A 65,818-nucleotide genomic window follows, 5' to 3' on the forward strand; every position below is an offset into this window, starting at 1 on the left:
TAAATAATGATTTATTACCTCAAAAGCCTATGATTGTACTCTCATGGAAGCAAAATCCGCTTCCTCCCTGGAACAGCCTCTGTTCGTCAACAGTGACCAAAAACGTCCAGAACCCCTTGTCGAATCCTTATGCGAAAGCCATCGCCGACGAAGGAAAGTTGACGACTTGTCCTCAGCAAAATACGTGGCAGAGAAAAGGAATAACTTGTGGAAGTTCCCCTAGAGTGCCGAATATAATACTCGGTGAAAAACCATCATACTCTAGAAACTGTGTATTAGATCCTTCCCCTTCTGCCGCTGGGTGTCAAGTGCGCCGTCCTTGTGCCTCTCTCAGACAACCTAGCCAATAACACGTGACTGACCTTGTCACAAAACCAGTCCAGCTATACACAATTCTGCCTCCCCAAGCAGAAAAAAGACACGAGAAACTCAATCCCTGAAAATCCCGTGCGCGCTGTCAGCGTAAAACCGTCAGCCCTATGACAGCAGAAACCTCCACTGTAAAACTCGTGCGCAGCAAACCCTCCGTGTTCATTGAGCACTGTCAGCAACCTCTGCTGTAGCCCAATATCACGTACAGGCGCTTTCTATCATACTCGACCAAGAACAGGCACTCCACTGAGTGACACTTTCTTGGTCTCTGTCACCCGATCGTGACACACCTCCCCTCTTCAAGACGAAACCTCGGTTTCGCTCACAGTCATGTTCTCCTCTACAGCCCGAGAGAGAAAGTCAGCTCCAACATTGTTGGCGCCCGGAATGACGCGTACCGTGAATTGGTACGGTTGGAGAATCAACGCCCAGCGCATAAGTCTGGCGTTTGCCAACCTTGCAACCTGAAGATATTGCAGAGGTTGATGGTCCGTCTCCAGACAGAAAGGTCGTCCTCAAGAACGAGCAACCCCTCGTTTCACCCCTGATGACTGCAACCTTCTCTGTCTTCTTGTCTTTGTTCTTCTGGTCTTTGTTCTTCTCCCCGTAGGCTGTCCTCTCTATGTAGGCGCGCAGCAGGTTGGCGTGGTACAGGCGTGCTTTCCCGTGCATCATGATCCTGTAGTCGTTCTGGCCCACCCTCGCTGTCACCTCAAAAGGTCCTTGCCACTGCAGTTGTAGCTTGTTGTGTTTGACAGGTAGAAGTAGCAACACCCGTTCTCCAATCTTGAAGCTGCGCGGCCGTGCCTTGCGGTCGAATCCTCGCGCATAACGCTGTGCTGCTCTTCCCAGGTTCTCTTGAGCCAGTTTGCAGGTCTCTTCAATCCTGTTCCTGAGTTCTACGATGTAGGTCGCTGTCGTCTGCACCTCCTCGTCAGCTTCTTCGTCTGTCCAAGCCTGACGCAGGATAGCCATGGGACCGCGTACCTGTCTGCCGTACAACAACTCAAATGGGGAAAAGCCCAAGCTCTCCTGAGGAACCTCGCGGTATGCAAAAAGCAATGCTGGGATGTACCTGTCCCACGTGCGTGGTTTCTCCTGAGCTAGTTTCCTCAGCATGGTCTTCAAGGTGCCATTGAACCTTTCCACCAGTCCGTTGCACTGAGCATGGTAAGGAGTGGTGAAGTGCTGCTCCAGTGATAGCAGTCGTGCTGCCTCCGCCATCACTCCTCCCGTGAACTGCGTGCCTCTGTCGGTGAGTACCTCTGATGGAATTCCCAGCCGGGACCACATAGTAACCAGAGCCTCAGCTACTCGCGTGGCTTCAATCGATTTGAGAGGGATCGCCTCTGGGTATCGAGTAGCGTAGTCCACCATGGTCAAAATGTATCTGTTTCCGTCCTCAGACGCAGGCAAGATGGGCCCGATGATGTCCACTGCCACCCGACGAAAGGGTTCGTCGATGAGCGGCATCTTCTCTAAGGGGACCTTCCTCACCCTTCCTTTGGCAACCACCTTCTGGCACTTATCGCAGGACGCACAGAAACGTCGGACATCCGTGCAGATGCCTGGCCAGTAAAAGTGGCGCCAGACACGATCCGTGGTCTTCTTGGTGCCAAGATGACCTCCCAGAATCGAGTCGTGTGCCGTTGCCATGACACCCTCGCGAAACTCGCGAGGCACGACAACCTGTTTGAATGTACCTTCTTGGTTGCTGAACTCCCGGTAGAGCAACTTCTTGTCCCTGAGGAACCTTGACCTCCCATGCTTCCCGCTCAGCTTCACCTTCCCCGACTTCGCGTGCTCCCGAGGAGTTGCTAATGTCGGATCAGATGCCTGAGCCTTCGCGAGAAGCGCGGGGGTCACGTTCCCCAGGGCAGCTCGTGCAGCAGGTAGGGGTTTGAGAGGTTTGTCCTCTCGCTCCGCCTGTGCCCGCGTGAGCACTGAAATGACGTCGGGAGACCGATAAACGGGAACCTCCCTGGTGACGCCGTCCACAAACTGAACCCGGTTTCCAATGAGCAGGTCGCATGGAGGATCGTCCATGACGACGGCCACAATGGTCCCCGTGAACAACGGTGTTACGACCTTGATCACTGCCGTGTTCAAGTCGTAAGCGTGAGATGCCTCGGCCATTCTCACTCTGATGCTGTCTCCTGTGTAGGCCATAGCTGGAACTAGACTCGCCCGAACCACTATCATGTCTGCCCCTGTGTCCCGCAGACCTTCGCCCTTCACTCCGTTAACGTAGACGTTGCAGTGGGGCTGGAAATGTTTCCTGGAGCACGGAACGCAGAGTTGTGGAATGGTGCATGAGCTCGTGACGTCCCTTAACTCCTCGCTGCCAACAAAGTGTACGCCCTTCTGGTCAGCCTGTCTCTTGTGGCAGTCCTTCTTCACGTGGCCCCGCTTGTTGCAGTAGTAACACTGGATGTCAGTTCTGGAACCTGATCCTTTGTGTCCCTGATCGTCCTTCCCGTCCTTGGGTCCTGAAGAACCCGAATTTCCCGATTTTCCCGGCCGTGAGCCTGAAGATTTGCCGGAGATCGCCTGGGCGTCCTCGTGTACTCTGATCCAGTCGGCTGCCTCCTGAGTAGTCTTTGGCTGGTGTTCCTGCACAAAGGTCACCACCTCAGGTCGCAGGCTGGACATCAGTTGCTCCATGACAATGAGGTCGGCAAGGTCGTTGACGGTCCAGTCCTTTTCGGCCATCTCCACCCAGCGCCGCAGGTAGAGATTAAGGCGTGCCACAAACTGATGACTCAGCTCGCCGCTCAGTCTCTTGCTGTTGCGCAGACGTCGTCGGTAGGCTTCAGCAGTCAGGTTGAAGCGCTGGAGTAACGCCTTCTTAAGTGCCTGATAGTCTCTCGCCTCGTCGTCATCCAAAGCGTTGTAGAGCTGCAATGCGCGTCCTTTCAAGCAGGTGCTAAGGCGGCTAGCCCACGTGGCCTCTTCCCACTTCTGGTCAGATGCAATGCGCTCAAACCGGCGTAAAAAGTCGTCGAGCTCGTCCTTGTCATCGTCGAACGTCGGCAGTCTCGTACGGTCGGCAACAAACGTCGGCGCGCTAGCCTGAGTAAGCGTACCCTTCTCGGCCTGTAGCCTAGCTAGCTCTAGCTGGTGATCGCGATCCGCCTGTTCCTTCCGGTCTAGTCTGTCACGTTCGTCTTTCTTTTCCTGTCTGTCTCGCTCTCTTTCTTGTCTGTCAAGTTCGGCCTGTCGTTCGGCCTGTCGTTCCCTTTCTTGTCTGTCTCGTTCATCTTTCTCTTTCCGTTCTTGTCTGTCACGTTCGTCTTTCTTTTCCTGTCTGTCTCGTTCGTCTTTCTCTTTCTTGTCCTGTCTGTCACGTTCGGCCTGTCGTTCTTGTCTGTCAAGCTCTTCTTTTCTCGTCTGTCGCTCTATGTCTTCCTTACGTTCTAACTCCTTGCGCTTAAGCAAACTACGCGCTCTAACGCGTGCGTCACGCTCTGTCTGTTCCTCGCTACCAGGAGTCTCAAAAGTTAATCTCTTCGTAGGAGATCCCCCTGTAGCCATGGTTAGTTTAGCAAAGCTTTATCACAAAAGTAAGTCTAACGCAGCTATAGCTAGAACACGCGGTGATGAAAGCGGTGGATACAAAAATCCAGCAACCGGAAAATGCAGAAGAAAAATCCAAACGGTGTAGAACAAATCGCGTAGCCTACTTTATGGCTGCTTTTTGCGGTGAAACAAAGTGTTTCCCACAGCCGTGGCCTACTTTATCGGCTGCTTTTTGCGGTGAAACAGAGTGTTTCCCACAGCCTAGGTTAGGACAGAAGTCCTCGGACCCTTCCCCCCCAAAATTCCAACAAAGTCAAAATATGGAGAAAAATCCAAGTAAAACAAGACGGTAGAAATGTAACCTGTTACAAAATGCGAAACAACAATGTAGAGAAAACTGAGTAAAACGAATAACAAATCCGCTAACCCCGCTCAGCTCTCTGCAACGGAAAACTCTGAACGTACAACAACAAAGATTCACAAACAAAGGAAAGGGAAGTAATCACAGTTAGCGCATACAATAACTCACAAATTACAATTTACATTTCCTGCAAGATGTGAATCGCTTAAGGTGTGGTATATGATCAAAACTATACAAAAAAGGGTAGCACCAAGCAGAAAAATAAGTCGAGCACTGACGAGATTATCTGCTCTTAGTTATCCTTAATTGGTGGGTCTTTATCAGTTGGAAATTAACTGAGTAAATCCCGGCTTGGCCCCCATGTGTCACGTTTCAATATATCACTTAAGGTGATTATGAACCGGTTAATTACTACTAATTAACTAACCACACCACGATCCACTCTCGCAGTCATACAATTAAATAGAGTCAACAAAAGTATAAGTTTCAGACGCCTGTTTATGTATAAACTCACCACCTCCCTCGAGCCTTCACTCAAAATATGTTCCTTTTACGTTCTCAACACGTAAAAAAACCAGTGTTCACTGACAAAATGCCAGTAGTATATAGAAAATTATAGTAACACGCTGAACCCGTGTAAATATAGTTAAATGCGAATGTTCTGTTCGAAAAGCTCTAGTTCGTGCAGGTGTCACACACCCCACGTTGTCACTACTCCAATGAAATCACAGATACGAAAAAGACAACGGTGGTCAACGGGGTGCGTAAGACATGGTGCACTTAGCTTTCTTTCTGTATGCTGGTTAGCCGGTATGCTGGTTAGCCGGGTTGCTGGTTAGCCGGTTTGCTGGTTAGCCGGTTCGCTGGTTAGCCGGTCCGCTGGTTAGCCGGTTCGCTGGTTAGCCGGTCTGCTGGTTAGCCGGTTAGCGTAGCTTCCTCAGGTCCCAGCTCCAACGTCTGCAGCTAGCAAAGTCCCGCCAAAGGCAGCCGTGCAGCAGTTTCAGGAAAACGTAACGAACGAAGGCTGCAAACAGAAAGCATCGGTGCACTAAACATGTCAGCTACCCCTCACCCACCACCTTAAAACATGTCATCTTTAAATATCTCATCGAGCACGTGGGCCTGCACAAAACGGACTTTTTACAACAACAAAACAGTCATTTTCCGTCCTTCTCTCCCTATCTGCAAAAACCATATACAGATTAGTATTTTAGCGTCACAGAGAGTAAATTATGCGCTAACCTGGAAAGAACAACAGAGAGTATTTCATTCCACAACACAGACTCATCAACAGCGTTAAATAATGATTTATTACCTCAAAAGCCTATGATTGTACTCTCATGGAAGCAAAATCCGCTTCCTCCCTGGAACAGCCTCTGTTCGTCAACAGTGACCAAAAACGTCCAGAACCCCTTGTCGAATCCTTATGCGAAAGCCATCGCCGACGAAGGAAAGTTGACGACTTGTCCTCAGCAAAATACGTGGCAGAGAAAAGGAATAACTTGTGGAAGTTCCCCTAGAGTGCCGAATATAATACTCGGTGAAAAACCATCATACTCTAGAAACTGTGTATTAGATCCTTCCCCTTCTGCCGCTGGGTGTCAAGTGCGCCGTCCTTGTGCCTCTCTCAGACAACCTAGCCAATAACACGTGACTGACCTTGTCACAAAACCAGTCCAGCTATACACAATTCTGCCTCCCCAAGCAGAACAAAGACACGAGAAACTCAATCCCTGAAAATCCCGTGCGCGCTGTCAGCGAAAAACCGTCAGCCCTATGACAGCAGAAACCTCCACTGTAAAACTCGTGCGCAGCAAACCCTCCGTGTTCATTGAGCACTGTCAGCAACCTCTGCTGTAGCCCAATATCACGTACAGGCGCTTTCTATCATACTCGACCAAGAACAGGCACTCCACTGAGTGACACTTTCTTGGTCTATGTCACCCGATCGTGACACACCTCCCCTCTTCAAGACGAAACCTCGGTTTCGCTCACAGTCATGTTCTCCTCTACAGCCCGAGAGAGAAAGTCAGCTCCAACATTGTTGGCGCCCGGAATGACGCGTACCGTGAATTGGTACGGTTGGAGAATCAACGCCCAGCGCATAAGTCTGGCGTTTGCCAACCTTGCAACCTGAAGATATTGCAGAGGTTGATGGTCCGTCTCCAGACAGAAAGGTCGTCCTCAAGAACGAGCAACCCCTCGTTTCACCCCTGATGACTGCAACCTTCTCTGTCTTCTTGTCTTTGTTCTTCTGGTCTTTGTTCTTCTCCCCGTAGGCTGTCCTCTCTATGTAGGCGCGCAGCAGGTTGGCGTGGTACAGGCGTGCTTTCCCGTGCATCATGATCCTGTAGTCGTTCTGGCCCACCCTCGCTGTCACCTCAAAAGGTCCTTGCCACTGCAGTTGTAGCTTGTTGTGTTTGACAGGTAGAAGTAGCAACACCCGTTCTCCAATCTTGAAGCTGCGCGGCCGTGCCTTGCGGTCGAATCCTCGCGCATAACGCTGTGCTGCTCTTCCCAGGTTCTCTTGAGCCAGTTTGCAGGTCTCTTCAATCCTGTTCCTGAGTTCTACGATGTAGGTCGCTGTCGTCTGCACCTCCTCGTCAGCTTCTTCGTCTGTCCAAGCCTGACGCAGGATAGCCATGGGACCGCGTACCTGTCTGCCGTACAACAACTCAAATGGGGAAAAGCCCAAGCTCTCCTGAGGAACCTCGCGGTATGCAAAAAGCAATGCTGGGATGTACCTGTCCCACGTGCGTGGTTTCTCCTGAGCTAGTTTCCTCAGCATGGTCTTCAAGGTGCCATTGAACCTTTCCACCAGTCCGTTGCACTGAGCATGGTAAGGAGTGGTGAAGTGCTGCTCCAGTGATAGCAGTCGTGCTGCCTCCGCCATCACTCCTCCCGTGAACTGCGTGCCTCTGTCGGTGAGTACCTCTGATGGAATTCCCAGCCGGGACCACATAGTAACCAGAGCCTCAGCTACTCGCGTGGCTTCAATCGATTTCAGAGGGATCGCCTCTGGGTATCGAGTAGCGTAGTCCACCATGGTCAAAATGTATCTGTTTCCGTCCTCAGACGCAGGCAAGATGGGCCCGATGATGTCCACTGCCACCCGACGAAAGGGTTCGTCGATGAGCGGCATCTTCTCTAAGGGGACCTTCCTCACCCTTCCTTTGGCAACCACCTTCTGGCACTTATCGCAGGACGCACAGAAACGTCGGACATCCGTGCAGATGCCTGGCCAGTAAAAGTGGCGCCAGACACGATCCGTGGTCTTCTTGGTGCCAAGATGACCTCCCAGAATCGAGTCGTGTGCCGTTGCCATGACACCCTCGCGAAACTCGCGAGGCACGACAACCTGTTTGAATGTACCTTCTTGGTTGCTGAACTCCCGGTAGAGCAACTTCTTGTCCCTGAGGAACCTTGACCTCCCATGCTTCCCGCTCAGCTTCACCTTCCCCGACTTCGCGTGCTCCCGAGGAGTTGCTAATGTCGGATCAGATGCCTGAGCCTTCGCGAGAAGCGCGGGGGTCACGTTCCCCAGGGCAGCTCGTGCAGCAGGTAGGGGTTTGAGAGGTTTGTCCTCTCGCTCCGCCTGTGCCCGCGTGAGCACTGAAATGACGTCGGGAGACCGATAAACGGGAACCTCCCTGGTGACGCCGTCCACAAACTGAACCCGGTTTCCAATGAGCAGGTCGCATGGAGGATCGTCCATGACGACGGCCACAATGGTCCCCGTGAACAACGGTGTTACGACCTTGATCACTGCCGTGTTCAAGTCGTAAGCGTGAGATGCCTCGGCCATTCTCACTCTGATGCTGTCTCCTGTGTAGGCCATAGCTGGAACTAGACTCGCCCGAACCACTATCATGTCTGCCCCTGTGTCCCGCAGACCTTCGCCCTTCACTCCGTTAACGTAGACGTTGCAGTGGGGCTGGAAATGTTTCCTGGAGCACGGAACGCAGAGTTGTGGAATGGTGCATGAGCTCGTGACGTCCCTTAACTCCTCGCTGCCAACAAAGTGTACGCCCTTCTGGTCAGCCTGTCTCTTGTGGCAGTCCTTCTTCACGTGGCCCCGCTTGTTGCAGTAGTAACACTGGATGTCAGTTCTGGAACCTGATCCTTTGTGTCCCTGATCGTCCTTCCCGTCCTTGGGTCCTGAAGAACCCGAATTTCCCGATTTTCCCGGCCGTGAGCCTGAAGATTTGCCGGAGATCGCCTGGGCGTCCTCGTGTACTCTGATCCAGTCGGCTGCCTCCTGAGTAGTCTTTGGCTGGTGTTCCTGCACAAAGGTCACCACCTCAGGTCGCAGGCTGGACATCAGTTGCTCCATGACAATGAGGTCGGCAAGGTCGTTGACGGTCCAGTCCTTTTCGGCCATCTCCACCCAGCGCCGCAGGTAGAGATTAAGGCGTGCCACAAACTGATGACTCAGCTCGCCGCTCAGTCTCTTGCTGTTGCGCAGACGTCGTCGGTAGGCTTCAGCAGTCAGGTTGAAGCGCTGGAGTAACGCCTTCTTAAGTGCCTGATAGTCTCTCGCCTCGTCGTCATCCAAAGCGTTGTAGAGCTGCAATGCGCGTCCTTTCAAGCAGGTGCTAAGGCGGCTAGCCCACGTGGCCTCTTCCCACTTCTGGTCAGATGCAATGCGCTCAAACCGGCGTAAAAAGTCGTCGAGCTCGTCCTTGTCATCGTCGAACGTCGGCAGTCTCGTACGGTCGGCAACAAACGTCGGCGCGCTAGCCTGAGTAAGCGTACCCTTCTCGGCCTGTAGCCTAGCTAGCTCTAGCTGGTGATCGCGATCCGCCTGTTCCTTCCGGTCTAGTCTGTCACGTTCGTCTTTCTTTTCCTGTCTGTCTCGCTCTCTTTCTTGTCTGTCAAGTTCGGCCTGTCGTTCGGCCTGTCGTTCCCTTTCTTGTCTGTCTCGTTCATCTTTCTCTTTCCGTTCTTGTCTGTCACGTTCGTCTTTCTTTTCCTGTCTGTCTCGTTCGTCTTTCTCTTTCTTGTCCTGTCTGTCACGTTCGGCCTGTCGTTCTTGTCTGTCAAGCTCTTCTTTTCTCGTCTGTCGCTCTATGTCTTCCTTACGTTCTAACTCCTTGCGCTTAAGCAAACTACGCGCTCTAACGCGTGCGTCACGCTCTGTCTGTTCCTCGCTACCAGGAGTTTCGAAAGTTAATCTCTTCGTAGGAGATCCCCCCGTAGCCATGGTTAGTTTAGCAAAGCTTTATCACAAAAGTAAGTCTAACGCAGCTATAGCTAGAACACGCGGTGATGAAAGCGGTGGATACAAAAATCCAGCAACCGGAAAATGCAGAAGAAAAATCCAAACGGTGTAGAACAAATCGCGTAGCCTACTTTATGGCTGCTTTTTGCGGTGAAACAAAGTGTTTCCCACAGCCGTGGCCTACTTTATCGGCTGCTTTTTGCGGTGAAACAGAGTGTTTCCCACAGCCTAGGTTAGGACAGAAGTCCTCGGACCCTTCCCCCCCAAAATTCCAACAAAGTCAAAATATGGAGAAAAATCCAAGTAAAACAAGACGGTAGAAATGTAACCTGTTACAAAATGCGAAACAACAATGTAGAGAAAACTGAGTAAAACGAATAACAAATCCGCTAACCCCGCTCAGCTCTCTGCAACGGAAAACTCTGAACGTACAACAACAAAGATTCACAAACAAAGGAAAGGGAAGTAATCACAGTTAGCGCATACAATAACTCACAAATTACAATTTACATTTCCTGCAAGATGTGAATCGCTTAAGGTGTGGTATATGATCAAAACTATACAAAAAAGGGTAGCACCAAGCAGAAAAATAAGTCGAGCACTGACGAGATTATCTGCTCTTAGTTATCCTTAATTGGTGGGTCTTTATCAGTTGGAAATTAACTGAGTAAATCCCGGCTTGGCCCCCATGTGTCACGTTTCAATATATCACTTAAGGTGATTATGAACCGGTTAATTACTACTAATTAACTAACCACACCACGATCCACTCTCGCAGTCATACAATTAAATAGAGTCAACAAAAGTATAAGTTTCAGACGCCTGTTTATGTATAAACTCACCACCTCCCTCGAGCCTTCACTCAAAATATGTTCCTTTTACGTTCTCAACACGTAAAAAAACCAGTGTTCACTGACAAAATGCCAGTAGTATATAGAAAATTATAGTAACACGCTGAACCCGTGTAAATATAGTTAAATGCGAATGTTCTGTTCGAAAAGCTCTAGTTCGTGCAGGTGTCACACACCCCACGTTGTCACTACTCCAATGAAATCACAGATACGAAAAAGACAACGGTGGTCAACGGGGTGCGTAAGACATGGTGCACTTAGCTTTCTTTCTGTATGCTGGTTAGCCGGTATGCTGGTTAGCCGGGTTGCTGGTTAGCCGGTTTGCTGGTTAGCCGGTTCGCTGGTTAGCCGGTCCGCTGGTTAGCCGGTTCGCTGGTTAGCCGGTCTGCTGGTTAGCCGGTTAGCGTAGCTTCCTCAGGTCCCAGCTCCAACGTCTGCAGCTAGCAAAGTCCCGCCAAAGGCAGCCGTGCAGCAGTTTCAGGAAAACGTAACGAACGAAGGCTGCAAACAGAAAGCATCGGTGCACTAAACATGTCAGCTACCCCTCACCCACCACCTTAAAACATGTCATCTTTAAATATCTCATCGAGCACGTGGGCCTGCACAAAACGGACTTTTTACAACAACAAAACAGTCATTTTCCGTCCTTCTCTCCCTATCTGCAAAAACCATATACAGATTAGTATTTTAGCGTCACAGAGAGTAAATTATGCGCTAACCTGGAAAGAACAACAGAGAGTATTTCATTCCAGAACACAGACTCATCAACAGCGTTAAATAATGATTTATTACCTCAAAAGCCTATGATTGTACTCTCATGGAAGCAAAATCCGCTTCCTCCCTGGAACAGCCTCTGTTCGTCAACAGTGACCAAAAACGTCCAGAACCCCTTGTCGAATCCTTATGCGAAAGCCATCGCCGACGAAGGAAAGTTGACGACTTGTCCTCAGCAAAATACGTGGCAGAGAAAAGGAATAACTTGTGGAAGTTCCCCTAGAGTGCCGAATATAATACTCGGTGAAAAACCATCATACTCTAGAAACTGTGTATTAGATCCTTCCCCTTCTGCCGCTGGGTGTCAAGTGCGCCGTCCTTGTGCCTCTCTCAGACAACCTAGCCAATAACACGTGACTGACCTTGTCACAAAACCAGTCCAGCTATACACAATTCTGCCTCCCCAAGCAGAAAAAAGACACGAGAAACTCAATCCCTGAAAATCCCGTGCGCGCTGTCAGCGAAAAACCGTCAGCCCTATGACAGCAGAAACCTCCACTGTAAAACTCGTGCGCAGCAAACCCTCCGTGTTCATTGAGCACTGTCAGCAACCTCTGCTGTAGCCCAATATCACGTACAGGCGCTTTCTATCATACTCGACCAAGAACAGGCACTCCACTGAGTGACACTTTCTTGGTCTATGTCACCCGATCGTGACACCGGTCACAGAAGGGGGCAGCCAGAATCAGTATCTTACGCCGAAATTGCCAAGTCCGAAGCGCGTCGGTATGACAGACGAGCGACAAGAGTTCCGAAACTTTTCTTTTCATACAAGAAAATGGAGATGATTCGAATTGCGAGCTCCGTCCAAACGTGACTTAGGAAGAAAACTCAGGGCAGGTCATACACTGCTTGCGATATTCTCGAACACGGAGCCGTTGAGAATATGGTGAGCACTGACCAAGGCTTCCATGTTCTCCGACCGGTCAGAGGTTCTCCCCCGTTCTGGGAGGAAAAGAAGAAAGAACTCCTGGCCATGGTTCGGCAGCTTGGTTGCCCAACATTTTTCTTCACTGTGTCTGCTGCTGAGACTAAGTGGAAAGAATTGTTGGCCATCCTTTTCCGAATCATGATAAACGATGACCCTGAGCCAGAAGAAATCGAACAGTGGACTTTCCTAGAGAAAGCTGAACTCATTCGTGATGATCCTGTCACGTGCGCGCGATACTTTGACCACAGGTTCCGTGCTCTGTTCAACACTGTCATGAGATCAAGTGATGGACCTCTCGGGGAAATTACTGATTTCTTCTACCGTGTTGAGTTTCAGCACCGAGGCTCGCCGCATATCCAGGGTCTTCTCTGGATCAAAGATGCGCCTGTGTATGACCCAGAGAAGGAAGACGGTGAAAGTGATGTGACGAGTTTCATAGACCGACACATCACTTGTCACGTGCCTCAGGAAAACAAACCCTTGCATGAACAAGTCAAGCTTCAGCAGCACAAACACAGCCACACCTGCTTGAAGCAGTCTGGCAAAGAAAAAACATGCAGGTTCAAGATTCCGAAATTCCCCATGTCTGAAACTAGGATTCTAGCTCCTCTGTCACTAGATGAGGTTTCAGACAAGGAGAAAGAACGGTTGCGAAAACTTGCACAGTCAGTAAAAGATCGTTTGAAAGACCTACCAAAGCACACGACCATTTCTTTCTTTCTTTATTTGGTGTTTAACGTCGTTTTCAACCACGAAGGTTTATCGCGACGGGGAAAGGGGGGAGATGGGATAGAGCCACTTGTCAATTGTTTCTTGTTCACAAAAGCACTAATCAAAAATTTGCTCCAGGGGCTTGCAACGTAGTACAATGTATTACCTTACTGGGAGAATGCAAGTTTCCAGTACAAAGGACTTAACATTTTTTACATACTGCTTGACTAAAATCTTTACAAAAATTGACTATATTCTATACAAGAAACACTTAACAAGGGTAAAAAGAGAAACAGAATCCGTTAGTCGCCTCTTACGACATGCTGGGGAGCATCGGGTAAATTCTTCCCCCTAACCCGCGGGGGGTCACACGACCATTACCCATGCTCAGTTTCTGCAGGAGCTTGGGTGCACACAAGATGATTATCTCCTGTGTATCCAAACAACTCTGAAACGAGCAGAATTGTTCTTGAAAAGAGGGTTGGGAGAAACAAAGAGCAATGCTTACAACCCGGACATACTGGCCTTCTGGAGAGCTAACATGGACATCCAGTTTGTTCTTGACCCCTACGCATGTGTAATGTACATCATAAACTATGTTGGCAAATCACAGCGAGGTATGTCAGCTCTCCTGCGCAACGCAGTGGCTGACGTGAGAAAGGGAAACGGCAGTGTCCGGGAAAAGCTTCGTGCTGTCGCCAACTGTTTCCTAAACAGCAGTGAAATATCTGCTCAGGAAACATGTTATTATCTCCTACGTATGCCCGTCAGTCAGGCTAGCCGTGCGTGTGTCTTTATCAATACTGGCCGTCCGGAAAAGCGAGTTCGTATGTTGAAAGCCCAGCAGATTTGGAAAGAAATGAACCCTGAGAGCACTGACGTGATGTGTCCTCGACTCCTTGACAAGTACGTTTCTCGCCCTGAGAGTATGGAGGGCGTGTCGTTGGCGGAGTTTGTGGCTGATTACAACATCAACAGCAAAGACCCCGTTGATGATCAACCGCATGACGACGAAGAGCACAGAGCGGACCGTGATGAGAACACAGGCCAGCGCGTGAAGCTCAACAATAGACATGGATTTGTCACGAAGCGCCGGTGGTCAAAAGTCATCCGTTACTGCAACTTCAACACACTGAAGGATAAAGATGACTACTACAGAGAGCAACTGATGCTTTTCCATCCTTGGCGAAACGAAGAACAGGATCTGATCAGCATCAATCGTGAAACCAAGTTCAAAACCCACGAAGACTCCATCAGTCGAGTACGCTGCAAGTATGTATCCACCTGTGACACAGCTGTGCGTGAGGCGTTAGACCAACAGGACGCTGGAGGTGCAGATGATGAAGTCATTGAGGAGGTCGTTCCCACAGCAGATCTTGACGCAGAAGAGATGGGACCGGAAGATGAAGAGTTCCAGGCCCTTGAGGACGAACAGGGACGGCAGGTGGATGTCATGGAGCAAGTGGGGCAACCCGCTCGACGAGAAGATGCCGATCGTTTCCTTGCGCCAGGTCGTATCCCTGAAGACGAGTTTGAACAGCTGCTGTCGACCCTAAACAAAACTCAAAGTAAGTATGTAATGCACTGTGTCCATGCGTTCAAAACCGGTCAACTGCCTCTCTATGACTTTCTCAGTGGAGGTGCTGGTGTTGGGAAGAGCCGTTTAATTAAAGTTCTTCACCAAGCACTAATCCGTTACTTCGGTTCCATTCCGGGGGCTCAGCCCGATGATCTCGTAGTGTTGTTGTGTGCGCCCACCGGAAAGGCTGCCTTCAACATCGGCGGAATGACTCTTCACTCCGCATTGAGTCTTCCACTAAGTCAGTACAGCGGTACTCTGCCTGCACTTGGTTCTGATGTTTCAAACACACTAGCTACCAAGCTGCACAGTTTGAAACTCATCATCATCGACGAGATTTCTATGGTTGGTGCAAAGATGTTAAACACAATCAGCGCTAGACTGTGTCAAATTTTTCGCTCAAAAGATCCGTTTGGGGGGATTTCTGTGCTAGCCGTCGGGGACTTGAATCAGCTGCCGCCTGTGGGCGACAATTTTCCCTTTGCAAGTCCACGTGCGAGGGATGCGTACGCCGAGCTGGTTGGTCCAGTTTTGTGGGAAAAGTTTAGGCTGTTGGAGCTCACGGAAATCATGAGGCAGCGGAACGACCTTTTTTTGCAAGAGCACTTGGAAATCTCGTAAAGGGCAAACTGACAGAAGAGGAGAAGAATCAGTTGAAAAGCCGGCAGGTTCAGCCAGAGGACGTTCCAGAAGACGTGCTTCACTTGTTCCAGACCAATGAAGCAGTGGACAAGTTTAACGAAGACGCGCTCAGGAAGCTGGATACCCAGGGAGCAACATTCCACGCTCTTGACACGTGCCAAGGCGACGCATCGGATTCCATTAAAAAAAAGTTCAAGGAACACGTCAGCAGTCTACGAACCAATGAAATGTACGGTTTGCCCCATAAGCTAACACTGAAGGTGAGTGGCAGGTACATGATGATCAACAATGTCGATACTGCAGACGGTCTTGTCAATGGAGCCTATGGAAGACTTCGACTGATACAGTTGTCAAAGTCTGGTAGTGAACGGAAACCTGTCAGAGTGTGGATTGAATTTGACGATCATGATGTTGGGCGGACAATGCGAGGAAACAACAAACGGGCGGCAAAGAATCTGAATGTTCCGAACACGTGGACACCTGTAGACTATGTCTGTCGTGTGGCTGGGCCAGAAAAAAAAGGTGGAGGAAACCTGCAGATTCTGAGAAAACAGTTTCCTCTAGTACCAGCGATGGCCATCACGATTCACAAGAGCCAGGGTGACACGTACTCTCGTGTTGCCGTTCACCTCACTCGCAGCATGAAACGAGCATCGTTGTACGTGGCCTGTAGCAGGGCAAAGACTGCCGAAGGCCTGTACCTCGTTGGTGAACTCCACCCGCCCAGCGAGCCAAGTGCAACAGACAAGGTCGTGTTGGAAATGGCCAGACTACGCAAGCATCGTCCGATTATTCCATGCATACAGTTCCTTGACGAACACGATGGGCCGGAGCTGAAAATTGGTTTTCATAACATGCAGTCGTTGCCAAAACACCACATGACAACGTGCGGCGATGCAAGCCTCATGACAGCAGATATCCTTTGCTTTGTTGAGACACGGGTTTTGATCCCAGGCGGTGTTCAGTTTTCTGGATTTGATTGTGTCTTTCAACGCTCATGCTCTCCGTATGGCACTGCCGTGTATGTTAAATCTGGGATTCAGTGTTCAGTGGTGGTTGATACCCTAGTAAAGAACCAAGGTCATGTTGAAGTCACCACTGTCTCCGTTGAGAAGGAACATAAACAGACCCTCGTGACCGCGGTGTATAAATCACCGCGGACTCCAAGGGGAGTACTGCAACAGGTTCTGACTGAAACGCTCGACAGCCTGCCCTCCACTGTTCGCCATGTGTGCCTCGGAGACTTTAACGTTGACAGAAAGAAACCTGAAGGTGACTCACTGACAACGTTCATGCTTAGCAAGACGCTTCATCCCCTGCTGCCACCTGACTGTTCCACAACCAATCAGGTAACACAAATAGACCAGTGTTTCACGAACATACCAACAGCCAGTGCTGGTCCAGGTGAGAGCATGACGAGCTATCATAAACCGGTCTGGGTGGTTGCATGAATAGATGAGGAGGCAGGGCTTGCTAGCAACAGATGAGATACTCTGAGGACGGCTGTCCCAGATGATGCATCTCTAGATTGAGGACCTTAATTCAGGTGAAAATGTTTGGTTCCCATGCGCCAGAGGAGATTCTCTGAGGACGGCTGTCCAAGATGATAAATCTCTAGATTGAGAGCCTTGGTATCCTGTGCACCTATCGGGGTCCGAAGCGTCAGCAAAGAAGTTCTAATTATATTAAGGACTCGCTGTCTCATATCTTTGCTTATTAACATACGCGCATTGGTTCTATTTGTTTCTTTTCATGTACTTGCACGGAACCCGATAACTTAGCATTGATGCCATTCTTTTCCATTCTGCAATCCATAAACAAGATGATTATTTCAAGTGGAAAGAACAAATGCAAACTAAGCATTTAAACAAAAGACTAAGTGAGAATATGTATGTATGTGTGTGTGTGTGTGTGTGTATGTTTGTGTGTGTGTGTGTGTGTGTGTGTGTGTGTGTGAGTGTGTGTGTGTGTGTGCGTGTGTGTGTGTGTGTGAGTGTGTGTGTGTGTGTGTGTGAGTGTGTGTGTGTGTGTGTGTGTGTGTGTGTGTGTGTGTGTGTGTGTGTGTGTGTGTGTGCACGTTTTGGCTTAGTACAGTAGTCCCGTGAAAGATAAAGTAATGTTTTAGTTGTAATGTTGTTTTTGCTTTTTTGTCGACAGAAGCCAGAACGCGTTGTCTTCTACTCAAATGTATAGAGCATAGCATTTTGAGAAATGAATCGTCTACCTTGGTCGACTGTTTTAGGACAGACAAGATTTGACAGAAAACACCATAGTTCTTCGGAAGACTTGAATAGGGTCGTCAACAATGGAAACTATGTTTTAACAGGTTTTGCTTTGAATGCTCTGTGGAACATAAATCAAGATTTAAGAGTTTTGTTTAGATTGTTAGGTGAAGCGAGAACACCTGCTTTGGTTATCAAGTATTCAAACGCACAGCGCATGCTGATTTTAAAAATTGAATAATAATAATAATAATATAATAAATGTGCATTTATATAGCGCAACATCATAACTTTACAATTATGCTCTTTGCGCTTGACACATTTAAAATTAAAACACAGTTATACAAGCATTTACATCTACATACACCATCAAACATACATCACAAAAGATTCTTCCACTAACTAAGTAATAAAAACATGAATAAAATAGGTAGTGAATGGTTTGATTCAAAAAGTGTGTTGATCAAAATTGCTTTAAGCTATCTTGATTACCTTTAAGACAGGGTTTGGTATCGCTGTGCGTTGGATTTGAAATAGGAAAGTCAGTGTGCTATAAAACGTACAACGCAAAATGATGCAAGTGTCCATGTAAGTGCGTTTACGTCTGTCTGTTTATTCTGTGTGTGTATTTTCTTTATATGTCCGTCAGTATTTGTCACCAAATGCGAAAAAATACAATTATGATTTTTTGAAACTGTTTGTAAATAGCTGTCAGAGTAGTTTTCAAGATTTTATTGATATGTATAGGTTACAACACGAGTTGTTTTTTATATGGCTTGTATTTCAGTCAAGACCCAGCGGATGAATATCATCGGGAGACACGAGCCTCTGGCGAGTGGCTCTCGATTGATATTCCCGCTGGGTCTTGACTGAAATACAAGCCATATAAAAAACCACGAGTGTTGTAATCTGTATATCCCATTCTACCATCAAACACAAAGTGTAGACTACTAGCGGCACTGTTCCGATCTGTGCAGGGTAAAACTGTTGCCAGCGAGACTTAGCCCTTTTGCAACCTTAAACTAAGTGACCGTCGCTGAAAAAATAAAACGAATGAGTGCATCGATAAGTACGCGGTAACACTACTTTCAGACCATTTAAAAGCTTTAAGTAAAGGTTCATAAGTTGCAAGAAAGTAATGAAGTCGAATAGAAATTAATTTAGTTGAAGCGCACAATTCTTTTGTTTTGCGTTTCAGGTCGGCAGAACGGGCGAAACGGGTTTGGGACCCATTTGGCTTACTCGATTCAGAATTGATTCCACGTTGTTTTTCTCGAACGTGTGTAATTAGGCTTATTGACAGAGAAGCAAATCTTAGGGAACAAATATGTAGGTTTAGATTTAACCATTTGCTCCCTATTTGAAATGTATCTACGTGATAAACTGTTTTGCGAGTGTGTTTGCATGGATGAACTTAAACTGGTATGGTTGAGAGGAAAACGCGACCGACACGTCTGTCACCGCCGATTGATTGCATTTTGAAGGAATATGACTGGATTACGGAAAAATATGTGGACTTACTGCAGAGCCAGGCAAAAGAGTAGACTTGCTCGCAAAACACGTGAAACAGCCGATGTTTGATAGCTGAAGGCGCACACCAAAACACACTACCGACAGATTCTCAAAAGTCGTCTGCTAACGATGCAAGGGGAGGGTACTCGTGTTTTTGTTTTGGTTCGCTAGCATCTGGTTATCTTGTAAGTTGAATGTTCGTTTTTTTCGACCTGCATTGCTTTCATAATGAAAGAAACTTTTGCTTATTGCATCTCATACATCAGATCAGTTCTGAGATTCATTTTTGCGTGCAACTGATATGGTTTTCTGAGCCGTGCAATACGATTTTAGAACTTCATACAAATGTGTCACATTGTTCGGCGCGAGGTCAAAGGTCGGGAGGAAAGTAGTCCTTTGCCCAAATCGGAATCTGCACTATCATATATTTTTTGGAGTCCATGATGTATTTATTGAGCTATAAAAATACAACATATATACCCATACTGAAGTAACAGAGACAAAGAAGGGAGGTCATGGGATATAAATATATATATTATGCAATGATACAATGATATAGTACGTGTACAAGTAAAGCGAAGCCTGGATCATAAAAATGCTTTCGACTTTCGATTTCAATACCCGATAAAACGTGTGTGCAACGTCCTGGGTTGGGGGAGGTGAAACATACTTATATATGCGCACAATAAAGAACCCTTGGCTTTATCGTCAACGCAAAAATCTTACATTCGAGAAATACAGGTTTTAATTTTTTTACAATTTTGCAAAAAGCTCTCTCTCTCTTTCTCTTTCTCTCTCTCTCTCTCTCTCTCTCTCTCTCTCTCTCTCTCTCTCTCTCTCTCCGTCATATTATTCAAACACTCGAAATAACCTTGCCTTGTCAAGGCCCCGCATCGATTTGTTTAAAACTGGTTTTTGGCTCACGAAGTGTAGCCTATGCGATCGTAACTTTGTCTGTCTGTGCGTGCGTGCGTATGTGCGTATGTGCGTGCGTGCGTGTGTATGTCTGTGGTAGAAACTTTAACATTTCCGAGTCTATGGATTACGTCAGTCTCGGTCAAAAGTGTTCGACGTGTGTGATAGAAACTATTTGAAGACGTCACATTATGACGTAAGAGGGTTAGACGTCACGCAAAGGAATTACTGAAAGTCTCGGTCATTGTTATTGTGAGCGGGCCGAGACTTCTTGGCAGATCCAGGGTCTCGCTTTCTTGCATAGTTTCACCTATGCTTACTGTGTGTGTGTGTGTGTGTGTGTGTGTGTGTGTGTGTGTGTGTGTGTGTGTGTGTGTGTGTGTGTGTGTGTGTGTGTATGTGTGACGGAGTGATTGAGTTTGTGTTACTGTTTGTCGATTTCTTACGTGAGCCTTGAAGGCTTCGCCTCTTGTTCTTATTCTGGTGCGTTCCTTTGGAATTCACTACCTGTAAATATCAAGTCATGTCTGTCATTATCTTCTTTTAAAAGACAGCTCCGAAAGCACCTCTCTAACGACTAAGTCGGTGTACACTTTGTGCGAGTGTGTGTGAGGATGTGTAAAAGAGAAAGTGTATAGTATGCTTCCATTAACAAGCACACTTTTGAATTTTTAATTTTTATTTTGTTATACCTTTCCCCATTTTTTTTATTTTTTTTATTTTATAAATTCTTCATATTTGTTCTTTGTTTCATGTGTGTATTATAGTAGGGACTAGCTGTAAGAAAGGACCATATGGACCTAATGCTATCATCCCTCGGTAATAAAGTTTTCGAGTTCGAGTTCGAGTTCGAGTTCTCTCTCTCACACACACACACACACACACACACACACACACACACACACACACACACACACACACACACACACACACACACACACACACACACACACACACACACACACTCACACACACACACACTCACACACACACACACACACACACACACACACACACACACGCACACACACACACACTCACACACAATCTTTTCCTCTAGATATTCCTCTCTTCCTTCCCCTTTCTCTCTCTATTTATCTATAACTATGTCTGATTTACCTGTTTTGAATAAAACTGGATTGACTTCCCCATTCGATCTCATTTTAAGCTTTCGTTCTAGACAATGGGTATGAAGATCTTCTCCTTCTGTCACAGTTCAAGTTCTTCCTGAACCCCCTATAAAGTTTACGTTTCATTTCTTCGAGTTTGTGCTTCTCCACCTTTAAAGGCACAGTAAGCCTCCCGTAAACCATCACAGATACTGTCAGGCTTTTACACACAGTACAAACACCCTTCCATTTGAACACTCACCGAATGGGAACATCGTAGGTGCCCTACGTAAAGAGCGAGACATTTTCAAAGAATTATTTTTTCGGATTGAGACCATCTCAATCGGACCCATCCTGAACTCAGGTCAAAAATGAGTTACTTCCCTTCAACTGGCGATAGCCGTGGAGCGATGATTGTGCGTTTTGGCGCTAGACCTAACTTTTAAAACATTCTTAAATCATAAAAGAATTCTTTTTCATCAAGACAAGATCAGTTTTGAAAGTTTGAAAAAAGAAAAACCCGGAAGCAATGTCACGCAAAGTCGTGGTTTTCGTAGCAGACGACGGTTTATAGGCAGTCAAAAGCCATCGCTCGAGTTCTTATGAACCACATTCGTTTGTTTCCTGAAAAGTCAGAGGTACATAATAACGTGCTATTGCAGAATAGCTCACAGCGAACCGCATTCAAATTACAAACTGACGACTGCATTGTGAACAAGTCGCGTAAGGCGAAAATACAACATTTAGTCAAGCTGTCGAACTCACAGAATGAAACTGAACGCAATGCAATTTTTCAGCAAGACCGTATACTCGTCGCATCGTCAGTCCACCGCTCGTGGCAAAGGCAGTGAAATTGACAAGAAGAGCGGGGTAGTAGTTGCGCTGAGAAGGATAGCACGCTTTTCTGTACATCTCTTCGTTTTAACTTTCTGAGCGTGTTTTTAATCCAAACATATCCCATGACCTGCCTCTTTGTCTCTGTTAGCTGAGGATGTGATTATTCTGAATTATCCATCGCAACCATATGAATTATCCATCACAACCGAGTTTCGATCTCAACTGTCATTGGTCATTGTCTTTGATTTCAGAGTACAATTGAATAGAGGTCATCTGCATACTTCAGAGTTTACAGATGGACTACTTTTTTCAACATACGACTGAAATATTTTATGGTGTCAAAGTCAATATCACGTATAGGTACAGGCCTACATGTGTCAATATTGAGAAAATAAAGAATACTTCATACGATACGCACATTCTGCATGGATTTGAAGAGCGGAGTCGAGATATTTCGCTGGCTGAAGGCATGGTCAAAGGCATGTTCAACGAGTATCGCGAGTGGGATCAAGGGACGATACTCCCTAATTTTTACACAGACAGCTAGCCATCTACACAGAACCGCGAGAGAGAGAGAGAGAGAGAGAGAGAGAGAGAGAGAGAGAGAGAGAGAGAGAGAGAGAGAGAGAGAGAGAGAGCAATCAAAACACAACCCAGTCACCTGGTAGTTTGAAAACTCAATCTGAAACTGACATCGATTGTCGAAGGCATGCCTGCGGTGCATAACTCTCGAAAAGTTGTCGTAGCTGGGAACCCGTTGAGATCCATTCCAACGCCCAAAAAATTATCAGAAGAGTCACCATGAAGTCAAATCAAACGTTAGGTTTTCTCATTTGGTTATTTGCTTTGGCTTTAAGTGTATTGCTTCGATTGATAGCTGAATCTGCTTGCAACCGTGCTGTTCAAGACTGTTCGAACTGTCGTCTGCTAGACGGGCTTGTGTGAATCCCGAGTCGAGTAAACTGCGGGATTCAGCGACAAATGAGGGAGTGGCATCAAAATGAAAAGAAGAAGACGAAAAGAAGTTGGAGATACAGTTAAGATATATGGGGAAGAGAAGAGGATGTGAGGTGTTAGATGTAGCCAACCTTAGGTGTTCAAACTCAAGACCGGGACAAAGTAGAAAGCGATGTACCGCGACCGACTCTCAGTGCCGACATACAACTTCCAAGCTTTATTGCTTTAACGTCTACAACAGGCGAAGTATTGAAGCTTTGGCTCACCTAAACCCGACGACTGAATATGTAAGTGATCCACGTGTGAAAACCGAAACAGAACAGCGCGATGACAGCCAACATTTCTATCCCCGACTGACAAACAGTAACACTGCATGCGAACTGACTTGGGTCAACGATCAAACCAGCACGGCCCGAACTGAATTTGTTGCGCTGCCATTATCGTGCGCAATTCTGGTAAAAATATAAACCCGGTATGCCGAATTGAATATAACGAAAGCCGATGTCAAATATACACAGGGATATTTTAAAATGACTTTCAAAATGTAAAAGCAGACAGCAGACCTTTTTATAAGCAATATGAATGACTGAATGTCCACATACAAGTCGAATGACGCCGTCCATTATGCTGACAAATGGGAACTAGCTTTGCGCATGAATTCATTGACATGAATTTCGACTGCGGAGGCTTTTGGCAAGCTGAAAACAGGCACGGGCAGGTTTTAGTGGAAAAAGTAAGTGTTTTTAATGAAAACGTCGGAGTAATGGGATAAATAGCTTACACACCTCGTCCTGAATATCTTGCATATTTTCCCTCGGGTCGATTTTCATGTATTACCTCGCCAAAGGCTCGGTAATACCTGAAAATCGACCCTCGGGAAAATATGCAAGATAATCAGAACTCGGAGTGTGTAACCTATATATATCATATCTATATGTTTTTGGAATCAGGAACCGACAAGGAATAAGCTGAAAGTGTTTTTAAACTGATTTCGAAAATGTAAATTTGATAATAATTTGTATATTTTTTATTTTCAGAGCTTGTTTTTAATCCAAATATAACATAATTATATGTTTTTGGAATCAGAAAATGATGGAGAATAAGATGAACGTAAATTTGGATTGTTTTATAAAATAAAATGTTTTTTTTTACATTTTTAAGATTTTTAATGACCAAAGTCATTAATTATTTTTAAGCCACCAAGCTGAAATGCAATACCGAAGTCCGGCCTTCGTCGAAGATTGCTTGGCCAAAATTTCAATCAATTTAATTGAAAAATGAGGGTGTGTCAGTGCCGCCCCAACTTTTACAAAAAGCCGGATATGACGTACAACATTTAGTCAAGCTCAGTCGAACTCACAGAATGAAACTGAACGCACTGCATTTTTTCACAATGACCGTACTCCGCCGCTTGTGCAAAACGGAGTGAAACTGACGAGCCTGTTCAGCGCTGTGGTGGTTTCGCTGTGCTGCATAGCATGCTTTTCTGTACCTCTCTTCGTTTAAACTTTCTGAGCGTGTTTTTAATCCAAACATATCATATCTATATGTTTTTGGAATCAGGAACCGACAAGGAATAAGATGAAAGTGTTTTTAACTCGATTTCGGAAATGTAATTTTGATCATAATTTTTATATTTTTAATTTTCAGAGCTTGTTTTTAATCCAAATATAACATATTTATATGGTTTTGGAATAACAAAATGATGAAGAATAAGATGAACGTAAATTTGGATCGTTTTATAAAAAAAATTTTTTTTTTACAATTTTCAGATTTTTAATGACCAAAGTCATTAATTAATTTTTAAGCCACCAAGCTGAAATGCAATACCGAAGTCCGGCCTTCGTCGAAGATTGCTTGGCCAAAATTGCAATCCATTTGATTAAAAAATGAGGGTGTGACAGTGCTGCCTCAACTTTTACAAAAAGCCGGATATGACGTCATCAAAGGTATTTATCGAAAAAAAGAAAACAATGTCCTGGGATATCATTTCCAGGAACACTCATGTAAAATTTCATAAAGATCGGTCCAGTAGTAGTTTGGTCTGAATCGCTCTACACACACACACGCACAGACAGACACAGACACACAAACACACACACAGACACACACACACATACACCACGACCCTCGTCTCGATTCCCCCTCTGTGTTAAAACATTTAGTCAAAACTTGACTAAATGTAACAAGTCGCGTAAGGCGAAAATACAACATTTAGTCAAGCTCAGTCGAACTCACAGAATGAAACTGAACGCACTGCATTTTTTCACAATGACCGTAGTCCGCCGCTTGTGCAAAACGGAGTGAAACTGAGGAGCCTGTTCAGCGCTGTAGTGGTTTCGCTGTGCTGCATAGCACGCTTTTCTGTACCTCTTCGTTTTAACTTTCTGAGCGTGTTTTTAATCCAAACATATCATATCTATATGTTTTTGGAATCAGGAACCGACAAGGAATAAGACGAAATTGTTTTTAAATCGATTTCGGAAATTTAATTTTGATCATAATTTTTATATTTTTAATTTTCAGAGCTTGTTTTTAATCCAAATATAACATATTTATATGTTTTTGGAATCAGAAAATGACGAAAAATATGATGAAATTGTTTTTGGATCGTTTAATAAAAAAATAATTTTAATTACAAGTTTCCGATTTTTAATGACCAAACTCACTTATTAGTTTTTAAGCCAGAAAACTGAAATGCAATACCAAACCCTGGCCTTTGTCGAAGATTGCTTTGCCAAAATTTCAATCAATTTGATTGAAAAATGAGGGTGTGACAGTGCCGCCTCAACTTTTACAAAAAGCCGGATATGACGTCATCAAAGGTATTATCGAAAAAAGGAAAAAAAACTTCCGGGGATATCATTCCCAGGAACTCTCATGTCAAATTTCATAAAGATCGGTCCAGTAGTTTAGTCTGAATCGCTCTACACAGACAGACAGACAGACAGACAGACAGACAGACAGACAGACAGACAGACAGACAGACACACACACACACACACACACACACACACACACACACACACCACGACCCTCGTCTCAATTCCCCCTCTACATGTTAAAACATTTAGTCAAAACTTGACTAAATGTAAAAAGGGAAACTGGATCACACTGGTTCACGATGGCTCAGGGGTAAGATATACCACGCAAAAATAAATTCTTTGAAAATTGCTCGCTCTTTACGTAGGGCACCTAGGATGTTCCCGTTTGGTGAGGGTTCAAATGGAAGGGTGTTTGTACTGTGTGTAAAAGCCTGACAGTATCTATATATTAATAAGACTTGTGTCTGTGTGTCTGTGTGTCTGTTCACGATGCGCGGCCAAGGTTCTCGATGGATCTGTTTCAAATTTGGTGGGCATATTCAGGTACACCCGGGACATGACACAACATGGTCGATATTTCAACACGTGCTCTCAGCGCGCAGCGCTGAACCGATTTTTTTTTTTCTGGATACACTACCAGTAACTCTTCCTTATCTTCTCCAGTGTTTGCAGCGTTTATCTCCCTTCCTTCGTGTGGCTTAAATCCATATTCCCGTTTCTATTTTTAGAAGGTCACTGTCGACAACGCTCAATCCATATTCCCGTTATACTATTTTTAGACTCTTCTCCTGTGTTTTGCGCGTTTATCTCACTTCCTTCGTGCGGTGCGCCGGCAAAGCCGGCATACACCCGGCAAAGCCGGGTCCCCGGCGCAGCCGGGTATTCGGCTCGACTTCTTCCCGGCGAAGCCGTACCCGGCGAAGCGGGTATTCATCTAGTCTGTGATGGTTTACGGGAGGCTTACTGTGCCTTTAAGAATGTGCACCCCATAGCAAGTCAACGCAGTGTTTGTTAAGGTTTCTCGTGATACACACGTAAACGTAAGCACATTTACTTACACACGTGCGCATTATGTTCGTTTTTGCACACACACACACACACACACACACACACACACACACACACACACACACACACACACACACACACACACACACACACACACACACACACACACACACACACACACACACACACACACACACACACACACACACACACACACTGTTTCACTCTCAAGATCTCTCTGTCCTCTCTCTCTCTCTCTCTCTCTCTCTTTCTTTCTTTCTTTCTTTCAAAGCTACTTCCTTTATCCTATACGTAAATCTGCTGCTTGTAAATAAAGTCGTGGAGGGTCTTGAGCTTGTTGCACAGTTGAATACATTGATTTTGGGAAGGGTAACTGTTAGTGATTGTTGGCCCCTCTGAAGACCTATGCCAGGCCTCATCGTGGCCAGAGGGTGACACCAGATTAGACTGAAGACCTATGCCAGGCCTCATCGTGGCCAGAGGGTGATACCAGAGTAGACTGGTGGCTGACTGGCACGGCACCGTTGCTTCTTCCCATTGCTGCTTTTCTTTTTGCTGTCCGTTTGTTGCTGTTACGGAATTCGTATGGCTTGCAAAACCCCCTTTGATGCAAAGCGAATTTAAATTACAGACAAATGAATGCGTGCATGCCAGAGCATTTTTATTGCATGTTGTTTTTACTAACATCAAGATTTATATAACGTTATGTTTTTGCTTGGTTGATGGTATCGAATTTACGCTGTTTAATGTTGCTTAATTTGTATTTACTTTGTCGAATGTTTTATGTTAAATTAAGTTGGCCGGTCGACACTGTCTAAACGTTCGACAAAGAACAAAAAAAAACACCACCACCCGATAATCTTTTCATAAAAAATCAAAAAACAAAACAAAGACAATGGATATATAGGCGTGTATGAAACGAAACTCATTTCGATGACGACATTTCTATTTACGTTTTTGTATCAAGTCGACACTTGACTAAATGTTTTGATATCGCTTCACGCGACTTGTTGTTTTATGCTGATAACTAGCTTGTTTTCTTGCGAAGAAGTTTCATTTCGTGTTTGGTAGTCCTTCTCTCTCAGGTTAACCGTTAGGCCTAATTAGAGTGAAATAGCTTTGACAGACATTCAGCAAAAATTAAATACAGAAAAAATCACAAAGGGTCCATATTAGGAGCCTGGGCGCCTAATATGGACCAGTGAAGCGGCCTTCACGTATCACTGTAAAAAGCCCCCTATACTTCAAAATAACATGATACAACTTATGCTTAGTGTACAAGTCAGACTAATTCAAATATGCTTTAGATTTATCCGTTTCGGGTTGATGAGAGCAATATTTGAAGCACACCAGGGAACTAAAAAAAGTTTATGAATAACAGAGTGAAAATAAGTGAAATTATCAACTTCCACGAAAAGAAGACTTTTTGTTATATTTGTTTAAAATCTCGAGGGCTAATAATAGGTTATTTCCAGCAAGTTTCTTAATGAATTAATAAAACCAGCCTTTAGCTTTTATTTTCTTCGATTTGTTGAAGGTGGTCCATATTAGGGGACTCGCACATACTTTGAAATTTTGCTATTATTTTTTGTTTGCAGCAGAAACTCGGGGTCAACACTGCTAAAATGTAACCAATGCGGCCTTAGCTGTCATAAATAGCAATTTTTGTGTGATAAAAACCTTGGCTGTGGACAGAAACGAGTCCGTTTTAGGCGGCAAATTTAGATAGAACGCTGCCAAAAGTGAAAAAAAGAGAAAAAGCCTAACGGTTTTGAGATTTGTGTTTCTGCAACTGTTTTGACATGTGCAAGTTATCCAGAGAGGGTGAATACAGCGAATAAGTAGAGGTTACATGCCGAGTCTCAGTGATTATTAAAAATAATGGTCGAAGTTAGCGGATCATGAAAAATGCGAGCTTTAGCGAGCTTTTTCATGACCGCGAACTGAGACCATTATTTTTTATAATCACTGAGACGAGGTGTGTAACCTCTTTATTCCTCCTTTCTTCAGTTATTCAAAGAAAAGAGGAGTTTTTTTGCGAAAGTTTGATCGAATCCTATTCACTCAACCAGTCAACCTGCGCAGGCGATCGATTAATGCGCGGTTGTATAGTTCCGTGCAAATCATTCCATTCTGTTAACACTTCTTGTCAGTTTTCCTATTTTGGACTAAAAATCAAGTATGCTGTTATTCTGCTGTGGCAGCAAAGGCAGATATTGTGTGTTCTGTATATGTTTTGGTATCGCTTAGGATAATGTTCTTTCGTCAAATGGGACTAGCAGACGAACTTTTGCACCCGTGTTCCAACGTTAAAAACTGTATGAAGTTCAGTTTTCTGGGGAAAATAGTGTATGAAACCGCTTTATGTTGTTTAAATTGATGAGATGTGTGCATTTGGTTGCGTGTGATCTGTTTATTAAATGAAATATTGTTGAAAACTGACCGTCGGATTGCAGTCTGTTGTCGAAGAAACTGAGTGAAAAGAAATTTGAAAGGGGAACTACTCTTGTCGCTAGACAAAGTATGAGAGTTACTTGCCTTGGGAATTTGCTTGTGATGAACGGTTTGTGCACAGCAGATCTAGATTCATAAAACAACCAAACTCATGGATTTTATATGGAGATTCATGTGTTCAAGCCTGTAGTTGTTAATTTAAATGCGGTATGTTTGTATTGTTTGCTCCAGAGATGTATACTTCGTACATTAGAGCGTTCGGAACTTTTCAGTCGCAAAAGTAGTACCGACGCAGAACAGCTTCTCAACCCATTGCGCTATCGAGGATTCAGGCTGTTGCTGGGTCGTTATTTGTTTGGTTGCTGGGTGTTTATCGAAAAATAACTAGCTCTACAAGTTTACAGAGGTAAAGAAGCAGAGGGGGGAATAAAACTTTTTTGAGCGCTCTAGCGCCGTTAGTTTGTCAGAACAGGAGGTAGTCCATATTAGAAGCCGGTCCATATTGGGAGCACTTCCCCTATATTAGTCCCTCTCTGGGCGAGGGCTGGTTAAAAAAAAAGCTCGTTTATAATTATTGCTTATGCCACAACCCTCGAAAGATAAAATATGATTTAATTGATTTGATTTGATCTCTCTCTCTCTCTCTCTCTCTCTCTCTCTCTCTCTCTCTCTCTCTCAACAGCAGTCTGGTGACTACCCCATGGTCTACATGCGACAGTCCAACGCCATGCACAGTCAACGCTGTGCCAGCAACCCTGTGCCCCACAGACAGCCAGTCAGTCGGGGGCCACACTATCATGTGCCTCCCTATGCGGCCCGTTCGCCGCAGCATAATCAACTCCGTGACAGCCAGGCAGTCAGTCAATGGCCGCACTTTCAAGTGCCTCCTTAAGCCTGGCAATGTGCAGCGCCCCAGCCTCCTCCTCGACCCATGCTGCCTCCACCCTACATGCTTCAGCCACACCGGCACTCAGTGCCACTCCACAATTCATACACTCATTCATACACACCCATACCCCCGCAGCTCCAACAGTGTTTTACTCCACACAACTACCACAGCACAGGTGCCTCTACACTCGTGTAATTAGAAGTGCCATCAGTGTTTCCCTCCACACGGCTACCCTCAGCACATGTGCCGCTTCTCTTGTGTAATCGGCTAAATACTGAATGTGTAGACACATTATTTTGTAAGAACACAAGAGTGAAGAATAACTATGCATCATTCTAGACGTGTGGGTATGTGTGTGTATGGGTGTATGTGTATGTGTGTGTGTGTGTGCGTGCGTGCGTGCTAGCACGCAGGGGTGTAGGAGAGAAAGTTAGAGAGAAACTTTACTGCATTATGTGGTCATTCGTCCTTGTCGTAACTGTGTTCATAACTTTACTATTTTACAAACGTTGCCCTTGTGCAAGGGTGTGAGCATACTCGCGCGGCCTTCATCATATTGAGGAATCTTCAAACTAACTTTGTTAACTGTTTGTTCTACACTGAGCTGCAGCTAAATTCGTGACCTGACTTGAACGTGCTCGCTTCTCATAAGTGCCTCAGGTAGGTCACGCTATATGGACGGCATTGTGCGTTGTCGTGCCCTGAAGCCATAGGCTTTTTTCATCCGCATGGAAAGCGGCTGGTGTTTGGACGATATTATAGTGTGACCACGCGATGCATGAATGAGATTCTACTTCTCTGTGCAAGACTTATACTCCTTTACAGCATTAACTTTGACAGTGAGCTGATATTTGCATGAACTACCGGCTCTGGGCCGAGTTTGTGAACTTTAACCAGTGACTGAATTTCACCAGGACTGTTCAGCATAAACTGCTTTTAACCTTGTGTCTCCTTGTTTTCTGTGAACATTTTGTTCATCTTGTATTTAAGCTTACATTATCTAGTATCCTGCGTTTGTTGTGGGAGTTGCTTTACCTTTTTTTCGGTTACCCTTCACCCTTCATTTTTAAGCAACAATTTGTTTCTTTATTTTTGATAGTATACCTTTGTGTGCTGCTATCTTATTCTGTATCATCCTGTTCTAAATCAGTAGCAACTATAGTTACTCTGATCTATCCCGGGAGTGTACAGTGGTGAATGCCAATTAATCCGACTTGTTTGTTACAATATTGCACTTCGTCCTAATGTCAACAACATCAAACACTGTTCTCCGTATAGGGCATGTAAATATTTATCATTTAGTCAACAAAGTACATGATGTCTGTGTATTGCTGAACCAGCAACCAGAGCTGGTACAACTCTTCGGTGTAAGTGAAACGCGTCTAGATTCGCGTATAATTATTAGACAGCCTTGTTAACATTCCGAATTATTCGGTTTTACGACGGGACAATGCACGAGTAGGCCAAACAGGCATCGCTCTTTATGTTCACCAGTCCATTGCTGGCATTGTCAAACGTAGAACCGATCTTGAAGATGACAATGTTGAATGTCTGTGGTTGGAACTGAAACAGGACAAATCCTCTCCCTTGCTTATTGGATATCTGTATCGTAACCCTGCTGAAACGTCAAGGTGGATTGATGATTTTGTTTCTATGATGGACAGAGTGAAGGCTCGTGACGAAAATGTTGTATTGCTTGGCGATTTTAACATTAACCTACTCAGGCCTCAAACAACTTGGTGCTCAACCACTGCTCTGTTTGGCCTTCATCAGCTAATCGAAACCCCTACAAGAGAAACAAATACTTCATCAACCCTTATTGATCATATCTATACTGATAGTAAGAATATCGTTGCAAATGCGCAAGTAGTGCATTCCAGTTCTAGTGACCATCATTCTGTTTTTTGCTCGGTTTCTCTTAGATTGCCAAAATCACGTCATAAAGGCCACACAACAATCGAATACAGAAGTTTCAAGTATTTTGATGAATCTACCTTTTTCTTTGACCTTAACCAAGCCCCATTTTATAGCGTATTCAATTGCAGTGACGCAGAGGGCGCTTGCAATACTTTTCACGATATTTTGTGTTCTATAATTGATAAACACGCACCACTACGTCAGCATAGAGTGAAACATCCCCAGCTTCCCCCTTGGTTAACCTCAGACATTATCGAGGCTATGGCGATGCGGGATCATTTCAAAGAGCGCAACATGAAAACAGAGTATAAACTGCAAAAAAATAAAGTTTTGGACACAGTGAGACAAGCAAAGACAGAGTATTTTAATAAACTAATATCTGAAAAAAAGGATACAGCTACAATCTGGCGAGCAGTGAATGAAATTCTTGATAAATCTAGAAAGGGATCAACCAATTCTCATTCACAAATATCTCCAAATGATTTTAACAAACACTTCATTTCGCTAGCAGACAACCTAAAATCTTGTCTCAATCAGAATGATTCCCTTGATACGGATGATTGTCTTGAAAAATTAAAAACATTCTGTGGACAAAAGTTGAATCAAACTGACACGTTTTCTATTCCTCCAATCTCAGTGCACGAGGTAGGAAAACTGATAGAACAAATGGCGAACAAGAAGTCAATGGGTCCAGATAAGATTCCAGTCAAGCTGCTGAAACTTGCTTTACCTTACATTGTCGATTCCCTAACTTATGTTTATAACCTGAGCATACAACAAAACGTGTTCCCTTCTATTTTAAAGTGTGCAAAGGTATTACCACTTCCAAAAAATAAGGATCTTACAGACCCAAACAACTTTAGACCTATTTCCCTCTTACCTGTTTTATCTAAACCCTTAGAAAAGCACATACAAAAACATTTACTGGCATATATGGAACAAATGAATCTGTTTCATCCTTTTCAGTCTGGATTCCGCTCGAAGCATTCCTGCCACACCGCCTTAAGCTCTTTATGCGAGACTTGGCTCTCAGCAATAAACAAAGCAGAAATAACGGGAGCGTTGTTTCTGGACTTTAAGAAAGCCTTTGACCTAGTAGATCACTCGCTTCTACTGAAGAAATTAAAGTGCTATTTAAAGGCCTGTGCCTTTTTTGAATCGTATCTTTCAAAACGGAAACAGTATGTGTCCATTACTAGTAACTGTAAAACTTCGTCAAACGAGTTTGTCAGGAGTGTCCCTCAAGGGTCTGTATTAGGACCTATCTTGTTCTGTATTTATATAAATGACTTACCCCTTCATGTGTCCGATGAAAAAGTTAGATGTGAGTTCTTCGCGGATGACTCTTCTGTTCACACCAGTCAAAAATCTTTGGAGTCCGTCAACTCTTCTCTTCAAACAAGTGTGGATGAAATCACTGAGTGGTGCGTTTCTAATGCAATGATCATTCATCCGATTAAAACAAAGAGTATGGTGATAACCACGAGACAAAAACACCAGTTAAGTCCTTTACTATTACAACTGTCAGTTGGCTCAACTCAAGTGCAGCAAGTTAGGGAACATAGACTATTAGGTGTTACCATTGATCAAGAGTTGAAATGGCAAACTCATCTGAGTAATATTTGCAAAGTAGTATCAAAGAATTTGTACCTGTTATCAAAATTAAGGCATTACGCCGATTCTGAAGCACTCAAAATGTTCTATTACGCCCACATACTGCCTCATATAAACTTCGCTTCAACACTTTGGGATAACTGCAGTGACGTTCATTTACAAAGACTCAATTCCCTACATCGCCGAGCTGCAAAACTTATTCTGCATGATTTGAATAGGTCCACGGATGATAAACTAAAGCTCCTGAATTTCCTCCCCTTGAAAGATCAGTTGACGTTAAACAAGGCTGTGTTCATGTATAAAATTCTAAATGACGACTGTCCTAAATATTTGCAATCACATTTCAAACATGCCACAAAAAGATATGGGTCCCAAAAAATCATCCCTCCTATACCTCGCATAGACCTCTATAAATCGAGCTTTGCCTTCTCGGGAGCGTTTCTCTGGAACTCCTTCCCCCAACAGATCTTTCTTTCTTTCTTTCTTTATTTGGTGTTTAACGTCGTTTTCAACCACGAAGGTTATATCGCGACGAGGGAAAGGGGGGAGATGGGATAGGGGAAAGGGAGGGGGGGAGATGGGATAGAGCCACTTGTTAAGTGTTTCTTGTTCACAAAAGCACTAATCAAAAAATTGCTCCAGGGGCTTGCAACGTAGTACAATATATGACCTTACTGGGAGAATGCAAGTTTCCAGTACAAAGGACTAAACATTTCTTACATACTGCTTGACTAAAATCTTTACAAACATTGACTATATTCTATACAAGAACCACTTAACAAGGGTAAAAGGAGAAACAGAATCCGTTTGTCGCCTCATACGACATGCGGGGTGCAGAGAAATAAGGATGTGGAAAAGAAGACTTTTGGTAAGTGAAATAAAGGTGATGGATCCAGTCAGGTAGAAATAAGACAAGAAAAGAATTGGAAAACTGCAGGGAATAGTAGGGAGAGTTTTCTTGGAAGGAAATATAGGTGAAAGGACTGGTAAGGCACAAAAAAAATAGTCTGTTTACGGTAACCCGACCGACCCTATTTTTTTCACGCGACCCTAGACTTTTTTTTTTTGGCATTTGGGGAAAAAAAAAAAAAAAAAAAAAAAAAAAAAAAAATCTTGTTTTTTTGCAAAATAACGTAAAAATATGGTTTTTTGGAAAAAAAAAAATAAAAAAAATCTCGACCTACCGACCCTATTTTTTTGGCCTATGTTACCGTAAACAGACTTATTTTTGTTTGTTGCCTAAGGCAGAAATAAGACAAAAGAAGAGAAGAAACAGAACCGTTAGTCGCCTCTTACGACATGCTGGGTAGCATCGGGTAAATTCTTTCTAGTCCCAACCAATATGGGACTCCCCCTAACCCGCGGGGGGTCCCCCAACAGATAAGAAATGCAACTTCAGTGAAAATGTTTAAGAGACAGGCACGTTCACACATCATTCGTGAATGAAATGTCTTGTTTGATTGTTATTTTGTTGAACATTGTGTACTAGTGTTAACGGATGTGTAGCTGATTTGAGCAACTTAATTCTCAAAATGAAAGGTTTAACTGTGTCAATGTAATTTTGTAATTTTTGAGTTCTCCCTATATAATTCCTTAAATGCACATTGTGTTGCAATCCATACAATGTAATTCTGTATCTTAAATGATTGAATTTTTATTTTTTATATCCGTCTGTCTTTATGTGTTGTATAAAGGACAGGTTGGAAGAATAGGCTTTGCCTAAAACCTTTATCCTTTTGTAATAAAGTTCTGAGTCTGAGTCTCTCTCTCTTTCTCTCTCTATCTCTATCTCTCTCTCTCTTTCTCTCTCTCTCTTTCTCTCTCTCTCTTTCTCTCTCTCTCTCTTTCTCTCTCACTTTTATTCTTGCTTATCTATTACCCTCGATAATAAAGATTTTGTCTTGTCTTGTCTTGTCTCACCAATCCCACAGTTTACCCCATGACGTGATACAGCTGTCTGAGATGACGCCGCTGACACTGGATGAGCTGTCCCGTCATCAGGAGACAGTACAGTCCGCTGTCCGTGCCCCGGAAGTAGGCCGCCTGGCGACTCAGACCACTCATACTGACCACCAGCACGTCACAGCGAGCCATCAGCTGCTGGTCAACCAGCACCTTGGTGAAGCCCTCACACAGCTGCTGTCCCCGTTGTCCGCCCTTACTGTCCACGTGCACGAACTGACCGCTGGTTCGGACGAATCGCGCGCCAAACACCTCCTCAGCCTGGTCAATGTACACATTGGAGTCGGACGTGACGAAGAAACGGTAGTTGTCTGCCTTGGCGTAGGAAGGGGGTAGGGCAACAGTGGCGGTGGCGTTGGAAGGGGGGAGGGCGGCGGTGGCGGTGGTGACGTTGAACAGGGGACTGGCGGGGTCGAGACTCTGCAGAAAGCGCAGCACGGTGTGTCCGTGGTCCGTGGTGTGACGCCTCACGGTGTCGTGCAACATCTCCGAGTTGCTGGCGAAGCGCACGTGCCCACACAGCAGCCTGTCGTCCGGGGAGGGTTTGGCTGAGGCGAGCGCGGACTGCAGAGCGCGGTCAACACGTGGGGCCGGTCTGAACAGCTGGTGGAAGATCCGCGCGAAGATCTGGTCGTTGGTGAGGGGCCGCATCCACTGTAACTGTCTCTCGTATCGCGCGTTCTTCTTCAGCAGGTCGAAGTAGTCCAGGTTGGCCTTGAAGAGAGTCACGCGTGCTGTGAAGACCTCGCTGAAGTTGACAGACGGCATGCTGTTGTAGAACGCCACCGACCCGAGCCTGTTGTACATCTTGGCGTCAGACTTCAAGTCCAATGAGTCGGGCAAGTCCCAGGGCACCTCAGCGGGCAACAGGAACTCTCTCAGCGGGCACGGGATGTCGTTGATCCGGATCCCGAACCGTCGATGAGTCAGGTTAGCGATGACGTAAGCAATGGCGATTCCCTTGAGCCGGTCGGCCCAGCCGCCGCATGCCCCCTTGCAGTCATAGATCATGTAGCGGTCAGTGGCCAGAGGGGGTTGAGACGGCTTGCCCCCCGCTGTCACGTTGTCTTCCTTGTGGGTCCCTTGTGACGGTTTACTCAGCGCTGTGACGTTGTCTTCGTTGTAGGACCCCTGTGACGGCTTACCCTCTATGACGGCATTGTGTGATGTCACCATGTGTCGCAGCGCAGTGACGGAGTCTATAGGGGCCAGTTGTGGTGCGGCGTTTTGTCCGGGGAGTCGGAGCGTCCACCACTGGGTGTAAAAGATCACTGTCACTGCCGACAGCACGATCACCAGGCTGGCCAGCTGAAAAACACACAGAAAGAACACTACATGTACATGGCTTGCTGTGTCATATCAGCTGAAACACACACACAAAGAACACTACATGTAAATTGCTTGCTGTGTCATACCAGCTGAAACACACACAGAAAGAACACTACATGTACATGGCTTGCTGTGTCATATCAGCTGAAACACACACACAAAGAACACTACATGTACATGGCTTGCTGTGTCATATGAGCTGAAACACACACACAAAGAACACTACATGTACATGGCTTGCTGTGTCATATCAGCTGAAACACACACACAAAGAATACTACATATACATGGCTTGCTGTGTCATATCAGCTGAAACACACACACAAAGAACACTACATGTACATGGCTTGCTGTTTCATATCAGCTGAAACACACACACAAAGAACACTACATGTATATTGCTTGTGTCATATCAGCTGAAACACACACACAAAGAACACTACATGTACATTGCTTACTGTGTCATACCAGCTGAAACGCACACAGAAAGAACACTATATGTAAATTGCTTACTGTGTCATACCAGCTGAAACGCACACAGAAAGAACACTACATGTACATGGCTTGCTAGCTGTGTCATGCCAGCTGAAACACACACACAAAGAACACTACATGTACATGGCTCGCTGTGTCATACCAGCTGAAACACACACAGAACGAATACTACATGTACATGGCTTGCTATGTCATACCAGCTGAAACACACAAACAAAGAACATTACACGCACATGGCTTGCTATGTCATACCAGCTGAAACACGCACACAAAAAACACTACCAGGACATGGCTTGTTGTGTCATATCAGCTGAAACACACAGAAAGAACACTACATGTACATGGCTTGCTGTGTCATACCAGCAGAAACACACACACACAAAGAACACTATATGTAAATTGCTTGCTGTGTCATACCAGCTGAAACACACAGAAAGAACACTACATGTACATGGCTTGCTGTGTCATACCAGCAGAAACACACACACACAAAGAACACTTTATGTAAATTGCTTGCTGTGTCATACCAGCTGAAACACACACACAAAGAACACTACATGTACATGGCTTGCTGTGTCATACCAGCAGAAACACACACACACAAAGAACACTTTATGTAAATTGCTTGCTGTGTCATACCAGCTGAAACACACACAGAAAGAACACTACATGTACCTGGCTTGCTATGTCATACCAGCTGAAACACACACAGAAAGAACACTATATGTACATGGCTTGCTGTGTCATACCAGCTGAAACACGCACACAAAAAACACTACATGGACATGGCTTGCTGTGTCATACCAGCTGAAACACACACAGAAAGAACGCTACATGTACATGCCTTGCTGTGTCATACCAGATTTACAGGCGTTTTTTGTTTTAAATATTGAAATGCGAGTGAAAGCGATACGACTTGAATGCAGTCATGTGTGTTAGTGTTAGTGTCAGTGTTAATGTTAGTGTGTGTTTGTATCAATAAGACAGATAGGCCGGCGACCAAGGTATATTTATACATCAAGGAAAACAGACAGGTACGTAAATACTACACAATTAATACGCATGAAGTCATATACAAGCAAACAAACAAAAAAACAATAATAAAACAAACCAAAGAGAAACAAATAAACAAAGCTTGGTAGTTAAACCTGTCGCTCTTACCTTCTTGAATGACGTGCGCATCCTCCTGAAAACAGACGAAGACTCAAAATCACTATCTTCACTCTCTCTCACTCTCCCCCCCCCCCTCTCTCTATAAAAAAAAATTTAATTACCATTTTCAGATTTTTAATGACCAAAATCATTAATTAATTTGTAAGCCTCCAAGCTGAAATGCAATACTAAAGTCCGGCCTTAGTGGAAGATTGCTGTGCCAAAATTTCAATCAATTTATTGAAAAATGAGGGTGTGACAGTGCCGCCTCAACTTTTTACAAAAAAACCGGATATGACGTCATCAAAGACATTTATAAAAAAAAAAACAGTCTGGGGATATCATACCCAGGAACTCTCATGTAAAATTTCATAAAGATCGGTCCAGTAGTTTACTCCGAATCGCTCTACACACACACACGCACAGACAGACAGACACACACACACACACAGATACACCACGACCCTCGTCTCGATTCCCCCTCTATGTTAAAACATTTAGTCAAAACTTGACTAAATGTAAAAACGAGAAATGATAGGGACACGAACTCAAGAGGATGCTTATATTACGTGCCACAAGTCTGTGCTGTACATGCCCTGCTTGGTTTGTTTTTATCTTGTGTCATAATGGTATGTTAATATTTTCAAACAAAAATGACAGTATAAGAGATATACAGAGAAAAGGAGAGAGAGAGAGAGAGAGATGAGTGTCATAATGTACCTTGTAATGTACTCCTTTTGATTTTATGTTAACAATTCTATAAAACATGACAGTATAGGAGAGAGATGTGAGTGTCACAATGTACGTTTTAATGTACTCGTTTAGATTTTATGTTAACAATTTTATGAAACATGACAGAATAAGAGAGAGAGAGAGAAAAAAAGAGAAAAATAAGAGTGTTTCACTTGCATTAATATAAGGAAACCAGAATCATTAAATGGTTCACAGGCAACCAACAAAGCACTTGTTTCCCTTCAAATGTGTTTCAGTAAATTTGCGAATTTACTGCCCCTTGAAATCAGGAAATTAGAATTTTTAGGAAATTTGTGAAATCCCTGAGTGAAACAGGAAATTCACAAATTTACTGAAATTTTCAGGGATTTCGCAAATTTCCTGGTTTTGAGAATTTACTGTAACATATATATATGACGGCCATACCACGTTGAAAGCACCGGTTTTCGTCCTACATGTAAATCTGAATGTTGAACTTAATGCCGCATGTACACTTTTGGAGTTCTGCTGCATTTACACCAGCATCTTTCAGACCAACACTCTCACACAAGGCCGCTTTGCAAGTGCATTCTGGTCACATTCAAGTCGACTGAAATTAACCATACTGAAATGTCCTCACAATGTTATTTGTCTGGCAGATGCAATCATAAAAAAATAAAGATTGAAACACGTACAATTATAAATACTCAACATCCAAAATTGTGAAGGACACTAAATGACAAACAGAAAAAATTCAGTTACATTCTCAAAAGGAGCCAGTCTGTCCATCATACTTTTGATTGTATGTTTGATTTTACTAGTCTGATTAGTGTAAACTATTTTATGACGTATGCAACCTGTACCCCTGCGGGTTACCCGTGGGAGTTATGAGCAGCTGAGTGCGACTTGAATGCACCTTCCTCCCTAATATTTTGGACTTTTCGTGACTGATTCAACTGAAATTTAGCTTGAACTTAAGACATATTTATCATTCGGAATGTTTGCTCCAACTTCCATACAAATTAACTATTTATTTTCAAAGCTATAAAGCCAAACAAAGCTAGAATGACCACTTGATCGCTAAGCCTAGCTGGCCTTTTTTCACCTAAGCCAAACACCATTGGGCGGATAGGCGTAGTGGTTAGTGTGCTAGCCTATAACGCTGACCCTTTGTGGGATCGACTCTCACTCAGTGTACCTGATACTAGTTTATTTATTTATTTATTAGCTGTTGCTTTTTGGGTCCAAATCAGGACCCCACAAGTTTAACATTATACAAATTTAAATTAAACCAATTTCAAAAAAACAAAGTCAATGTATCACAGTAAAATTATTATCACAGTATGTAAAACTATTATCACAGTCGTGGCACCATGGTGCCTCTTCTCTTCTCTTTTAAGCAGGTGAACATGTTATATAAGTGTAACCAGTGTGTAACCTAGCCAAAACACTTTCTTTTTATCTACTTGAAGCCATCAAAACCATACAAGATACGCCCTGAGAATAATGTGTCAGCCACTCATCCCCTGGTCACACATGACAAACTCGGGATTCACCATATTTTGGGAAAAAAAGGTGGAGAATTTTATGGGTTAGAAAAGGTAAGTGAAAGGGCTTAGGGGAGGCAAAAATAGAGAAGAGACAAGAAAAAGATCCTAATTAGGTTCATGGTATCGAGAGTGATGCGACCTTCTCTCAGAAGTTAGTAGAGAAAGCTCCCCCATCCACCAGCCGAGGGACGCGCCACTACGCCAATTAGGGGGCGCGAGGTGATACTAGTTTGAGCGCTGTGTAGTTTAACCAGCTCAAAACAGGTGGTTGTGTAATGTGTACAATAAAAACAAAATTAAGGGTCTTTTTCTCGGTAAAAGTGCTGGTAGCTGTTATCAGAGCGTGAGCAATAGAAAAGTGATTTATTATCATTATTATTCAGGGTCAGAGAGGGTGAAAGCAGCTAAGAAAAGGAGATGAGCATTGCCTTCTGAAAGCATGTAAACTGCAAGGCATTGCTATGTGAATGCTATGACAACAACCGACTCTGTCAAGAGCATCTACTGGAGGGTGAAGATGCTAGTACATGTATATTGTATGCATAAATATGATTTATGTAGAAAAATATTTCTGATGTTTTCATTTTTTTATTTCTAGGATGACACGAACTAAGATGTAAAGTCCATCCCACCACTCGATAACATCAACAAGCCTGAAAAATAGCGCTTCGCTACAAAAAATAAAAACACGAAGCAGCCTAAATTTATTTCAAGAGGACGACAACATCTGAGCTTTAATGCATAAACAAGCCACATGCACCCATGCCCTCTGAAGCTTTCTGAATATACACATAAAGTGCTCTCAAATAGAAGTAAATGCGGTTGTAGTTTTTGAAGAAAAAACACACATAAAAAACACATACTCTTGCACACAACAAACATATGAAGAAAAGTAAGAAGTTCTCGCAAGTAACAGGTTACATGTCTGATGGGGAAAATGTGACCATTCTAGTCATTGATCTGTGTAAACTAAGCATGCACCATATACCTCAAACCAAGATAGTGACTTAAGGATTATGTTTATATAACTTAGAAATGTGTTGAATATGGGCTACGAATACACTTTATTGTCATGAAACGTAGTGTTTATAAGACACGGGAAGATAAATAACCAAATGATTACATTGTTTCTTTTTTTTGGAAGCAATTATAATTATACAAATTCTCCCAATTTAGTTTGTACTTTGTCTACTTGCAAAAGTTGACTTGGTACATCATATGAATATATAGGTCGATTAATTTCACTCATGAAAGATTTTCGTAATTGGTTGTTTTCTATGCAGTTATCTAAAAAAATTATTTCATCTTCTATTGCTCCACATGTTTCACATAATCTATTTTTCCTGACTGACTGACTATTAGGGTTTAACGTCCTCTTAGACCAACTGGTCTATATTGGGACAGGTATTGGTAATACGTTGAAGTTATGGTGTGATACTTTGATTCGAGCAAGCCCGCTGTGGCTGTCTTCTTCGACACACCAGCATTGGGTTTGTCTCGTCAAAGTATCGAAATACGATCATGATAATCGGAGACGAGAGATGATGCATGCGTGTCTTCGTGTTTTCCAAGCACTGAGACTTTCGCTGTGAATGTGGGATGTGTGCACACGGGGGTGTTCGGACACCGAAGAGAGTCTGCACAAAGTTGACTCCGAGAAATAAATTTCTCGCCGAACGTGGGGATCGAACCCACGCTATTTTTCCTAGGTGTATTGCTGTATCTACCAGTTTCAATTTTCAGGTCGTGGGCACTTACTCTTACTTTACACAACGATTGTTTATATTTTCTTTGTTTTATGCATAACAAATATAGTTACGTTTTATAATTTGTTACTATTCTTTGATAAAAATTTAACTTTGGTGAACTTTTTATTTGACCTTTCCAGAATTGTATATATTGGAGTTCCAATTTTTGACATATAACATATTTTAACCTTTTGACATTAAAAGTGGATTGATTTTTCCACACATGATCTAATCCAATGACTTCTTAGAATTGTTTTACAAATGATATCCATGGATATGTTTCACTGCCTTTGGTGTACATAAGATTATATACTTTGCTCAGATGAGATGTTTTTGGAAGATCCAATATGTGTAACCAGTACGCAGTGATATTACATATTATGTTAATGCTAACTGGGAATCTTCCTAATTCTCCTAGTACTGGTACTACCATAGTTTTCTTATGTACCCCAAGAATGTGATTACAGAATTTTGAATGAACTTTTTCATGTTGATATTTACAAGTCGTGCATTCTTTAAACATTTTTGATAAATCTAATAGTTCATTTGTATTAATCTGGTGTGGAAACCAGATTTCTGCACCATATGTTGATATTGGTGAAATCAAACTAACATACAATTGTAACATAACTTTTATGTTGATATCAGTTCACGGAACGTTCGACGTAAAGCATGAAGTGCTTTGTTTGCTTGTTTGCTCAGATGATCTTGTGCTCTATTTAGATTGCCGTTTTTATGTAGTACAACTCCCAAATATTTATATTGTTTAGCTGTTTGAATAATGTCTTCTCCACAATGAAAATATATTGGCACCTTTGGATCTATTTTTGAAAATACTATTACTTTGGTTTTGTCTCTGTTTGTCTGTAATCCCCATTTTTGGCAATACTCATATAAGTAATCTAGTTTCCGCTGTAGGCCTCAGGGGCGGATCAGTTGCTTTGTAAGGGGGGGGGGCACTTTGAATCGAAAGTGAATGTGATGGGCGCGAAGCGCCCGAATTTGCTAGGGGGGTCCGGGGGCATGGCCCCCCGGAAAAAATGTTTGCCCAAAGAAGCAAAATGGTGCCATCTGGTGCCATTTGAACTTAGAAATGGTCATAGAATCAGCATAGAAAAACCTTTTTTTTTTCTTCATTCTTTTTTTTTCTTTTTTTTCGGGGGGGGGGGGGGGGGCACGTGCCCCCTGTGCCCCCCCCCCCTCGTCCGCCCCTGGGCCTTTCTTTGTAGATGAAAAAATAACTAAATCATCAGCATATAAAAGACATGAAATTCGATCATTCGAATGAGTTTCAATTTTGGGGGAATCATTATCCAAGAAGTTTTGTGTAATTGTACTTTTTATATTTAGTCAAGTTTTGACTAAATATTTTAACATCGAGGGGGAATCGAAACGAGGGTCGTGGTGTATGTGCGTATGTGTGTGCGTGCGTGCGTGCGTGCGTGTGTGTGTGTGTGTGTGTAGAGCGATTCAGACTAAACTACTGGACCGATCTTTATGAAATTTGACATGAGAGTTCCTGGGTATGAAATCCCCGAACGTTTTTTTCATTTTTTTGATAAATGTCTTTGATGACGTCATATCCGGCTTTTCGTGAAAGTTGAGGCGGCACTGTCACGCCCTCATTTTTCAACCAAATTGGTTGAAATTTTGGTCAAGTACTCTTCAACGAAGCCCGGGGTTCGGTATTGCATTTCAGCTTGGTGGCTTAAAAATTAATTAATGACTTTGGTCATTAAAAATCTGAAAATTGTAAAAAAAAATAAAAAATTTATAAAACGATCCAAATTTACGTTTATCTTATTCTCCATCATTTGCTGATTCCAAAAACATATAAATATGTTATATTCGGATTAAAAACAAGCTCTGAAAATTAAATATATAAAAATTATTATCAAATTTTTTTTTTCGAAATCAATTTAAAAACACTTTCTTCTTATTCCTTGTCGGTTCCTGATTCCAAAAATATATAGATATGATATGTTTGGATTAAAAACACGCTCAGAAAGTTAAAACAAAGAGAGGTACAGAAAAGCGTGCTATCCTTCTCAGCGCAACGAATACCCCGCTCTTCTTGTCAATTCCACGTGTTCTGTGAGTTCGACAGCTACTTGACTAAATATTGTATTTTCGCCTTACGCGACTTGTTATCTTATTGTATTGTATTGTACTATGTAATTGTACGTTTCATTGTGCCTTCCTGGGTTTTTTGTGGTTTTTTTGAAGATGCAGACACACCAAAGCCGCCAGACCACATCACAAACAGAACTCTACAATCCACAGGTGTTGCCCATACACACACACACACACACACACACACACACACACACACACACACACACACACACACACACACACACACACACACACACACACACACACACACACACACATACACACAGACAGAAGCCGTATATATATATGTATATCTATATCTATAAGTATATAGAGATAGATGACAGTGTATTTTTCGCTTGGCTATAAATTGATTCCACCTTTGCACTTTTACAGTGAGGACAACTTACGGGTGCAAGGAAAGCGTTCTGGACAGTGCAGTGACATTCTAAAAATAGTACCGTAGTAACGGGAATATGGATTGACGAAGGATTTGAGATTAACGCTGAAAACACTGGAGAAGATAAGGAAGAGTTACTGGGAATGGATCCAGAGAAAAACCGAAATCGGTTCAGCGCTGCGCGCTGAGAGCACGTGTTGAAATATCTCATCGACCAGGTTGTGTCCGGGGTGTAGCTGAATATGGCCACCAAATTTGAAAGAGATCCATCGAGAACTTTGGCCGTGCATCGCGGACACACACACACACACACACACACACAGACACAAGTCGTATAAATATATAGATATATATACGACGTGTGTCTGTGTGTGTGTGTGTGTGTGTGTGTGTGTGTGTGTGTGTGTGTGTGTGTGTGTGTGTGTGTGTGTGTGTGTGTGTGTGTGCGCGATGCACGGCCAAAGTTCTCGATGAATCTGCTTCAAATTTGGTGGGCATATTCAGGTACACCCGGGACAGGACACAACCTGGTCGATATTTCAACACGTGCTCTCAGCGCGCAGCGCTCAACCGATTTTGGTTCCACCTCAGCTACCCGGGCCCCCATACCGACACACCAAAGCCGCTAGACCACATCACAACGCCAAAGTTCTCGGTGGATCTTTTTCAAATTAGGACACCGTATTCAGCTACACCCCGGACACAATATCATCGATGAGATATTTCAACACGTGCTCTCAGCGCGCAGCGCTGAACCGATTTTGGTTTTTCTGTTCATCTTCCCAGATCCATTCCCAGTAACTCTTCCTTATCTTCTCCAGTGGTTTGCGTTTATCTTCCTTCCTTCGTGTGGCGTCAATCCATATTCCCGTTACTATTTTTAGAAGGTCACTGTCCATAACGCTCAATCCATATTCCCGTTTCTATTTTTAGAAGTTTTCCTTCGCCACACACAAGACAGAAGTCGCAGCACAGGCTTCAGTGTCTCACCCAGTCACAATATTCTGACACCGGACCAACCAGTCCTAGCACTAACCCCATAATGCCAGAAGCCAGGCGGAGCAGCCACTAGATTGCCAATTTTAAAGTCTTAGGTATGACCCGGCCGGGGTTCGAACCCACGACCTCCCGATCACGGGGCGGACGCCTTACCACTAGGCCACCGTGCCGGTTTTCCTTCGTGTGGCGTCAATCGCGTACGTGCGCCGAAGCCGGGTACCCGGCGAAGCCGGCGTACGGTGCGCCACTCACCCGGGTATTCGCCTCTACTTCTTCCCGGCGAAGCCGGCTACCCGGCGAAGCGGGTATTCATCTAGTACATCTATATATATATATATAATATACGACTTGTGTCCGTGTGTCTGTGTGTGTGTGTGTGTGTGTGTGTGTTCGCGATGCACGGCCAAAGTTCTCGATGGATCTGCTTCAAATTTGGTGGGCATAGTCAGGTAGACCCCGGACACAACCTGGTTGATGAGAATTTTCAACACGTGCTCTCAGCGCGCAGCGCTGAACCGATCTTGGTTTTTCTGTTCATCTTCCCAGATCCATTCCCAGTAACTCTTCCTTATCTTCTCCAGTGTTTTGCGTTTATCTCCCTTCCTTCGTGTGGCGTCAACCCATATTCCCGTTACTACGTTTCTATTTTTAGAATGTCACTGCACTGTCCAGAACGCTTTCCTTGCACCCGTAAGTTGTCCTCGATGTAAAAGTGCAAAGGTGGAATCAATTTATAGCCACGCGAAAAATACACTGTCATCTATCTCTATGTATTTATATACTAGAGGAATACCCGGCTTCGCCGGGGTGAATCGCGAGACAGAGACAGACAGCGTGACGGTTCACCACAATCACCTTTGAAGGCAAAGTCCTGTCAAACGGGATTGAGAATTTTGAATTTTAGAACTTATTTCTTAGCCCTATATTATCTGTTATGGCTTCTCAAATGCCAGAACATACAGACAGACAAAAGCAGCTAGACTGGCCACCACTTTTTCATCCCCGCTTATACGAGGGGGTGTTTCTATGTAAATGGGCGTCGTTGTGTGCATGTGTGAGTGTGAGAGTGTGCGTGTGTATGTGTGTGTGTGTGTGTGTGAGAGAGTGTATGTATGTGTGTGTGTGTGTGTGTGTGTGTGTGTGAGAGAGAGAGGGTGTGTGAGTATGTGTGTGTGTGCGTGTGTGTGTGTGTGTGCGTGTGTGCGTGTGTGTGCGTGTGTGCGTGCGTGCGTGCGTGCGTGCGTGCGTGTGTAGTTGTGCGTCTGTTTATTCATTCGTTTGTTTGCGTGCACGCGGGCACTTGTGTGTGTGTATGTGTGTGTGTGTGCACCCCCCATCCCCCCCTACCATACACAATTATGAGCTGAGTATTTGTGCCTTGATATTTTATTTATGTTCTTACGTTTTATGTTGTTTATTATGATTCACCACACCCGAGTTTCTCATAATTGAGATAATACAGTGTTCTATGTCTATGTCTATGTCTAACACACATGCACACACGCGCGTAGGCTAAACAAATCCAATCTTGACTTTCAACTTTATATAAACATACATCCTGTTCACAATTAACGAGGACAAACATAATTTAGAAATACCCAAGTACAACAATTTATCTTTTGTAAAATTTCGGACACACATTTTCCCAATTAATATGAAAGTCCCTGAACTTAGCTTCTTTTTACTACACCTTATATATATATTTTTTTCTCTTCTGTTTTTGTTGTTGTTGTTGTTGTTGAAATTGCTGAAAATTTTATTTTGTTTGCAGCATCATACACGATTTCAAATTTTGTGTGTGGTTTCTTTAGCAATCAAAGTTTTAACATGCTCTTGAAGAATTGATGGGAACACTTTAAAATCTTTCTGTACGTGCGATGTTTTCCGAGTCTGTGAATTTAGTGTGAGAACCCGTACGCGTATTGTAAGTTCGTTGTCACTATGGGTATTAACAGTGTGGTTAATAACATCGTCAAAGAGCTCATGATCAGAGTGACCGTAGTGTGCATCTGAAATTTATGTGTTTAACTGTAACAACTTGAAGAAAGAACAAGCCTGCGTTACTTGACTGAAATGCAAAAACTTCCAACTATTGTAACGTAAAACTAGGTAAAAAATACATGAAAATGGAGATTAGAGAAAAGTTTCAATGCCTGGGGCACGTAACAAGGGAAGACTGGGGCCCGTGACTGTCAGAAATGGAAAAGTCTGGGGCGCGTAAACACTGAGTACATGGGTACCCTTTTATTTTGTTCTCGTACTTCTTCGCGATACATATAGTCATTATGCACGTTTTCCCTAAAGTTAAAGAGAGTCTAAAAAATCAGTTTTTGTGGAAAGCATACCAATGGACTGCGTATCTTTAGTGTTTTTACCATTTTTTCTCTCCAACGTAGTCACATTTTCGTTGAAATCAAGTTTTCTTGAGTGATTGTGCATAAACAAAACGCCTCAAATTCAACCAAAAACTGCGACTGCTTAGTGCAGAAAACATTCACAACCATAACTAAACTAATCTGTTTTTAGTACGCTTCTGATTCTTTTCTATAATACAATTTTAGGCAGCATACATTCACACCGCCGCTTTCGCCCTCTGAGTACAAAATAGGGCCAAACAACAGTCTCAGTGGGTACGTATAATTTATTGGGCGTAACGTGTCTCGACATGACTCGAGTGGCAAAGAACATACCTTACAATTCCCGTCTCAGTCAGTGAAGCCGTTTTGTCATCATACCCGGCCACAGACAGACACACACAAACCAGCTTTTTTTTTTCTTTTTTTTTCTTTCTTTTTTTCTTTTTCTTTTTTTTAAGGAGATCAGACTTTATTTTGGTCCCACCAGCGGGTACTATTCGGAAAGGTTTTTATTTTTATTGTGATGTCGCCTACTGTAAACTTATAACCCTTTCACTCGCACTCTCTCTCTTTCTTGATAACTTTCTTTCTCTTCCGTCTGCGTGCTTGTTTGGAATTTGTTATACAATATGTTTTTTCAGTTACACGCAAAATGGACATTGGTTTTTTTACTGGACATTCATTATATTTAGTCAAGTTTTGACTAAATATTTTAACATCGAGGGGGAATCGAAACGAGGGTCGTGGTGTATGTGCGTGTGTGTGTGTGTGTGTGTGTCTGTGTGTCTGTGTGTGTGTGTGTGTGTAGAGCGATTCAGACTAAACTACTGGACCGATCTTTATGAAATTTGACATGAGAGTTCCTGGGTATGAAATCCCCATACGTTTTTTTCATTTTTTTGATAAATGTCTTTGATGACGTCATATCCGGCTTTTCGTGAAAGTTGAGGCGGCACTGTCACGCCCTCATTTTTCAACCAAATTGGTTGAAATTTTGGTCAAGTAATCTTCGACGAAGCCCGGGGTTCGGTATTGCATTTCAGCTTGGTGGCTTAAAAATTAATTAATGACTTTGGTCATTAAAAATCTGAAAATTGTAAAAAAAAATAAAAATTTATAAAACGATCCAAATTTACGTTTATCTTATTCTCCATCATTTGCTGATTCCAAAAACATATAAATATGTTATATTCGGATTAAAAACAAGCTCTGAAAATTAAATATATAAAAATTATTATCAAAATTAAATTGTCCAAATCAATTTAAAAACACTTTCATCTTATTCCTTGTCGGTTCCTGATTCCAAAAACATATAGATATGATATGTTTGGATTAAAAACACGCTCAGAAAGTTAAAACAAAGAGAGGTACAGAAAAGCGTGCTATCCTTCTTAGCGCAACTACTACCCCGCTCTTCTTGTCAATTTCACTGCCTTTGCCATGAGCGGTGGACTGACGATGCTACGAGTATACGGTCTTGCTGAAAAATGGCAGCTACTTGACTAAATATTGTATTTTCGCCTTACGCGACTTGTTTTTCCTTCTTTCTCTCTCTCTCTCTCTCTCTCTCTCTCTCTCTCTCTCTCTCTCTCTCTCCCCCACACTTTCTCTCTCTCCCCCCTCTGTCTCTCTCACTCTTCCTCTTCGCGCCCTCCCTCTTTATTCCTTCCCTCCCCCTCTCTCTCTCCCCCCCCCACCCCATCCATATCTCCCCCTCTCTCTCTCCCTCAGTCTCCTCTTGCTCACCCTCTCTCTCTCTCTCCCTCCATGCCCCGCCCCCTCTCTCTATTTCCCTCCTCTCACCTCTCACTCTCTGTCTAAAGTGTACTGCACCGTTAATGGAAAATAGTCGTTCACTCGCAGACTGACATTTGTATGGCGATTACAGTTTCTTCTTTTGATTACTGACACTCTCATACCTGCACGCTCATAGCTATACTCGCATCCATGCTCACACATAAACCAACACGCGTACTTAATCGCATCCGTATGGAAAGCCGTTTGGCTCATAACCATTACACGTGTAATAAATCATAACTACACGTGTAATAAATGATTAATACACGTGTATTTATTTCTTATTGCACGTGTAATTTATCTTTTTTTATGCTATGGAATAGCATAATGATTAAATACACGTGTAATAAATATTTCATGCACGTGTAAGAAATGTTTATTACGCGTGTATTTAATCATTTCGTACACGTGTATGACATTTTTATTACACGTGTATGAATCATTAATTACACGCGTATTAATTGTTTATTACACGTGTACTAATCATGTTTTACACGTGTAATGGTTATGAGCCAAACGGCTTTCCATGGAAAGCTGTTTGGCTCATAACCATTACACGTGTAATAAATCATAAATACACGTGTAATAAATGATTAATACACGTGTATTTATTTCTTATTGCACGTGTAATTTATCTTTTTTCTTATGCTATGGAATAGCATAATGATTAAATACACGTGTAATAAATATTTCATACACGTGTAAGAAATGATTAAATACACGTGTAATAAATATTTCATGCACGTGTAAGAAATGTTTATTACGCGTGTATTTAATCATTTCGTACACGTGTATGACATTTTTATTACACGTGTATTAATCATTAATTACACGTGTATTAATTATTTATTACACGTGTACTAATCATGTTTTACACGTGTAATGGTTATGAGCCAAACGGCTTTCCATACATCCGGCCTATACACTCACACACACACACTTTTTCCATGCTATTTCTTCATTTCTTTCTCTCTCTCTCAGTTATTGATATAAATGTTTACTTGGCTCATTCACTTTCTTATTGTTCCTTCGGTCATCATGTCTCCTTTTGTGTGTGTGTATTAACTGGTGTTTTATTTCATTTTCAATCAACTGTTACACCTTTTTTCTTTTACATTTCAGGTTATATTTCCATTAAATTACTTTTTAATTCAACAACAATCTGTGTGTGCGTGCGTGCGTGCGTGTGTAGTTGTGCGTCTGTTTATTCATTCGTTTGTTTGCGTGTACGCGCGCACATGTTTGTGTAGGGGGAGGGGTGTGTGTGTGTGTGTGTGTGTGTGTGTCCCCATCCCCCCTACCACACACTATCATGAGCTGAGTATTTGTGCCTCGATATTTTATTTATGTTCTTACGTTTTATGTTGTTTATTATGATTCACCACACCCGAGTTTCTCGTAATTGACATAATACAGTGTTCTTTGTCTATGTCTAGCACACATACACACACGCGCGTAGGCTAGACAAATCCAATCTTGACTTTCAACTTTATATAAACAAACATCCTGTTCACAATTAACGAGGACAGACATAATTTATAAATACTCAAGTACAACAATTTATCTTTTGTAAAAATTCGGACACACATTTTCCCAATTAATATGAAAGTCACTGAACTTATCTTCTTTTTACTACACCTTATATCTTGATTCCCAAACACTGATTGATTTCTGCCTTTTCAAATTTACCAGTAGGCCTAACCCAAACGTTCGCTCTAACCAACCTATTTTGTCCAAAACAGTTTTACCGATACACAATCATTAAAAAAAGAAGAGGTTTAACATAACCGACTTCGCTACCACATAAACAAAAATTGTTTTATTCTCCCCAACATTCTGGTCAACAAAATCATTATTATAGACAGTAATTCAATTTCAAGACAATCATCACAGCTTTGAACCGACCCGTTCGTTCAACCAGTCAGAAGCAACAACTATAGTAAAAGTTACAGCGCGATCAACGTTAACCCATTTACGAACTCGCGATGAGATTTGTTTCCTCTGGTCACCAAGCCTACCGTTTACAAACGCATGTGTACTAAATGGGATTCCCCCAATTTCCTCGACCTTGACCTCAGAACTCTCGAAGCCACTACTTCGGCTTTCAATTTACCTCTTGCATACCGAGAAGCTGGCAACTTTGCTTCCGAAGTTCCCACTTTCAATGTTAATTTGCAGGGTCTCTCACTTGACATCATTATACGACGATATCGCTTCTTGAAGGTCCTTGTCTACATTTTCATACCGAAATCGCCATTTGACCATTAAAATGCAGTCTATTATCTACAAATATCAACAATACACCCCCTTTCGATCAGGAAAGACGAAGCCAGTGTAGCCGTTTGAAAATTCATTGTAGTATTCCAGCGTAGTACTCATAGTAGGATATCCTTATTTGGAAAATGCCAAGCGCAAAACTCCTCTCAAATCCCGTGCATTTCGTGCGTTTAAAAAAAAGCGTGGACAGCGCTCCAGTGTCAAACTGTTGCTGCACTTGTTTGGGCGTGGCTATAAGCATAGTGACATGAATTTGATTGGTCAGTATTTTTAGGCAAAGCACATGTTCTCAACAAACAGAAAACAAAATATTGGAAGCGTGAGTCACGCTACCCAAAAATAAAATCTTTTTTTACATATATTTTTTTTCTATAACTTTTTTCCCCATGGTTCATTCATCATCTGACATAACTTTTCAGCGAAATCTAACCATAAGATTATTGAAAAAAAGCAAAAATGTAGACGACCACCTTTAAGGGTCCTTACCCATCCAAAAGAAACCTCCAACGCATACTACAATTGCAGGACATTCCTGTTTTTAAGGCAGCTCATTGGGAAATGAGCTCAGACAGAATATCGAAGACGTGAAATGCGTCAATCGAGCAACTGTCGTAACTTGGCTACAATGAGACGGTCGCCTACCTTGCACCATAGACACGAACTGTGACATTCTTGTTTAATTTAGGTGAAATGCTTGAAACAGAATGGCTCAAAACCGACAGTTCCATTAGTTACTGACCGAAATAAACGTGCTCAAGTCATGCAGCGAAGGTGGCGAGCTTTCAAACTATCACGACTGAATAACTCATAACACATGTTTTCATCATACCATTTAATACACGGGTGTGTGTGTGTACGGTGTGTGTGTGTAACATAGTGCAGTGGTTAGGGTGTCGGACTTTCGTTCTGTCGCTCTGGGTTCAAATGCCGCCTTAAACAACTTTTTTTCTATTATTCATTTTAATTAATATTTCTCCTTTTAGGCCCCTGCAGTTGCATTCAGGCTGCAACGACCGGTTTTTGCCTCTGTGTTACTTTTTGTTATTTGCCAAAGAAACCTTCCTATGCTTTGAGAAAAAAAATCAAATCATGTACGCGCCTGTGTATGCGTGTGTCACTGAGTGTGTGTGTGTGTGTGTGTGTGTGTGTGTGTGTGTGTGTGTGTGTGTGTGTGTGTGTGTGTGTTTGTGTGTGTGTGTTTGTGTGTGTTATGAATTGTGTGTGCTTGTGTGTAGTTGTGTGTGTGTGTGTGTGTGTGTGTGTGTGAGTGTGTACGGTGTGTGTGTGTGTGTGTGTGTGTGTGTGTGTGTGTGTGTGTGTGTGTACCACGGTGTATGTAAGAGAGAGAGAGAGAGAGAGAGAGAGAGAGGGAGAGAGAGACTGAAAGAGAGAGAGACTGAGACTGAGAGAGAGACTGAAAGAGAGAGAGAGAGACTGAGAGAGAGAGAGAGAGAGGGAGAGAGAGACTGAGAGAGAGAGACTGAGACAGAGAGAGACTGAGACAGAGAGAGACAGAGACTGAGAGAGAGTGAGAGAAAGAGAGACTGAGAGAGAGAGAGACTGAAAGAGAGAGAGACTGAGACTGAGAGAGAGACTGAAAGAGAGAGAGAGACTGAGAGAGAGAGAGAGAGAGAGAGAGAGAGAGAGAGAGAGAGAGAGAGAGAGAGAGAGAGAGAGAGAGAGAGAGAGAGAGAGAGAGAGAGAGAGAGAGAGAGAGAGAGAGAGAGAGAGAGAGAGAGAGAGAGAGAGAGATGGTGGCCCACCCCCTGTCGCCGTCGCCGATAAGTCCTGTACGTGTTCGTGTTTTTTTTTTTAGGTCGCGCCATTTCACACGCACTTGGTCTGCTATATATATGCCCAGACAGTGTCTTTATGTTTTATAGTAAGGCTGCTCTGACATTTGCTCAGAATAAGCATAGTGACAGAATAATATTTCTTTCGTTAAAAACTTCTGTCAACAGCACAGCAATTTCACTGTCAGTAAATGATGCAGAACGTCCCTCCGTAGCTACTTTCATTTTGGGCACACGTGCCTTGCCTTTCCATGTTTACAGAAACGTGCGCATGCGTATTACTAGGGATTCCCTCAATTTCCGCGACCTTGACCTAATACTCTCGATGTCACTACTTCTGGCGTTGAAGTCAGTTCATGCATAGTGAACAGTCAGGAAGTTAACTTCGGGAGTTCCCACTTCAGAAAGAGGCCTCTACTTGCAGTGTTTCTTACTTCTAGTTCATGCATACGGGCCCTGAAGTCCTAATGTACTTATTCTTGAAGTTTGAAGGGAAGCGTCGAAACTTTTTCTTTTTTTTTTAGAAAATAAAGTTAAAGTTTTTTTTCGTTTTTTTTTTCCAATATCATTTTCCAACAACTATTGTCCACATTTACATTTAATTCGTTTTAAAAGGTCTTAAAGTACTTATTCTTGAAGCTTGAAGGGGGGGTCAAAACTGACTGGCCTAGTCAGTTTTGACCGGGGGGTCATTCTGGGCTAACTGATTTTGACCGGGAGGTCATTCTGGGCTAGCCCAGATTGACCCCCCCCCCAAACTTGTGGAGATGCATAGATGCATTCATGTATGCGTACATTTCGTTTTAAAAGGTCCTAGTGTACTTATTCTTGAAGTTTCAAAGGAAGTGTCAAAAACATTTTTTTATTTTTTTAAATTATTTTTTTTTTTATATTTGTTTTTATATCATTTTTCCAACAAATATTGTGCACATATACATATATTTCGCTTTAAAAGGTCCTAACGTACTTATTTTTGAAGTTTGAAGGGGGGGTCAAAACTGACTAGGGAGGGTCAAAACTGACTAGGGGGGGGGGGTCAAAATTGGCTAGCCCAGAATGACCTCCCGGTCAAAATCAGCTAGCCGGTCAAAACTGACTATGTGTCAAAATGGCCTGTTACACCGGTTCTCGTGGTTTATTCAACACCCGAGCTATCGGGGCCCCGTTTGACCGACTTTAAAAGAACACCACTTTTTAAATTTTGTTTTAATACATTGTCAATTGAGTCGTTTGCGTGTTCAATATTATAGTCCTCTTGCCAATCATGTGAACCCGGAAGTGTTGAGTACACCAAAATATCGGACCCTATTGCTACGCTGAAAACACAATAGCGATTATATAGCTGTTCTGACCTTGATTTGTTGTTCCAAACTTACATAATGACAGTTTTTGCGTCGATGCGTTGATCTCAGGTTTTAATAGCAGACGAAATCCTTACGCGCATCAGTTTCGCGCAGCCACACCGCGACACACTCTCTGACTTTGAAAGAAAAACTCCAAGTGCATTCGATTTGACAACACAGCTGTTGAAACAGCTTTGTATTAGTTAATTCGAATGCAACAAAAAGAAGTTTGAGTTTTTTAATTTTGAAAAAGGCTACTAATGAAGTTCAAGAAGACCAAAACATAACATCAACGGAAAACTAGAAACAAAACAAGTCGCGTAAGGCGAAATTACTACATTTAGTCAAGCTGTGGAACTCACAGAATGAAACTGAACGCACTGCATTTGTTTCACAATGACCGTAGTCCGCCGCTCATGCAAAAGGCAGTGAAATTGACGAGCCTGTTTGGCGCGGTAGTGGTTGCGCTGTGCTGCATAGCACGCTTTTCTGTACCTCTCTTCGTTTTAACTTTCTGAGCGTGTTTTTAATCCAAACATATCATATTTGTACGTTTTTGGAATCAGGAACCGATAAGGAATAAGACGAAAGATGTTTTTAAATCGATTTCGGACATTTTATTTTAATCATAATTTTTATATTTTTCATTTTCAGAGCTTGTTTTTAATCCGAATATAACATATTTATATGTTTTTGGATTCAGAACATGATGAAGAATAACATGAACGTAATTTTAGAACGTTTTATAAAAAAATAATTTTAATTACAATTTTCAGATTTGTAATGACCAAAGTCATTAATTAATTTTTAAGCCACCAAGCTGAAATGCAATACCAAAGTCCGGCCTTCGTCGAAGATTGCTTTACAAAAATGTCAATCAATTTGATTGAAAAATGAGGGTGTGACAGTGCCGCCTCAACTTTTACAAAAAGCCGGATATGACGTCATCAAAGACATTTTAATATCTAAAAAATGAAAAAAAAAAGTCTGGGGATATCAAACATAGGAACTTTTATGTAAAATTTCATAAAGATCGGTCCAGTAGTTTAGTCTGAATCGCTCCACACACACACACACACACACACACACACACACACACACACACACACACACACACACACACACACACACAAACACCACGACCCTCGTCTGATTCCCCCTCTATGTTAAAACATTTAGTCAAAACTTGACCAAATGTAAAAACAAAGTATTACTGTACTCATATGCACCAATACAAGAACGACACAAGACGATACGAATTTTCGCGTATGAAAATTCTTACCACAGTCATCTTACAACAGTCACTTTGTTGTTCAGATTTGGTTTCCTCAAAATATACATACATTTATACAGAAATTATTTTATTCTCTGATACCCACCGCGTTTTCCCGTTATCCAGAGTGGGAACACGATTTTTGTGTTTACTCGTAGCTGAAAACGTTCTCTTTCACTTTCAGTTTTACATCTCTTTCACTTTCAGTTTCATTTTAATTGATCACACCTAATGCAGTCAGCTCTTCTGCTCACCTGTGGTTACCGGTGGCCTCTCCTGCGTGTACTATTTATAACTAATTCCACACACTCAAAGTAAACACAGCACTTGACTGTCACTGCAGAACTTAATTTGAGATGTGCTGTGTCTGTCAGGAGAAAATCTGAGTTGTACTATCCATCTCCTGCAAGGTTAAATCACCCAACCAGGCCTGGTTTGACACGTGCTAATGTAGGTACAAAAATAATAATGTTTAAATCGTCGATATGTTCGTCTTCCCCAAGAAAACCTAATCAGCGTTGCAAGAGCTTTACTGAAAAAGCGAAATTACGAAACAGAAAGCACATGTTATACACGGCACCTGTGTGAATCCTTGTCAACAGAATGAACATCAACACGGTCGGGCACATTACGTAAACCGGTTTACAAACGGCGCAGTACCCCCTTTCCTCGGCATAAAATAACCAAGCATCAATGTTATTAGCAAATGAGGGGAAGCTATTTTTAGCTCAAATCCCCCTTTAAAGCATCACGATTTTAAAGTAATGTGGTTTCTCCATGTCTTTTCTTGGTCAGAGACATAACATCGAAGTGAAGTAAGAACTCTAAAACACGGACAAAATTAAAATTTACTTTTTACATCTATATTTCAGAGTCCTGACACGAATGCCATGTAACAGAAGATATACACAAGTGAAATCTTCAAAAGCTCATGTTCTTATCCTAATATTTGTTGCAATAAAGCCAACAACGTATAAGATTTCAATTGTGCTATTGAGGCACCCATTACTTGTCATCTTGGTCTTACTTTTGATTCCAAATTTCCCCAATAATAAGTCTCGTATGTAGACTTCAGCTCCTGAAAGTTTCGAATCAATACATTAAGGCACAGCTGAAATAAAGCGCTTTTTGTCATGGTACCCCTCAAAATGGACGCAAAATCCTCTCGTTTTCTGCTGCTCATGGGTTCCACACCTGCATCTGTAGAAATAACATAAGAGATACGCCAGACAGCAAAACAAAACAACCGGTTGTGGTTAAATAAATGATTTTTCTTTCTTCTTGTATGTAAAAGTTGCCAAGCTGCGCCTATTCTGAATTTGTGACGATTTTTTAATTGACACCTGACGTTTTTGTCTGGTCGATTTCGGTAGGCGGTCACGTGATTCGTACTTAAAACAAATATCGTTGATCCAAAAAGTGTGCAAGGTAGCTAGCCAAATGGCATACAAAGTTTGGATAAAATGACACGGGAAGGCATACAAAGTTTGGATGAAATGACACGGGAATGAATGTCTAAGTTGGGGTACGAAAATGGGTGCAATAATATTTTTTGCGGTAATTTTAAGCCACCGAATGCAATTTCCCCTTTTCTTGGAACATTTAGAAAAATCAAGTCGGAATTAAATAAATGAAACTTTTTGTTGATAAAAAAAGTTGCATTTATTTAATTCCGACTTGATTTTTCTAAATGTTCCAAAAAAAGGGGAAATTGCATTCGGATTTTGCGTCCATAGACCACAGCAATAAGGCGGTCAGCGGAATTCAGGCTTGGAAGGTAAACCGTTTAAGGTCACAAACGGTGTGGAAGACCACCAACGGTTACAACTCAAGAAACTGTTGCTGCTGTCTGCTCGCTGGTGATGTCGACTTACAGCAATGGATCCACGATGGAAACATTCTTTTACCTGTGTCTTGACATAGGGTATCAAACTTACGACAGTTCGGGGTGCAAATTTTCAAACACTCACAGAGAGCCAACTTTCAGAGAGAGAGAGAGAGAGAGAGAGAGAGAGAGAGAGAGAGAGAGAGAGAGAGAGAGAGAGAGAGAGAGAGAGAGAGAGAGAGAGAGAGAGAGAGAGAGAGAGAGAGAGAGAGAGAGAGAGAGATGACAGTGGATTATTTGTTTACAACCCATTGGCCCCTGGAAAGGGGTAATATAATTATGCAGTGACAGCTTTAGGTAAAGCTTGCAACGTGGAAAAACACAATAATATGGTGTACTGAATAAGACCGGTACATAGCTCCGGCTCCTGTTATTGCCCACGGCGGGTACACCGTGTCCTCAATGAGCAGCAGAGCGGGACGATACAAGGGTCCGGGTAGGATTGTAACTGCCATCATGGCCTACCTTTTATGACAGCCGGTGTTGTGTAGAATTCTTTTCTCGGTGTCTCAGTGTTCTTGTCATCATGGAATACCTTTTCGCCCACCAGTGTTGTGCAGACTGGTTTACTCTGAGCGCCAATTACCTACCTGTCGTACCCCTGTTGTCATTCACTGTGAATGAATGCAAATGCGCTAGTACGCTATCATACAGGAACAAACACAAATCCAAATGTAGGTTCCCTCCACTGTATTATTTCACTGTATTATACAGTTACGATAAACATACACACAAATACACACAATCATGAACATAAATGTTAGGTATTCAAAAAGTAGGTACTCACAGGTTTGGATGCAAAAACAAATCGAGATTACAATCCCGTGCACAATTTCACTACCAAAACCTTCTACCCTTCACTTACATAGAGAAATACACAAATAGTCCGTGAACTCACAGGCACACGATATCTACTTTACTGGTATCGAATCACGGCTCGTGTGTGGTCAGAAAAACAGTTACAGTTCATATTCCGGCAGACTGAAATCACCGTCTGCTCTGACTACTAAACACTCATTATGTCTTATATAGGTAAGATCTTATAGACATATTTTAACTCTGTTAATACACAGACTTACACAGCGTCTATGGCCGTTCACTAGGAAATGTATCAGGATACTAATTCCTTCCACTGGCGACCTCGGTCTACTCAGTTCCTTTCGTCCTGTGACCTCTATGGTCCAACTATACGGACAACCATAACCTTGCAATAACTTCGCGAAATCCCGTCGAATTTCAACTATGCGGGTCTAGAGTTATAATAATTCGGCGGCTTCTCAGATCCGTCACACTTGTCATCTGGTTGCTATCTCCCTCTCAGACTGGTTATACACGCCGTATAAATAGTTACATCGTGTTTTGGGAGCACAACACAAAAGTTACCGGTCGCACTAGCTCGTGGGAAAAAAACTGAGGTGGGTGGCTGTATATTTGTTGCTCAGAGAGACGCCAAACTTCTTGCTCTTAACTTTTGGTAGATGAAGAATGTTCAGTGTGTATTTTTCTTTGAATCCACGATACTACATTTGCTTAAATGTGATTTTAACCGTTGCTTCAGCTTCATCAACTCTCTCAGGTACTTACTTTTTGTGGAATATTGGGACGTTTGACCTTTGCCCCGCGGCCCACGTATGCAGTTTGCATATACTGTAATGTTATTAGTAAGCTACAATATATCAAGGATTATGTGGTTCGGTCGTTTTCTTGTGTCTTACACAATTCAGGTTTTATGACGTTTTGTAGTCTGATACCCACACATGAGTAGGTTACAGAGCGCACAACAACTGCATGAAAGGCTTGTTACGACACGCACTTCACTCATGTTACAGAACGCACTCCCACAGAAAACCATTTTGTCAAAATAAGATCAGAACTAACCACTTTTACACGCCCAAAACGTGAGTAGATAAGTGTAACAAGTCGCGTAAGGCGAAATTACTACATTTAGTCAAGCTGTGGAACTCACAGAATGAAACTGAACGCACTGCATTTTTTCACAATGACCGTAGTCCGCCGCTTGTGCATAACGGAGTGAAACTGACGAGCCTGTTCAGCGCGGTAGTGGTTTTGCTGTGCTGCATAGCACGCTTTTCTGTACCTCTCTTCGTTTTAACTTTCTGAGCGTGTTTTTAATCCAAACATATCATATATATATATATATGCTTTTGGGATCAGGAACCGACAAGGACTAAGATGAAAGTGTTTTTAAATCGAGTTCGGACATTTTATTTTGATCAACATTTTTATATCTTTAATTTTCACAGCTTGTTTTTAATCCAAATATAACATATTTATATGTTTTTGGAATCAAGAAATGATGTAGAACAAGATGAACGTAAATTTGGATCGTTTTATATAAAAAAATTATTACAATTTTCAGATTTTTAATGGCCAAAGTCATTAATTAATTTTTAAGCCACCGTCGAAGATTGCTTTACAAAAATTTCAATCAATTTGATTGAAAAATGAGGGTGTGACAGTGCCGCCTCAACTTTTACAAAAAGCCGGATATGACGTCATCAAACGTATTTATCGAAAAAAAGAAAAACAAAGGCCGGGGATATCATTCCCAGAAACTCTCATGTTAAATTTCATAAAGATCGGTCCAGTGGTTTGGTCTGAATCGCTCTATACACACACACACACACACGCACAGACACACACACACACATACACCACGACCCTCGTCTCGATTCCCCCTCTATGTTAAAACATTTCGTCAAAACTTGACTAAATGTAACTAGGAACCAACAAGGGGAGAGGAAGAGATAATAGAACAGACAATCCGTACAACGCGCGCTGACAGCGAAGTTTTCATTTTGGGTGAATGGTATTAATATTATACTTGTCTCGTCATGAAGCGAATTTTTCAAACTCAGTTAAAATACTTTTTTTTAAACGACCCCAGGGTCGATCATCAATACTTTAGAGGGGAGGTGGGGTATTCAGTGTGGAGTTACGAGGTAAGAAAAGCCGAATGCGAAAGTTTGTCTCAGTCGGCAACTGAGCTCACACAGGCACACAAAAACGGCTGTTCCATGAAATATTTGTCACCCCCCTGTTCGAACTACATCTTTTGACTTTTGGCATTTTGTGGTGTTTAGGGACAGACAATAATTGGTTTAGTCCTGTTTCATCGGGAAATTAGCAGAAAAGGGTATGTTATCGACATTTGTAAAGCTGAAAAACATTGCTGAGTAGAATGTCATTGTCAGTGTATGCTGTAGTCGATTGAAACATCGTGTGGAACAGATGGGTAAACCGGAACCATGCGTCTTTGTTATTTCTGATATGCTTTTGGATATCGGCAAAAAAGTACCAACTTCCGTAGCGTTATATGCTTTGATGATCGGAATACGGATGTGTGAGACCATCCAAACACAGCCCCCGAATTCCCCCACGTGTCTATCAGAATAGCTATATGAATCTATATCTGCAATAGCCTGTTATCGTGTCCCTCTGCATCTAAAATACAACAAAGGACTGAAAGTGACACAATACGTGTGCACGAGGCGGCGTTTTTGAAGAAACTGTAACGGTTTGCGGAAACTCCGTCAACTTGGGTAATGGTAAGATCCAAGTCATTTGTGTGATAGCAGGCATGTCGCGGAAGTACGTTTGTATGCGTGCAATACTCAATCTACACATGTAAAGCAACAAACGGTATTACATGTTCGAAATATCAGACAACCAGTAACCCTTAGGCTGGTTGTCGCGACATATGTCGCGCTACTTTACGTATACTGTCACCTGGTTGTCATGTCACCTGGTTGTCACAACATATGTCGCGCTACTGGCTCAGTCTGTTTGGTCGGTTCCGATTACCTCCCATGGCTGCGAAAACCTATATGACCGTTTTTTGTTATTTTTACACCCCCGGTATAGGGATGTGTATAGGTTTCGCTCGATGTGTTTGTTTGTTTGTTTGTTTGTTTGTGTTCGCATATAGATCTCAAGAATGAACGGACCGATCGTCACCAAACTTGGTGAACAGGTTCTATACATTCCTGAGACGGTCCTTACAAAAATGTGGGACCAGTCAAACACACGGTTAGGGAGTTATTGGAGGATTAAAATTATACAAGGACTTATAGAGAGACATCTTCATGGTCAAAGGGAAATAACCATTCTCACTCAGTCACTGCCACCAACTGAGAAGGTTATTTCCCTTTGACGGGGGTGTTTTTGCTACCTCGTAGGATTTTCTTGTTCTCTCTGTTATTGTTAATTCACCAGTGGCTATGTAACATGTGTTACAGAATTGCACCAGTGTAAGGGCAAAGTTGTATCGTTTTTGGACCCCTACTCATCCGGCATCACACGAAAAGAGCTGCATCTTATATGTACCAGTCAACTCAGTCACGTACCTCGCTTGACATACATCAGGGCTCCCTACTTTCAAACTATCACATTTTCGAACTGTACTGACTTTGCCTTGAAGATAAAAGAATTACAATGTATTTCGTGTTTTAATAGTTGTGGCTGCCTGTGTGTTTTCGGATTAATTCAACGTTAAACGCTTCGCTCGTACATAGATTCTGACGCGCTTGATGATACCAATAGGTTTATTTCTTTTAGCCATGAGTCGTTTGATAGGAAAAAGTGGTAGAAAAAAGCGATAAAATACTGAAACAAACAAAACACAACAACAAAGCCATTAGAACTAAGACAATAAACACTGTAACACGTCTTCAAACAATGTAATCATCAGCGAAAATGACAAACACATTCCCGAACATATTTTGGAATATGTGAACAACGATAGGCCTGTATGCGGAGACCCAAACATCAGGCACTTACAATCAAAACGTTAGCTTTGAAAACAAAAAAACTTCTTACAATTACATCGAACGATCGCTTACAAAAAAAACGTCAACAAGGTTAACTATAAGATGCATAGAAAAACAGGGTTTCTCCTTAAACATCTCATTACAATTGAACAAGAAAACAAGACAATAAACTCAAGACAAATATTTAATCAAACTTACATTATGGCCGAACGAGGTGAACAAATCCTTCTCGAAACACTACAGAGCACTTCTTATGAAAACGTAGTTGTTATGGCGGTTCTGGACACACGTCCGAGCTGGGTGGGTATGCAAGAAAAGACTGACGCTAACCCGTCAAGCAAAATACATCTCACAAACGATTGCGCAGTCTACTAACCGAAAACTACCCAAAGAACAAAATACAAAGCGAAACACTGCTCACAAAACTTGCTGAAGCACGGTACAGATTCGGTCAGATTCATGTAATAAGATAGACTTTCGCCGTAAGACGAAACAGAAACTCCCGCTCGACCCAGACAACGTACATGAAACTATGAAACACGTGAACAATGTGAAATAATACGTGCACAAACAAAACTCGTTACCTGCCCGCACATTCTGTCGTGTAAAGGCAGAAGGGGTAGCAAGTCCATGAATCATAGTTTTGAGAAAATCAACTTTTTCTGTTTGCATCTATGTATTGAAATGCAAAGCTTTAAATTATATATTGTTTTACTGATGAAATGCAGGGCAGTGTTTTGCGTTTCTGTTATGGATATCAAAACCCACATTTGATTCATCACTTAGAAATAATGATTTTTTGTGGACTTCCTACCTTTTGCCAAATTAATACACAAAACTCATTCACTTAAAAATAATGGTAAAAGGCAGTAACAGGACATACTACCTTCTGCCAAATTATGTCCCAACTTAAATCTTGTTAAAAAAAAGTAGCTAAAGGCAGTAATGGACTTAGTTACTGCTTTCTGCCATTTTATTTTGGTCTGACTGAGAAAAAGGCATTAAGCAGGAAGTGGACTAACTGCTTTCTGCCAATTTATTATCAGAGAAAATGCAAATTTGGGGAAAACGTTTTCCCATACTCACACACACCCACACACACACACACACACACACACGGCACATGCATGCACTCACACACACACTCTCTCTCTCATCCTTGTTATTTGTCTGCTTGTCTGTATGTCTGTCTGCCTCTCTCTCGCTCTCTCTCTCTCTTCCCCCTCTCTTGCTCTCTCTCTCTCTCTTCCCCCTCTCTCTCTTCCCCCTCTCCCCCCCTCTCTCTGTCTCGCTCTCTTCCCCTATCTCTTTTGCCCAGAGTTGTCAGTATTTTCATTAATTGGTCTCTCCGAGTGTCCACAACGTGACTTGTGCCCAGCAAAAAAGATAAATGCATAAAAAAAATATTTCAAAGACATATACACGTATGTGCCTGCGGAGATAAGTACCAGCTGTTCATTGTTGTGTTGGCTGGCGCTATCATAACCTAGCTACATTTCCATAATTTCTATAACACGGGGGATAACCTGATTAAGGCCGAGCGGAAGCCGAAGGCCGCGCCTGACACGTATTGTTTGATTTATGTCGGGATTTAAGGTAAGCTACTGATTCAGCGATGACTAAATTTGTTTCTCGATGCATAAAAAGTCAGGGAGCGGTTGATATTTTGTCCGTAAATAGCCTTCAAAGCTGAAAATGTCGGCGATCGAGCACCGGAAATGGCTGTTCGATGGGTTTCGCAAGTAGAAATTGATCACACAACTTAGAAATTTTGACAAAAGATGCGCCTTTGTTTTCTATGCAATATAATACGATAATCTCATTTTGACCAAATTTGGACTTACTGCCTTCTGCCAATACACGGCAGACATACGGAAGCAGGACACGAGCTCATCCTGAACTCAGGTAAAATGAGTTACTTCCCTTTGGGTCTCATTTATCCCTGACAGGATGCCTTGGTTTTCTTTTTGTGGGTAAGAAATCGACTTTTTTTATATACATATTTAGAGCTTTTCGTAATGTGTTATTGATATAAGCAGATTCGCGATCGTCAATAATGATTTTTCATGGTGTTGTGTAATTCTTTGATTGCAAAGGAATTGATATGTAAGACAGTTTCAAGCGAGCTATCTTTCGCGGGTGTATTTACTGTGCAAACAACTTTAAATATGGCAAAAGTGTCACGTGATAATCAACTTTGGCTACGAAGCAGACGATACTTTTTTCGTAACCAGTTGGGAGTGATGCAACAATATCACGGTCTCCTTCCCACAGCAGCCTCAACATTTCGACTTGTTTTAATCTTGGAACGATGTCTTTATCATAACTGTGAAGAACAGAACGGAGATCACTGTCGAAGTCGGCCAATCTGCAATCACTTTCGTCTCAGTTCGTCTATTCTCAGAAACATTAGCGAAAAACATGGGAGATAGCTCTGTATTCCTGTTTTGATAGATTCCGCGCAGTAATTATGCACCCTGTCAGAGAGACATGGGCGATACGGCATGGACCGATGATTATCAGAATGAACACGAGCTACAACTCAACTCACTTATTCAAACAATTAGTACAAAATTGTAGTCCTGCAACAACAATTACAGA

General features: G+C 42.8%; 1 protein-coding gene across 3 annotated transcripts; it reads right to left on the reverse strand.

The window, feature by feature from the left end:
- Positions 1–31,676: 31,676 nt before the first annotated feature.
- On the reverse strand, positions 31,677–60,576 carry LOC138961663 (uncharacterized). 3 transcript variants are annotated; one of them, XM_070333337.1, is made up of 3 exons: positions 59,507–60,576; positions 38,189–38,213; positions 31,677–36,511 (listed from the first exon to the last, which is right to left on the reverse strand). In XM_070333337.1, exons 2-3 carry the CDS (start codon positions 38,207–38,209, stop codon positions 35,174–35,176), a joined length of 1,359 nt encoding a protein of 452 aa, XP_070189438.1. In that variant the 5' UTR covers positions 38,210–38,213; positions 59,507–60,576; the 3' UTR covers positions 31,677–35,173. The 3 variants fall into 3 exon arrangements, with proteins under 3 accessions (XP_070189438.1, XP_070189436.1, XP_070189437.1); XM_070333335.1 differs by having other exon boundaries at positions 59,215–60,576; XM_070333336.1 differs by lacking the exon at positions 59,507–60,576 and adding an exon at positions 56,649–57,269.
- Positions 60,577–65,818: the final 5,242 nt, after the last annotated feature.

The sequence above is a fragment of the Littorina saxatilis genome, linkage group LG3 (genome assembly GCF_037325665.1).
Source record: "Littorina saxatilis isolate snail1 linkage group LG3, US_GU_Lsax_2.0, whole genome shotgun sequence".
In the NCBI taxonomy this organism is placed as follows: Eukaryota; Metazoa; Mollusca; class Gastropoda; order Littorinimorpha; family Littorinidae; genus Littorina; species Littorina saxatilis.

What these genes read in the sequence shown, in the direction of transcription:
- LOC138961663 (XM_070333337.1), bottom strand. Translation starts at nt 38,209, where the DNA reads ATGCGCACGTCATTCAAGAAG. An exon ending in TGCGCACGTCATTCAAGAAG is followed by an intron (nt 36,512 to 38,188) that starts GTAAGAGCGACA and finishes TGTGTTTTTCAG; the next exon opens with CTGGCCAGCCTGGTGATCGT.